Source organism: Zophobas morio, unplaced genomic scaffold (assembly GCF_036711695.1).
Source record: "Zophobas morio isolate AGI-343-1 ecotype UQ-CSIRO unplaced genomic scaffold, CSIRO_AGI_Zmor_V1 ptg000024l, whole genome shotgun sequence".
NCBI classification, from domain to species: domain Eukaryota; kingdom Metazoa; phylum Arthropoda; class Insecta; order Coleoptera; family Tenebrionidae; genus Zophobas; species Zophobas morio.
Window position 1 is genome coordinate 9,491,070 of NW_026972129.1, and position 72,089 is coordinate 9,563,158.

Below are 72,089 nucleotides of genomic sequence, written 5' to 3' on the forward strand. Positions count from 1 at the left end.
ATCGTTTTTTGACAATTCCAAAATAAAACAACTAAGTACATAATGTCGCTGAATAACAATTGTATACGAATTTTAAATTACAGTTAAAATGAAAAAATTAAAAAACCTTTTAATAGTTCTCCCCATCGATCTACAGAGCGGAATTATATTATTATGATTATGTGGTAACATACCCCTACGCCCTTTGTGTTTAACAGATAAGTTATTAATGTTTCGACTCTGCAAAAAGTTGGTCTAAGTCCATAACAGTCTTGTTTTTCGTTTGTACGCCCCCGTAATGACGTCACTGTGCGAAAAACATTTTGGCAATCGATTAAGTTCTAGCTGAAACTATTTCAGGTAGAGCTTTACAAAACGCAGATTGAAGACTCTTGGAATCGTTTAAGCTGTCCAGAGTGACGTAATTCTAAACGACGAATTAAGATTTAAGGAATGTTCATTTTATAAAGCGGACACTGAAAAATTGCTACTAATTTGAGTACTTTGGGCCAATTTAATTTTTTTTTTATAAAAATGTTTAACAATGTTATATGAAATAATTATTCTTATTATCAATCAATTATATACAGAAACTATAAAATTTTCTAACTATTGCGCGAATACCGCGAATCGCTGTTTGCACAGGTTTGTTTGTGATTTTGTTCGTAGCAGGAGGCCACAATTTTTTAAATTCTCCAAGTCATGATGCTGTTCGGCCATCTTTTCTTAACACTGCTTTCATATTTGCCCATTATCCCTCAACTGAACGAAGCTCAGGACAGTTGGGTGGTTTATCTTTCTTTTTTAAAAACTGTGCATTATTGACATTAAGAAGCTCCTGAGTGGCACCAGCGTAGTGATTCGAAGCCAAATTTGGCCAAAACGATGGAGGGATATGATGTTTGCGATAAACAGGCGATAATCGCGTTTTTATACATTCTTTCCTGTAATCATCGCCCCCAATTATTCCAATCGTAAAAAAAACTAAAAGCTTTTTAGCTCACAAGAACAAATGGCTTGCCACACTAAGACTTTTTTCCCAAAGTTTTCATTTTTTTTTTTGTTTTCTTGTCATCGAGGACATCTTCCCCTACGATTGCATTATAAAACTAGGGGCCGGGTAGTGTATTGCAGTCCATTTTAACCTTTGTTTCGTTGTCCATCAAAACCCAACGATTTTTGTTCCTGACCAAAATTGTTTATAACTTCCCGCTTTTTTTTTGAAACTGTATGCGCTGCTTTTCGCTTCTTTTTGGGGTTTTTTGCTTTAATACGTTCTAATGTTATTCCGAGTCTTTATATTTTGTACAGTACCTACGGTAACACCTTGCTTCTTCGGTATTTCCCCCACAGACATACATTTCGTTAATTTTAGCAGCTTAATGATGTTTTCCTCAATATTTTCGTGAAGCAGGCCTTTTCTCGGTCTGGATTTGAGCACATCTTCTAAAGTATTAAACGCCCCAAACTTTTTGATCATTTGGAACACTGCTGATTTTGAACATTCAGTTATTTTAGCCAGTCCCCTCAAAGGAAATTTTTCGTAGCATCACTTTTGCAAAAATAATTTTCTTGCCCCAATTGTGATTCGCTTCATTTTAAAAAGAAAAAACGTTATTTTGAAAACAAAAATGGCATTTAATAGACATAACTTCAAGCTTTCATATATATCAATTAGAATAATTTAGATTAAAAATTAGAAAATTGGCGTTACTTTAAAGGTGTCCGTTTAATAAAATGAACACTCCTTACCTACTGTAAACAGAAAAATCATGGTCGACAACTTAGTGTGAGAGAAAACTTGCTCACCTCTTTTCTAAGTTTTCTCTTGTTATGTCAGTTGAGTATAATCTTAGTTTGCGTGTTACACAAAATCCACAAAATCCGCAAATAAAAATCAACAATTGCGATTTCCGGTGAGTTGTTAACCTATACCTACTGTATCGTATATGAGTATTATGCACATATACATTACAAGTATTTTCTGCGTAACAGAAATATGAAACGATTTTTCCACCACTGCGATGACGTCCAATTCATTGAAATCCTTTGGTTGCATTTTGTATTTATTTTAAATGGAAATTATCGTAAAAGAATGGTCGACGTGGTGTGGAACATTCGTCAAAATTCGTGGTCGTTGATGAAACCGGGTCTATTAGTTCTTAGTTATCTTGACACACCTAACTGAAATTATCCTGTTATTCTATTCCTCACAAATACTAATTAATATATAAACAATAGTCTTATACCGTAATAATTATAGTAAAGTTTTATGTATAGCATTTTTTAATCTAAAAATTATTGCAACTAATAAATAGTCTCTTACTGATTTTTTTGTTGATTGTTAAATGTTTAAATATTCTGCGTGTTAATTTCACGTGGGACTAGTAGACTAAATTTTTTTGCAAAAAACGTAATAAAGATTGACTTCAGGTGATTAGACCGAAGTTGTGAAAAAATCAATTGACTGCTGTGTTAGGTTCAGAAAAAAATGCGTAAAGAAAAGTTTTATGTTCAATTGTTAACGAGCATATTGACATTGACACTCGTAACTCTTCTACATACAATTTAATCACCTAGGTCATCCTCGGTTAACATGAGTTTCGCTGTGTGTAGTTGTGTCAAAATCATTACATACTCAAAAATATATATACAATACAGTTATACCTGCAAATAGAAATACAGTTTTATTTTTCATAAAGGACCTCTCGTGCAATAAACTGCGTCCTTGCCGAAACGTTTAAATAATTATAACAGAAATAAGGGGAACGAAAATGAATGTACATATACATATTATATTTTATTTTACGCAAACTAATTAAATATATCACCTTTTTTCTCTTAAATTAACACTGTTACTAAGAGTAAATAAAACGTGCAATCAACAAAAAGTCCATTCTCCTGTTTGCTTCTGGGTTCTTAGCTTTCTATCCAAAAAATAGCTTGCTAGTCTAGTCTATCACTAACTCAAGAAGCCAGAAAGACGATTGTTTATTTATGGTACGTTATAGTAAAAAACTGTTGTTTTATTAGAAAAAAAAAACACATTTTGAGGAAATTTAGGTTAATATACCTAGAAATTAATAAAACTGACTGTCTTACTTTGTCAAAAATATTTTTTTTACTTCATAGATTGTTTCATTTGTTTGAAAAATACTTAAAAGTTTAAGTGATTCAAAAGAATTTCATTCAAGTTGGTGAGAATTTCTTTGAAAGTTCGTAAGACACCAGTAATAAATTTACGCCTGCATTCACGTGATCAGTTGTTAAGTGAAGCTGTTATTATACATATCGTTATATTTTGTTGTAATTTAACGAAAAAATATTATGTTGCTAAATGATGTTTTCAGTTTTTCATAAATATTTTTCACGTGTGTTGAATAACACATTAAAGTATTAAAAACACAAGTGGAGCAATTAAGCGGAATTAAAAAAGTGTTTGAATAAGTGTCTCAGATAACTGAACCGAAGTAAAATTAATTACTTTTTAGAAAAATAACGTTTACTTTAAAATTTAACACAGTAACAAAAAATTTACATGTAGGGTATACGTTGTAATAGTGTATTCGAAATTCCCTGCTTGAATATCCAATATACAAGGTGGTGTAGAGGAGTCGAGTGTTAGGATGGATAATTTACTGTTTAGGAATATTATGATCATATTATCGTAATCATATTATCGTAACCCTTGAAGTGTCGCCGGAAATAAAACCAACTTTTGTCTTTTACGATAAATGGAATTCCATACCAAGTTCTTCGAGTAAATTTGAACTACAGTTGTTTATTCAGCATTTGGTGCAACAGTTATTATGAATGTACGGCTTGACATCTATGGATTTCGTCTAACAGTAATGATTGACATGATTACGAAACATTGTTGCAAAGGAATTTTTGTCGATAATATACTTAATTCAAAAAAATTGCGCCGGTGAATTGTTTGCTGATTAATCACAGACATTCTACAAATTCACGATCTGACAAAACAACTGCGTCAGATTTTATATCTAAGCGTCTATGACAGTAACGATTTTAAATTATCGTCTGTTTATTGACGATTTTATTAGGCAGATTATCTCCACAGCTACTCGACAAATTATTCTGAAATTTTAGACGTACTTTAGGAATATCGTATAAATAGTAAAACCCTAAGTAAAATGTCTTCATTCCCACTAAAATAATCATATAAAAATTTTACGTCATTTCAAAATTTTGCTAACTAAATCATTGGTAAAATTTATATTGTGGTTTCTGTTTTTAAATTTACGTGGGTTGGAAAAAATAGAACTTTGTAGAATGATATTTTACAATTTATCCTAAGATTTTTTTTTCAGACAGTGACTAAATGTTTTTTGGCAGTGATTTAATGATTTCGGAATATAGGTTAATAACGAGTGTACAGCTGAAAAAGTCATCAAGTTGGCGTGTAGTATTTACATTTGACAAAGTTATTATCGAAAAAGTGAGGTTAAGCTGTCATCTGTCATCGTGTCACCGATTAAATGTTATAGGTTTATTGTAAATATACTTTACAATTTTTACAAGATCAATACCAACTTGATGTCTGAACACCCAATATGATATATATATGTATATATATATATATATATAATCAAATTGTAAAATTTCAATTTAAAAACCGACACAACTTTTTTTTTTTTAATTTTCGTAGTAAATTATTGAATAGTGTCATTTGTAAACTAAATATAGGGGAAAAAATTTAAAAAATCATATAATACATCTGTTTTAAAGCTGTTGCTTTAATGTGTTTAGTAGTTTTAACATTCTTAAGTTTCACTGCCTTTACAACAAGGAAATCTGCAGCATTTTAAATCCTCATTTTCATTAAATGTTAAGTTTTATTTATATTTCAAGTATAATTCTAATACCCAATTCAGATCATAATATTTTAACAATTTTTAGCAAAGCGATGGAAATGACAAGGTCTAATGTTATTTAAAGAGAAAAAAATGGAAAATTATTTTTTACGATGAACTATATGTTAAAATAAAAATATGTGTGGACTGTTAAAGTACATGTAAAGTACCATGCTAGGCGTTGTGTCAAGTGCATTTTTCCATAACAAAATTTTGTATATTTTAGATAGGATTTATTCGGTAAAATTTTAAGATGATGTCATCTATTTTTTGGAAGAAGATAAACAGATAAATTTTGGTTAAATAACAATTTACCTGCAATATTTACGATAACCTTAAAATATTAGCAAGATTCAAGTTAAATTGCAAAACGTTATACTGATTGCAGTCTTCTTTCATCACACTCACAATCTTATTTACTACTATTGTTATATTTTATTGTCACCATTTTTATGTTTAATTTTACTTTGTACCTTCTAAGGGGACTTGTCTCTTGGGTATGAATAAAGATTATTATTATACAATAATTGAGATTTTTTTTTCCAAAAATTTGGATGTGTAGGTTAAAAAATCGAGACGGATTCATAAACTGTACTTGCAGGAGTATGTTATTTTATAAAATTTAAGTAACATTTACTATTAAACATTACAGAAACAGAAAACGTAAAAGTAATCATTCGTCGGATGGACTCTATTACAATACTTTCTTAAGTTATGCTTGCGAAATAAAAATGAGGTGTCCAAAATGCTGAATTTTTCAGAATGTTTGCAATAATTTTTGAAGTTTGTAAGCAGGTTATGTTATCAACAACATTGTTTAATTTCGAGGTAATACATTTTAATTTTTTTAAACTGTTTATACAGGATACTTAAAAAATGAATGAATACTTTGTTGATTAATTAATAATAATTAAAGACAACATATCTATTTTTCCCTGATTCTGGAAACAGAGTACTGTTGTAACACTTGTTGCACTGATGTATGCACCTATACTTCAAAATTGATTTGTCCCCATGAAAAAATTGAAGATATACGAAATTTTCTTAACAAAATCTCTGCATATGATGATTTTCAAAAATTTTGGATTATTTACTGGTCTGCTTCGTCTGACGAATACCGTATAGCAGTGGTCCCGAAATTTGGATCGTCAACTTATGTAGCGTTACGATTAGTTATGCCGTTTTAGAGGTAAAAAATTGTGTGAATGTGGAACCAATTTCAACATTATTTTCACTGTTTTTATCTTTATCATTACTTGAGAGTTTAGGGTTACGTAAAAAAAGATAGGCATCTCTGCAATTTATAGCATTTTACAGTGAAATTGTTTCAAATAAAAGTTCAAAATTTTGGCCACCTATAAATATTTTAATAAGAGGTCTACATAGTTATGTAAAAATATGTATGTATACATCAGTTATTTGAAAAACATGCAAATTTAGTACTGTTCTATTTATCAATTAATAATAACCTGCAAAAAAATTAACACTGAGGCTCCTGTACACATCGTTTAACATCTATTAAGTGATAGTAGAAAATGTTTAAACACTATTTTTCCATACTCCACTGAAAACAATTCTTTATCCTGCATGTAGAAATGAATATAGTTCAGTTGCTCCATGTGCAAAAAAAAATACAAGGAATAATATTTCGCTGTAAATAACTCTTTAGCAAAAGTTCATATATTCTGTTATTTTATATATCTGCATAATTATTCCGTCTAGGGTAAAATTTCAAGGACAATAATACGCTGCGTAGAAATTTGAACTATCCAAGCAAACACGTGCGACAAAGAATGCTGGATTATCAACTGGCCAATAATCGTATTGCTTATCAGCATGACGAGTAATCATTATATAATAAGCAACAATGAGGGTCAGTGCCATAAAAATCTGTAGAAATATTTAATAACATCTAATTACTTCACTTTATATTTAGAATGAATCAAGTTATTCGAATTATAATCTCGTTTTACGAAGTGCAGTTTATTTTACACGATGTACAAGTGTTCAGTAAAATCGTAAGTAATTTTTTATGGGCAGTTGTAAATGTGTATATGTTGTTTTCTTTATAGAGAGAAAAGCTTACAAGAAAAAGATGCAAAAAAATATATATTCTTAATAAATTGTGCTGTTCACCGAATTCGTCATCGGAATTTTGAAGATCTAGTAAGTCACTTAATTAAATTAGTGTTAAAAGCTTATATACCGGGTAGACTGAGTTACACAAACAGAAAACCCATTGTGGTGTGGCAGTTAGGTATATTTGGTGCGATAGGAAAATGACTGAATGTTAACGAGCAAATCCTTTTGTAAAATTTTAACATAATTAGATAATTTGATCTAAAACCAAATAGGTACGACCACTTGGTACTAATAGAAATAGTAAACAAACATTTCGCTCGTCGCCACAAGTTAACAAATCACCTCAAAATACACCAAAAGACGTGGGAGTTTGAAATGGTGACGTAACGTTCGACACGTTTAGTGAAGATGGGCGTCTTTGGCGTCGATTTTTTGGAAGGCAGCCAGTTGAATGTTTACATATCATATTCGTTTGTAACACTCTACTTTGGTTCATCTAAAGATGGGACGTACAAAGGTCGGTCAGAATAAACGCCATTCATTATTGGCAAGTATGGTAATAAGTGATCTATTTAAATGCTTAAAATAGAACTTGACAATTGGTTTGCACTCTTGACATCGACGAAAACTCAACGTGGTGTTGTGTGTCAACTGCTTTCGTTGGTAATTGATGATGTACCAATCTTAGAATGTTCACTCTAGCCGAAGCTGTTCACACATTGTCGATAGCAAATACATATATGACGCAACTTCTTAACCAAACTAAAAAGGCATCCTACTAGAATTAAATAAATATTAAATTACGATAGTTGAACAGTGAAACCCAACTGGTTCTAGCAAAGATTGAATATAATTGAAATTAGGCTAGATTGTTACCAAAAATTAAATAATATGTTCTTATGAAGAGTTTTTCTGAAATAAGTATTTATGCATTACACATTATCAGCGACAGGAAAATATCGAAAAAAAAAAATGTTTGAGCACCTACTTTTATTAGAAATCACTACAGTATGAATGTAAATAACAATAGATTTTTAATGCTGCAGGAGTATGTTAGGATTACAACTAGAAATATTTTTAATATACTTTGGTTATGATTGTTTTTTTTTTGCATTTGAAAACTATCTCTGTTATTATTTCAGAACTTCAGAAAAGTTAAACTGTACAGAGATGGGAAGGTAGGGAAGTATTGTAAAAGGGTCCATTTGACGAGTGGCCGATCTCTTCTATCTCTTCCGCCTGACTATTTTTCTGCTTTTATTAGAGCCATAGTTTCCGAAATCACTATATTATATACATTACTGCTAAATGCTAGATGATGAAACGCTAGTGACAATTATTGTTTGCTCATCTCTACCAAAAATCTGACGACGTCATCCCACAATTTTGGGACCCAAAAACGTGTTTCAGTTCTGCAAAATAATATGTTTCTAAACTTCTGATAGTAGAATTTTACAATAAAGTTTTACAATCTATCTTATCCCATTTCTCTGAAATTTTGCATCTGCTTTAGGATTTTTGTGAATGTTGTAAATCACTAATCAGGATGTGTCTATTGATACAAAACTTCATGACGTTATCACAAAACTTTGATAAGTAATTCTCACCTGAAATGTACGTAATATCAATACTTGTGATTATTTAACAATGCTTATAGTGAATGTGTTAAAAACATGACTGTATCAATAAATTTATTTTATCTATTATCTCAGAAACAGCTGTTTTAATTTTTTTTTAGATATTCGAAATACAGTCACGTTATGATTAGTCTTAAATGTATATACTTGTATATTTATCGTACCTATATACAGGTTAGAATAAAATTCCGGAACCATCGAATAACGTTGTTATTTGAAAAGTTTTTTTTCTGAAATTTGCTTTAAATATACACATAGTTAAACATGGCGACGTGATTACAAAATTTTTCCTTTTTTTATCGCTCTCGGTGTAACAGACAGGGTCGCCCACTTTTTTTTGACATTTCCTAATAAAAAACTACTTTCAGAAATTATCAATATGTTTGTTTATTTCTACTGATAGAAAAAAACAGAAAAAAATTCACAAAAAAAAAACATCTAATATCGTAAAATCATACATAATTCATTGAGACATTTTGTTGATCAATTACATCACTGTTAAATTATTGTAGTCCCACTTAGTATCTTATTTATTAGTATTATCAAAGATGACGTGATTTTACAATATTAGGTATTTTTTGTGAATTTTTTTCTATTTTTTGTATCAGAAAAAATAAACATGTTGATAATTTTTTAAATTAGTTTTTTATTCTGCATCAGAAAATGTCAAAAAAAATCTGTGCGTTGCATTAAAAAAAAGTAGGTGTGCCTAACGAAAGCGACAAAAAAAGGAAAAATCAAGTCACCATGTTCAATTATATATCCACACCAAATTTCCAAAAAAAAGCTTTTCAAATAACAAAGTTATTCAATCGTTCCGGACTTTATACTAACCTGTATATTATGTTTAATAAACTAAAACTATTTTTTATAGATAAACTTTTGAAAAGGTGAGGGAAATTCTGTTTAAATAATTTTACAGAATTTTTTAAGAAATTCATTTTTTAACTGAGATATTTTCAGAGAAAGACATTTAGCATCAAATGTTAATATTTCCCATCAGTTCTTTACACGCTGCGATTTAGTTCACTGTTTACGTTTCAGATATTGTATTGAGTGAAATATAATGTAAATACATAAAACACATGATGATATCAATGAGTGAAAAATATTTTTCAATTCGTTAAAAGTTTTCGACCTCTAGGGTTAATTGCAGGCGTTAGTTTGTGTGTGGAATAAAATTTTATTATTTCAATAATAATAACTTAGTTCAAAAATAATTTTCACTAAACCATTTTTCTAAACTATTAAATTTTCCGCAACTGAAAAAACAAGTAAGAAAATTTGTCATCGTGTTTATTTTTTTTTTACAAAACCTCCATACGAATACATACAGCTGTGAAATAGGTGCGGGGAGTAGATGATGGTAATTTATTTAACCATTTACAGTAGCGTTTGATGTACACATAAGGTATGGAAAATTTTTACTGTGTACATTCAAGATATGAGGCATGGAATAATCTGGTGTTCAATTCAAATTTATGTGGCAACTAGTACAAAGCAATAATGTTTTGTTGTTCTGATTCATAAGGTCCAAAATGTGCAGAAAATCGTCTTACATAACTGATCGAATTGGTTACTGTTATTTCACATGAGACACAACTGACCAAGTGGTTACAGTAACAAGTGACTTAAAATTTTGTAAAGTGGGTTACTTTTTAATCTATTAATTCTTTTCGAAAGTATAATTTAATTTAATTAATTATTATCACAAAAATCTTGTAAATAATGAAATTCACTTCTTGAACAAACCACTAACTTACTAATTAAACGTCAAGCTACATACATCTTATTAGTTAGACTTCAATTAGTTAGTCGTTTGTATTAACTTTTACCTTTATTGTTTATTTTACGTTATTTTTGTTGACACTACAATAAAGATAAACAAAATTATTTCATTTAACTGTGTTACGCCTTTAAAACAATCCATCAATTCTTTTATTTCTCGGGGTATAGCTAAAATAAGAATTGTACCTAACAGTTTTTTAAGAGTGTACAATTTTATAATGTTTTTGTGTTTTATGGGTCGCTTTAATTTTTTCGTTTACGCTCAGGAAGTATTGTAATCGAGTCCGTTGACCGACTCCGTTTGTCTGCCGTCCCGGAATTTTTAGCAATGCAAGGGTTCACAAAAAATCGCAATAATGTTATTTTTAAGATTTTTATTTGCAAAAAAAATCTAAAAGGTTACAATTTTCATATAATGATATTTCAGTTTTTCCAGATAGATCACTGTGTATTTTATTACTGTATCTTACGGGCCAATTTCAAGTTGGATTTACAATTTCGCAAGTCCTCGTTGCCATGGAAGATGCGATGACAGCAGTCGCGAGGACGAATCATATCGCGAATTGCAACAACTGTCATCGAAATTACCATAGCAACGGCACTTGCGATTTCGCAAATCCAACTTGAAATTGCCCCCTTAGTCTGTTTTTCGTTCTCTTGTTTGCGTTATGTCAGCGTGTCTCTTAAAAAAAATTAAAATCGCAGTAACTATCAACGTTAAATACAGAAAATACTTAAGAAAAAAAGAAAGAGAACAAAAAATATCGATATTTGAAAATTGCAATAATATTGTCTTTGCAAACACTCTGTATATTAAGACTTAATTTTATTTAGATATACAACAACAAAAGTGCATACCTTTATTTATTTTTCTACAAAATATTGTAACACAGATTTTAAAAATAAATTGGGGTTAGAAGAGGTAAATTAGAATATGTAAAAATATGTAGGTTTTCTATTTGAAAAAAGTAAGATGTGTGTTATGCCTTAAAAACAGAACACCCTGTATGCACAGTTGAAAGTATTTTGAGTGTACGGTTCGCAAAGAACCGCATAACTTTCATTTTTAATATTTTTACACACAGTGTTTACCCAAAATCATTGACTGATAAAATTAATTAACTGATATAAAATCTAAGCTATTGGAAAATTAACAGACTTGGGACTTGGCTCAGTTCAAGTTACGGACACAAGGCACAAGTTGAAACTTGTTTCAGCACAATGCGATTCACGGTGCGAGACGATTGCCATCTTCTCATTGGTTGATATCCTCTAGTCAGAGATTAGCGTCACTGGAAAAAATAGCATGGTTATCGAAGGTACAAGTTTTCACCAACTTTTTGGGGAACAAAAAAGGAGATAATTACAAAGTTTTGTCTCTGAAAGTGCACATCTTACATTCTCATTTGGATTTCTACCCTCAGACTGACTACCTACGGGCGATGTTAGTGCCGAACATGACGAGTTAAAATAAAAATAGGGATATATTTCAAGTGATATAATTAATAACAACAATTTTTAATTCAATTCAATCAATAAAATAGATTGTTGCATACATTTTTTGAGACATCCTGTATATGCAGTACTGAAAAATGTGGACGCACTGTGTTATTAAATCACAAGTTTAGTGTATAATATTTTGAAAACTGAGATGAGATGTGCCTTTGAGTTTCTGGAAGTCATGAACAGTTAAATTTTTGATTAACGATTTATCAGGTCTATGATAATGGCAGTGGCGTATCTAAAAATACGCGCGTCCCTCTAATATAATACTAATAAATGGTGCTTGATTTGATTTTTACAGATTTTGACTTTATAACATTTCATTTTACGCTGTTATTTTATATTTTGAATCTGGTGACTAAGTACGTTTGAAAAAGGGCATGAAAGAATAACTTGCGAAGGCTATGAACACTGATGTTAGAACTATTGTGAAAAAATATATAGGATGTTACTCACTTAGATTTCATACAAAAATTGTTTCGCTTCAAACACTGTTTTTGGTAGAAAGTAAAGATCTCAAGAAAAAATGGTGGGACAATACACAACCTATGGAAACTGGAAATAAATTACTTTCCATGTATCCTTTTTTGTAAAGTTCATTAGAATTTGCAGTTTTATGATTCATAAATGAAGATTATTTTTCGAGAATTAATTAAAATCACTGATTACTTTTGTTCGCCTTTGAAAATCTCTGTTTTATTTTACGTGGAAGCTTAAATACTCCGTCTTGCCGACCTTTCCTTATATTGTATAAAACAATAACGAATTAGCTATTTTTAAATAATTTCTTTCATTATTTTCATGAATAAGTTGATAAAACAGGTATGCATGTTGCGTCATCTAGAGCCTCAGTTATTTCTTAGCTCAGTCATTTTACCGTATTTTAGAAGTGTACTATTCTGATTTTAATTTTTCTTTTAAGGATGAATTTTGAATTAAACTTTTTTAATGAATTTTTGAAATACTAAGTATTACTATTTTTTATAAGTATAAATCGGCAAGTCTGGGGATAGATTTTTGTTGTAAAAACTCATGGTCATGTCGAGCATAATGTAAACACAATGACGATAATAACAGAAAAAACAAGTCAGGTGAAAATTCGTCGTTTTTGAATTTTTTAGAATAACAAGCCCCCAGACGTGAATACCGTCACAATATTTAAACGCGCACATTTTAGGAGGAGCATGCTTGTTATATATTCAAGCACGACGCATGTGCGGGGCCTCCCTCTTATACTTATAGTTACGGTAAAGCTCTTTATATAATCAAATTGCAACAAGCTGTGGGGGTACCTACACGTGTGTCTGTTAGTGTTATTTGTAAGAAGAAAAAAATGTCGCACAAATCTGGAACTGTACCTCTACATGAGGCCTGCAAGGTATGTAATTCAATATATTTCAGTTTTTTTTTAAATTGAGCGGGCTATAATTAGGCGCCAAAATAACGCAATAAAATAATTTTTGAATCATTGCCAAATGCTTCCGTTAATGTTAGTTTATAATTCATATGATGCAAATATTTTTTTTCATTTAAAGCCGGTTTACTTTTCATATTGAATCAACTTTTTCTAGGTACGTTTTAACGACGGGAAACATTACCAAAGGAAATCATATCAAATTTTACGATAACTTGCGCAAATAACTTCCGCTGTTATAAGTTGCAAATGTTTGCTTTTGCGGGTATTTTGGTGACGTCGACGTTCCTGATATACAGAGTATGATTTTACGTTTAGAATTACAATCCGAAAAATGTAAAAGCCGCATTTAAAACTAGTTGTTTTCAAAATTTTGTTTTCATCGATCTGTCAGAAAAAAAGCAACAGTCTTACCAAATACGTAAACCGACATTCAGAGCGGCATCTGTTCGTTATAAAGCAGTGGAAAATTCCCAGCCGCGAAGCGGTTTCGAACCGCAGTGAAACTCTTTTTTTTTACATTTTTACTCTAATTGGTGAAATAAACAACAATTTATGAAGGACTTTGCACAAATCGTTCAATAATCGACTTTATACCACACAATTTTTGTAAAAAAAGTTGATTGATTACTTCGTATTGGCTGTACGACTATGATAAAGCTGCACCGTTGGCAGTTGTCGCCTTGTACGTAGGTACTTCACTCAAAACTCGACAACTTTCACAACTAGACGTCGACGGCGACAACTTATTAGTTCTTTCAACTTTTTTCGTTATTCAAATGCAAAATTATATGGCACGGTGTTCAAGGTCTTTGGTACCTAATACTTCTAACACTTGATAAAATAATAGACGTTTAATGTTATTCAGAATTTTAATGAACAGAATCATAAAAATTCACAGCTTTCTCGTAACGTTATACTAAGGTGTGTGTAGGAATTTTAGCAATTTTAGGTTAACTTGGTTTTGATACTGACACTGTTTAAACGCAAGTTTTCAGTTAGGGCTCAATTGTTTATTTATTTCGTCATTTTTGTCGGTCATAAATATTTATCATTGTTAAAAGTTGCATGGTCTAGAACAACCTTGGGACTATGTCAGTGGCGGAGCTGTTGTTAGTCCGTCATTCTACAATAGGTTAAAATTAGTTTTCGGCAAAACAGTGGCACCTCAGACAATAGATTTTAACACTTAACGTAAATAATTTTGCTGAAGTTCGACAGTTCTATTATTTTTGGCAAATTATATTAATTTTGACGGAAAGTCATCCCTAGTGTATTTATCAAGCGTTTGCCAACAAAAGATGCTGCGCCATCTGTCATTAGACAGTTTAGAATGCACGTGATAAAATGAGCACGTTTTCTGGAATTGATCCAATGTATTTTGAAATTCAAAAAATTTGGTCTTAAAAGGTTACAATTTCTACTTTATCGACCGGTTTCGTATTTCGCCGCTTACAGATTGATTTATTATTTACCTTATCAAGTGTGTTGCTCATTTTTCATGGTTACATTATGTACCTACATAAAATTCTCGCTATATTTATTGTACATTATTTTACAGTAAAAATTAAGAAACACTTAACATTTTGATCGACTTATGTAGGGGAAATGTTTGTTTAACCCCTTGTAGGTCTTGTTTTGCACCCTACTGCTCTAAGAAACTTCTAGAAATAGCTGCAAACGTTTTCAGTGGAAAAGAACTGTACTAAAGTCAAATGATTGTTATTGGATTGTCGATAAATTTAATGCCTTTTATCTATGTGCGTAGGTAATAATATTAACAGCATGCCATATGTCGCTAAAACAGTCTGCAAACTGTGCAGCATTCGGTGTAGTAATCCTTCACAGTGTTTAACATAACGTGGCTGTTCTGGTAGAACAGACCGTTGCCTTCGTGCTCAATTAGCACTTTATGTTTCACTTCTTAATTAGTAGATTAAATAAAGGGAAAGATGTACTGAGTGTAAAAAAATATTGTTTCCCTTTTCCAAACTGATTTATTGATATGGCTTGCAGCTATGTTGTACACTAAATGCTCTCTCTTTCAGAAAAAATAACCTTGCCTCAATAAACTGCATCATAAATCGGAAGTTCTGTTATATCAATGCCAAAACTCAGTTCCTCTTTGTAGTCCCACATTAAGTTCTATTGTGTTCACTCTCCAATGCACAATTCAATCATATAGATACGTGGGTGTGACACTAAAAGTTTAACGTTGTTTTATATGAATGAAGTTTAAATTTCTTTTTAGCAAGTACAAACATATTTATTTGTTGGCACTTGCTTTTATAGATCAAGGAAAATTCGCAAGGACGCATGTTTTCTTGAAAATTAGCAATTTTTGATTATAAGAGAAACAGAGGATTCATAACGAGGTGGTATTTAGGTCAACTATCTTCCTCGTGGCCGTGTTTAGTGTTTATGAATTTCAAACTGAGCTAATTTTCAATTTTCGTATTAAAATAAGACCCCCTGCCATTGTTTTGTAAATAGAGCATGAAATAAAAAGGCAGACGAAACGACTTACTAGCGTTATTGGAAAGGTAACCTGAGGATTACGGAGAAGGTCATTTACCTGTAACTAAAACTGCGCAATTTATAAATTCAGAGCTAGTGCAGCAGAATAGAAAACTTCGGAATGTTAACAAGTTAAGAGTACTCATAAAACGATTTCTATTCCACTCTGCACTTTATAATAGGTGTGAGTTCATCCATAACGATGCATTGTGTACAAGAGAAATTAAATTTTATTCGGTTTTTGGAAGGGTGGATTTTTTAAATCTATTTTCAATTGTTTGTTCTTGAAAAAAAAACTGAGACTTTTTATCTTCAGTCTTTTAATTACGAAAGTTTTGGAAGTAAAGGAATACAGTTAGAAGTAAATAACAAATTTTTGTTCAGTGAGGATTTTTCAATTTTTTAGCAGCTAATGGTAGTGTTGAGTGTTTTTCTAAAATAAAGCATTTTATATACTGCTGCTTCTGCATCATCTCATCCGACTTTTACCATAATGTACACGTCATACCCTTGTATGGTACCTATCTTATTTCCACGGTGTAAGCAAAATATAGCATCGTTAGCAAATTTATTGTGAATATTGACTCTATAGTCACCTTTAACACTTACTACATATTTTTATTATTATTATTAATTTATTTCATTTACATCAGTCATTTTAACCAATGAGAGAATTTCAAGCACTCCTTGTTTCATGAAGTCTTTAATTTTAGGGTTGTGATTAGTTGATATATAAGGTTAATCTTAAATACTTAGTACAATATTTGTCAATCTGTAAATGAGCACCGACCCACCAAAAATTTAATTCGTTGATAAAATTTAGTGCAATTGTCTTGGGGGTAGTTCACGAAACTTGATAAGGTCAGGTAAGCATTTGCTATTTGCAGTGTCAAGGGTTTTTGTAAATTGTAAGTACTTTTCTCCCAATTATAACTGCGGTTCGTCAAAGTTTAGGTAATTCGCAACAAATAACAAAACTGTCGGCAGTTGTAACGATTCAGTACTCGTAATTTTGACTTAGTTATCAGGTTAACACATTTTAAACACTCCGTTATCTTAATGTAGTTCGTAACACTAGCCTCTGCTGCTTGAATTTTTAATTTAACAAGCTATAATAAAATTCTACATATTTACGTATATAGAGTGAAAAGTAAGAAAGTAACACAGTTGATTAGCTTTTGTTTTCTTTCTGCTCTCCAGAAAACCTCATTATACTGTTAGGATATTTTATCAACGGCTGTTGGTTTAAATACATGAAAAAGTTTAGTTATTTCTAATTTACAATAAAACATTAATTTTTAAAATATCCACCTTGAGTTTGATGCAAATTCAAAGCTAGGTACTCCGTGGGCACATCTGAATCATCTCGACCAATTACGTCTTAAGGTTATACAAGATCACTTCAGTGAGACAAGTAAGGTCTAAACTGAGGCAAGCAATAAATCATTTATGGATTTCGAATGAGTTTAATTAGCAGTCGTAACTTTCGTTGTCATTTTCAACTCTAAACTTTGATAAATTGTTCAACTGACTTCATATTCAAGGAAGCAGGAAAAAACTATGTGTCCAAAATTTGAATGTTCTTCATATTAGTAGGGTGCAAAAAATGTGTAATTTGTCCGGAGTTTACGAAATAAAAATGTTTAGGAATAGTCATTCAGCTTGTGTTTTCATAAATTTTATAGTATGAGGTGTAAGTAATATTTTGCTAGTGTTGCAATTTGCTACGATTCACTAGTTTTAGGTTTAGTTACACTTTTTAGTATCAGTTTTTTTATTGTTTTGATGAAATTTGACACTAAACACTGTATTGTTGGAAGTACTTATTTGCGACTAATTTTTGTCTTATTGTTCCAGCCTAAACTTATAGCTCAAGTTGACCAGAAAAAGGGTGGTGTTAACACAGTAGTAATGACTAAGTAAGTACAAAAGCTCCATGTCTTAACTATACATTCATTCACCGACATCACAAAGCTTCTTTTTGAAGGTATCAAATTTTTTACTTATTTCAACAAAAATCAAATTATTTAATTACAGACTAGTACTGGTGATTGGACTTGAATGATTTAGAAACCATGTATATTTGCAGCCATACGTTAGGTTGCTTTTTACTGTGACTACTACGCACAAATCTGACGTATGCAGGATATTTGCAACGTGATATTTGGGTATATTTGTTTTAGTCTGATACAGAGACACCTACAATATTGCTTTACCCCATATTCGTGTGTTATCACGATAACTAAATATTGGTTCTCTTATCTGTTATGTAATTTTCTTCATGCATATATATATAATTTCATGGCATAATTTACTGCTACATAGAATTACAGCCGATATTTGAAAATTGTTAGAACTGGTCATATTTCAGGAATTGGGCGTAGTAGTATTTATTTGCAATAGCTCGGTTTTTTACTAATAACTGCTAAAAAAAATCAGAGCGAATCATTCGTGAAATGATACATTAGGTTCTCTTGCGTATATACATGGTTTAATCATAGTGTTGTTTTGATTACATTTTGTAAGTTTTGTAAGATTATTGGCATATACCGGAGCTGCTAGAAGTGCTGCTACCGCACCTGTTGCGATGTGGTTGTGCTGGGGAGCTACGGAATTAGAAGGACGATCAACGGTACAATTACCTATATTTCTTAAGTTTAAAAGTACAATTTGTACAGAAAAGTATTGTAGACTTACAAATTCAAGTTTTATTCCTTCCTTCAGTTGTTGAACGTAAATATTTTTTTTACATTTTTACATTCTTTCAAACTCATCCGTCAGTGTTCTTGTCCAAATTCCAAGGTTTTAGCCAATTTTTGTATTGATTTCTTATCTATATCAAATTCCACTCGTGTGGTTTATATGCATAGAGATAATTGAAAATGTTGGCTAAAACATTATGGATATCCTGTTATCCACCTTCCATTTCACTTTTCTTTATGTATGACACTAATATATCTAACATCTTTGTTAACTTGAATGCAAACAAGTCGGGTGTACATATCTAATTCAAGACATTTTCAGTTATAAATGTGACAAAAATGAGGTAACTGTGCCCTCTGCTAATGGCTCTACAGTACCTTTGGTTGATTCTGCACGAAGAGATGAAGAATTGGGGGATTATGACCCGTTTGCAAATCGTAAACTGGATCATCCCACATCGTAAGTGTTATAATTTCAATAAGAGCCATATAAATTGTAACAAATTCTGTTTTATAGGGATTTGGATACCTTGATTCATTTACTAAAGGGAAGCTTAGGCAGTGGAATATTAGCTATGCCAATGGCTTTTGCCAACGCTGGATTATTCTTTGGATTGTTTTGTACATTCGCGATTGGTTTAATTTGTACATACTGCGTACATGTACTGGTAAAAAGTGCACATGCTTTATGCCGAAGGAATCGAGTACCAGCTTTAGGTTACGCAGAAGTAGCTGAAGCTGCTTTCTTAGCAGGTCCACGAGCTGTCCGACAATGGGCCAAATTTGCCAAAGCCATGATTAACCTTTTTCTTGTAATAGATCTTTTGGGCTGTTGCTGCGTATATGTACTGTTTGTCGCAGAAAACATCAAACAGGTCGTCGATAATTATACTGAGAAAGATACACATCAAGATATAAAAATATATATGGCTGCTCTGCTTCCGCTTTTGATACTTGTCAATCTCATAAGAAATTTGAAATATTTATCACCGTTATCAATGATTGCCAATATTCTAGTTGCGACAGGCATGGGCATCACCTTTTACTATCTCATATCGGAAATGCCTGCCCTTGATGAAAGGCCATTTATAGTTGATATCACAAAACTTCCTAAATTTTTTGGTACCGCTATATTCGCTTTAGAAGGTATTGGTGTAGTAATGCCATTGGAAAACAACATGAAAACTCCTACCCACTTTATCGGGTGTCCCGGTGTCTTAAACACTGGAATGAGTGTTGTAGTTATGCTTTATGCCACCACTGGGTTCCTTGGATATCTTAGATATGGACAAGATACGATGGGTAGCATTACGTTGAATCTTCCCCAGGATGAAATGTAAGAAATTTGGAAACTGATTTTTGATATAGTTTTTTCATAAATATTAATTTTAGATTGGGCCAGTCTGTGAAACTGATGATCGCTGTAGCTGTGTTTTTCACGTATGCCTTACAATTTTACGTGCCAATGGAAATTATTTGGAAGAGTTTGAAGAGTTTGTTTGTCAAGAGACCAAACTTGTCAGAATATTCAATTAGAATTTCGTTAGTTATCTTAACTGTAATCATTGCCATTCTTGTGCCAGATTTAGAAGGTTTTATATCTCTAGTAGGAGCTTTATGCCTTTCCATGTTAGGACTGATTTTCCCTGCCATTATTGATTTGATCACGTTTTATGAAAAACCTGGCCTTAAGTGGCGGTTACCGAAAAATATTTTCCTAATCTTGTTTGGGTTTGTAGGATTCGTAACAGGAACATACGTTAGTATTCAAGGAATCATTGAAAAATCGTCCTCGAGTTCATAATTTGGCGGTTTTCTATCGTCTCTAGTGCAAAGGGTCATTGCATAAGTTATTACTCTTCAAGGGCCTGTTAACAATCTTCAACCTTTATCGTGTAGGTATATTTTTTAACAATCTAACAAGCCTTGTTTCTATAATACCACTCCAGGAGTTTAATAATCGGCTGGAAACCGATTATTTTCAAAATTAATTATACAAGTAAAAAGACCTTTACTTTTTGGATTGTCTACGTTATAGGTTTAGATTTGAATTAAGCAAAGCACTGAAGGGGACGGTTAGAAAACGCTTTATTATATAGTGTTAAAAATGTAGACTGCAAGTACAATCTGTGATTGCCAAGTAACATAATGTTTATTTCATGACCCTCGATTTTTTCGCATTGATTCCTTTTTAAAGTTTGTTTTTGTTTTTTCTTTTTTGTTTATATAGTGAGACATTCATAATCATTCAGTTATTTATATGTATCATTGTGATTTTCTTAGAAAATAAGTTGACTAACCGCTTAAGCTGTAATATTTTTTGTGAGTTTTTGTTATACAAATGAAATAGACTCCAGTGAAGGCTCACAATGAAATAATTGCAGTTTATTATAATAAAAGCAGTATTTAGTTCCAAAGGAACTGTGACTTGATGGTGCCTTATATAAACTTCCTCATCTGGTTTTTTCCAGAAGAGGAGCACAGTAAACAAAGAATGTTGTTAAAAGGTGTATTTTAGGTATAATATTTTATGTTCCTTAAAGTTGAAGTGTTAAATCGTATATATCGTTCACGAATGTAAAATTTTAATTTTAGATTTTTTACAGGTACAGTTTCCATATTACCAAGTTTATGTATTAAGCATTTTGATCACCCGTTCTATTATTTTTCCCAGTTTTTTAATCTTTAATTTAAGCACTTCAACTAAGATCTGATTCTTGTGACGTTATTTTGTTTTAAATAAATATATGTTTAATACATAATTGATGTTTAATACATAAATTTAAGTAATAAATCGAATTAAGTCAGGAGTTCCCATTTACTTTTATTATCTTGATATTGAGTAACAGTAAAGTCGTGGTTTTTGATTATGTTGTGTTTTAATGGATTTTCCCCTGCTGTAGTGTCTAGTCTGTATAAGTCTTTATTGCACCTCGTATGAAGAATCTTGTTTTACTGGCGAGATGTTTGTGTATAAATTATAAATGCATTACTGTGCACAGTGTTACTCACCAGGTTTGATAATTTTCCATAGTGGTGCTTTCCTTTTAAACTTTTATGTTACAAATAGTTTTCGTTTGAAATTTTGCAACAATAAGTACCCACAAACGGAAGACGTATTTTATTGTGAATCGTTTTCTGTGAATTAATCTCTTAATTATTAGTTTATCTGTTATAGATAAGATACATAATGATCTCATTGCAAATTATTTCGAATCAGTCGACTAGGCGGGACTTTGTAATTTCCTGTACTTACTAATTAAAATAATCAGTTCACTAGTGTTGAAATTAAAGTTTAAGTACTTAGATTTTTTATTGAAGTTTCAATATTTGGAATTGTAATAATTGCAGCTACATAAACGTTGCAGTTTCGATTTTTTGTTTTATTATTTTTGTATTCAGTATTACAAAATTGTGAACGTCGTTTTAGGAAAGTAATAAATAATCTGTACCATTTAAGGACGTTGTGTACTATAATATAACGGCCTTGGTGTCATCGTCATCATAATTTAAGGTGTACGTGTAGATAATTTAATATGTGAATTAGGTACTTACTTAAAGAAAATCTTTGTTCTACATCGAATTAATTACAAATGTCCTCGATCTGCATGTTACCCATATTTTGTCCTTTTGTTGTGATGATTGTTAATGATGTAATGATTCTAGGGGAAGAAGAATAAAATCACAATTCAAATAGTTACAGAAAAATTATTTATTATGTATATACTTAAACAATGATTACAGTTGCTATATTTTTCCTTTAGCGTCTATCGGACTAAAGCGATATGATGTTGGATATAATACAGGATGCAGAGTTTTATTGGGTGTAACTTTATTTTATTTAGATTAGCCTCTGAATGCTCATATTACCTACACTGACTTTACGTGCGATGTTTATAACCTGTTTCATTGACTTAAACTTAAATGTATTTACCAGTTGCGAGGGGACGTTTTTCAAAAATATGACGAGGATCCATACATCGCTCAAGCTGGCTGAAGGTTTGTTAGACATTTACCCGTGTGATAAATGTAAGTAACTGTAGTTTTTATACTAGGTTGTCTAGTACGTATGTACCACAGTTATGTACCATGAACCAAGGTATTCCATGAACTATTACCACCCGACGAATAGGCAACTCTGAATACATTTCTTGAATTCTTCGCCATTCTTGATGATAGCTTTTTTTTAATCGTTTCGCACCGCATTAAAGCACAAGTATGTTAAATTTGTCATATAAATCGAACGTTTTATTAAGTTTTTCGTGAAAATCGGTGAAACAGTTTTTATAAGTAGTTGCGACAAATTTTAAATAATGGGTGGGCGATTTTGGAGCTGATATCTTATTTAAAGAGTTTTAAATTTTAAAATTTACTTGCCTTCGATCTTGTACGAAATTGGCTTCAAGCTGCTCTAGAACAAACATATGCTAATATTAGACAAGAATTTGCACACCTGACCTAGGTCACACAAAATTCAGGAAAAGGAGTAGGGAAACATGTTTCTACGTTTAGCTTTTACATAAAAGTTAACGATTTTATAATGGCCCCTTACATACCATCGGCAGTTCGACCGGCCGGTGGAAAAACCGATGAACTTTGTTACATATAGCATATAGTTTAATGTTGAATGTAACTTTACCATATATTTTGGTCGACAAACAGAGGTCTCCAGCCAACAACCGTCAATGTTATTTTATTATATTAAATGGCTATTTGCACACTGATGGCGAGTTTGCTGGTACATCAATCGGTACATCTACATTTTTCTTTTAGATGATTTTGAATTTTTTAAACCACATTTTTCTGTTATTTCAGATTTTATTTGAAATTTTGATTTAGTTTTCAACAGAAATACACTTAGTGGCAGTTCTTGGAATCTAATTTTCATTGCATTAACATTTTAAATTTTCTCAAAAAACGTGTTTTAATTTTCGAAAAACAAGGTTTGTTTTAAGTCAGCTAGTATTAGAGACGTAGATTAGTTGTATTTTAAAACTGTATTTAAAAGGAAGCTACATTATTTTGCCACCAACCTTTGTCTTTGAGGTAAACATTTAAAACTCGGGCTATCTCTAGTGCACGTAATCACGGTGTCTCCTAAGCGATGAGTTATTCTCATTAGTCGAGTTTAAAGATTCTTGCTTCTTACAAGGAAGAAGTCTCTATTGATGATGGTCAGTTTGAAAATTTTCATTACTTAATAAAAAATAAACTCGTTGCTGAAAATTTCAAAACATGGAAAATTAAATTGCATAGGGTCCGTGTACCGACTTCTTCAGAAAATCGGTAGGTTTTTAATAACTGACAACACATCTTTCTTGTATGTAACAATGTGTATTGCATTTTGTATGTCACCAAGTTAACATGAAGCACTAATGGAATAGAACTATCAGCATCGCAACGTAATCGTCAAATTTAAAGCGAGACGATTACATCAAAGTTAAAATATCGATAACCACTTTTTTTGACAAACATGGTAATACTTGGTGTTTCGAGTCGCCAAATATGTAGTAAACTTTAGTAGTCGACAAACTGAGCGGTTGTTGGAGTATTCACCGAGTACCAGGAAGTGCTTCATTTAGGTTAGACGATTTTCGGTATGAAATATGGTATTTCGTTATATGAAATAGAAATAGGTACCTTCAAGTTCGACCCAAGCATGCGTTTATGTGCCACAGTTGGCGAATCATTACTTCGCATACAGCACCTACTATTAATAAATCTGGTTATCTGCAGTGCCAGACTAGAGAAATCACATCGATTATTATCAGCGTCAGTAAACGTTTTTACTTGTAGGCAAAACGTGTGTTTGGTCTTGGGATGGATGAGGCCAAAACAATCATGGAGAGAGAGGGCAGGATCAACTGTATGCTGTCCTACTCCTCCATACTGAAAGTTATGGAGAACGAGGCGTCGACTCAGGAAGGGTAGACCCCTATAGAAGAGGCAGAAATCCCAGGGGATGAGGCATAAGTCTCGTGACTCCTAAGATAGGAATGAGATTTTTGGTTGCAGAGATGGCGCTTCAGTAGATAAATTTCATCCATATTAACCTGCAGCATTGTTGTACGGCGACGACTGTTTTGTGTCCTCGCCTAGACAAGATGCAGAACATTATAACAATAATCCAAGTTATCCAAGAACCATGGATCGTAAAATCTAGGATCGCGGGGTTGAGCAATTTAAACGGCACTGTTGTTTTAGGTACCACAATAGAATGTCCAAGGACATGTATTTACATTTCCAGGAATATTAAAACCATCCTCCTACCTCAGGTCAGCTCTAGGGACGTGACTGCGGTAAATGTTAAATTAAATTAAATTAATGGTAATAGATATAACACTGGTTACATGGGATATCTCACAATATATAAGGGAAATATGGTCTGACACTGACGCCTCTAAAGAGTGTCAGATTATAGATGGATGATGCATACGTTAAAATGTATAGACGTAGAGACAAAGAACCCTAGGCTGACAAACTGGGCTTTATACACACAATGAAGAACTGGAAGGCCGACTGGGGCTCTCCGTATAGTCGATACCAATAGAATATAAATCGACAGAAGACATAGAGAAAACTTTGACCATTAACTCTCTAATGTCAACTTATGAGAAAAGTTGCTCCCTAAAGAAAGAAGGCCTGGGCAAAGGTACACCATGGTGGACCCGAAAGCTCAGCCTACTTCAATCGGGGCTAAGAAAACTCAAGACTGGTAAGCTTCTGCAGCGACATAACGCCGACTGCTTCGGCCGCAAGGCTGAAGAGAGTTCTTTCGAAGGATTATGCACATCAATCAGGTTTCTTAAAGAAAGAAGATGCTACTTTTACAGCCACCTCCGAAGAGTCCGCAGAACTTTTGCTGCAGACTATGTTTCTAGGCAGCACAAGAACTACCTCCCATCTAAAAGGGATGTAGCCAGTACTCAACCCCCGAAGGACTGGGAGCTGGGGGCAAAGGTAGTCATGGCGGCAAGACTAGAGTGGGTAGTTGACAGCTTTTCCCCATATAAATCGCCGGGAGTGGACGGTATCTATTCTGCCCTCCTGCAGAGCGGAATGAGTATCAGACTACGCCCTATCTTTGTGCCAATGCTTCGGACGTGTGTGGCTTTCAGATACATACCGATTTCATGGCGAAAAGTAAAGGTTATTTTTATACCTAAGCTAGGACGACAAGATTACACCTTGGCTAAATCCTATAGACCAATTAGTTTAACATCATTCTTGCTGAAAACGCTAGAAAGAATAAGCGAAAAAAAGATTCTGGATACCGCCTTAAACAAGCAACCTCTACATCTAAACTAACATGCCTACATCCCAGGAAGGTCCATAGATAAGGTCTTACACACAGTTGTAAACCGTATAGAGTGGGCGATGGAGAACAAACTCTTTACCTTAGGAATGTTCTTGGATATTGATGGAGGATAAAACGACCTTCAAAAGCATAGAACTAACCCTACAGGGGCACGACGTGAACCCCACCCTGAGTAGGTGGGTGACTGGTATGCTGAGGAATAGGGAAGTACTGATTAATGTAGGTGGCACTGAGATCGAGGCTGTTTTTCTTCTGTACTGTGGAACACTGTCGTTGACTGCCTGATACGACGCTTCAATGACCTTGGCTACCGCACAATTGGATACGCAGACGATCTAGTCGTTTTGCTAACAGGAAAAAATGCAGACACATTATGTGAAATAATGCAAGCTGCAATAACAATAGTCGAGGAATGATGTAGCAACCACACTCTCTCCGTAAATGGAGAGAAGACGAAACTAATCCTATTCACTAGAAGAAGGAAAATTGGCACACTACAGATGCCAAAAATATTTAACACAACGCTTCATTCAACTTCGGAGGAAGTGACATACCTGAGAGTTGTATTGGACTGGCTAATGAACTGGAAGAAGCATGGAGATGATAAAGTGGAAAAAGCACGCTCGGCTCTTCGGCAATGTCGTAGGGTGGTGGGAAAGTCTTGGGGTTTAAACCCCAAAATCGCCTTCTGGATCTACACGGTAATAGTCAGACCGATGCTGTGTTGAGGAGCTTTAGTATGGTGACCAAACAGAAAACAACAGCCCTGCAACTTAAACACGTTCAGAGGATGGGGTGTTTTAGTGTTACAGGAGGAAAGAGAACCATTCCCGCAGCAGCTCTGGAGACATTCTTTGCTTAGCACTCCTTAACCTTTACATAGAGGAAGCGGCAATGAGGCTGTCTGTAAGATTTCACTCTCTGGAAGTATGAACAAGTAAGGCCGTGTAACGAAGCACACTCGGCTCTTGACGGAGGCGTTCAACAGAATACCTCTGTTAACGATGGGTGATGACTGAATGGGCACAAAATTAACATAGGACAAGACATATAGAATATCAAGGAAAGATAATTCAGAAGAAGAAGGCTACATCGATATCTATGTCCGAACAACTGAACAAACAAATCAGTATACCTCTCGTCACCCATACGTTTGTTTTACAAACAGAACTGATGGGAATAATGCTGGGAGTTAGAATAGTTGCTGCATACTTACTGTCAGCAGGTCGGCACTACTAGCCCTGGACAGCTGCGTGATTCGACCTGGGCTGGTTTAGGAGTGCAGATAAACGCTAAGGTATATAATGCAGAGGAATAGTGTAGAACTTTGTTCGATCAAACTCGCGGGCATGTCCTTTTGGGGACCCGAACCGGCAATCACGCCTTCGGTCGTCTTCTCGAACGAACTCGTAAAGCAATATACCCATAGACGCCATGAGCAAATCTGGACGACGTTGAGCAGCTGTTGGCAGAGTAGAGCTTGTATAGCAACACCAGACCGTAAGTTGACGAAATTTTATCTCTCACTTTCAAGGGACAAACTACGTAACCTGGTAGGATTCCTTACGGGACATTACCAGTTTAACAAACATCTGCATACGACAGGAGTAGCAACAGACCCAGTCTGTCGTGCATGCAGTGAAGAAGAAGAAAAAGCTGAGCACATTCTTCGTGAGTGTCCAGCGCTAGCCTCCTACAGGAAAAATTAGAGAGTCCCCACCCTCTGTACCTATTACTCAAGTACATTCAAACAGTTGGGTGGCTTGACGAGTAGAGAAGTAGGAAGACACCCTAATATGGATTTGGGGAAGGCACAGTGGGCCCAAAGGCGAGGCCTAAGTGCCCGTTGGCTACGGTCAGCCCTCATATAATCAGAATTCAGAATCCACCGTCTTTATTGTTGTCGTTGGCATTATATGTAGCATTAGTTTTAGTACTTCTATTACTACTACTTGGTATACGATGAGAGTGTGCTGCTGCCCTTATAACCAGAAATCAACACAAATCAAACAGTAACCACTCTCTCTTTAAAGATTTGGTTTCACTAGTAAGATCCATACTTCCAACGATCCAACTGTGAAACTCAGCTCAAGCGCAATCTAAAATTGAGATAATTATAATAACATGTAATTCATGTTTACGAATTTGAAAGAAGCATGGATTCCATAACACGATTACGATACCAAACATAACATTAGATTTATTTTTATTAACAATGAAAGCTTACAAAAATACTGCAGATACTTTTATTATATTAAAAAAAAAAAAACAGCAAATACAAAAACTCAGTTCGGGCAGACTGAACAAAAATATCATATTTCTTTAAGGTTGATCTGAAAATTGTTTACGAAAGAAGTAAACACCAAATGCTATTGTCAAAATTAAACTTCCTGCCAAAAGTACCCACTGGACTATGTTCACTATCTTCACAGTGTCAAAAAACGACTCTTGTAGTTTCGTGACATATTCATCGGTTAAATTTACACCCTGAGGACAAAAATTATGTGAGATACAGATGTTCTTAAAATAATAGAGAGTGCGTACGTAATCTTCATTACGAATTCGAAGAAATAATGCATATTGACCATATGGTTTTAAAATTGCAGTTGTCAGGGGTCTCTCTCAATGTTTAGCAACTTTGTTCCCATTTAAAAAAAAAAAAACTTACTAAGGACGTTGACAGCATACTAATGATTTGTCTAAATGTTTTTGTGAATTTTGATTAAATATTTTTGTATCATATTTATCATATGTATATTTTCTGACATAAAAAACTATCTTTATATTTTTCCACTTACCTCTTCTACCCATAAAACCGGTAGTACAACTCGGGGAAGCGATTGCATGAATTTGATGTGCTCAATTGGGCGCAAAATAAAATTTATTTGCATTCTAGTACGTCCTTCAAGCGGTGTTCCCGTTTCCTGAAATGTATATCATCGACAATCAATAATCTAGAATAGTAGACGTAAAATAAATGGTTAGACGGTACTTTGTAATTTATGTATGAACTGTTGTGGTAAGCACATGCAAAAACTGAGGTAACACTTTCTTCACGTTATGACACATTTTTTTGTTAGTATACAAAATGTTTTAAACAATTGGTCGCAACTTGTTTCGACACAACTTCCCTCGCACCTAAAGTACAATGAAACATCCAGCATTTTCGAGTTGAGTTTTTTCTTTACACAATTTGGTGATGAGGTCATCAACATTTTTGCAAGGACACGTATATCAACTTGGATTGGTGGATTGTAATACTGAAAATCACAATATTGTATCCCCAAAATTTTCTGGGAAAATGGAGTGAGCCGTTCCTAATTTAATCAATAAAATAAATTGACTCATTCATAAATTTTTTGAGCCACCTGTATAAGCAAATCCCAAAAATATGAATGCAGTGATAAATTACATGTATAGACTGATCATATTTTTCACATTTCAGATAGGATTTATTCAACAAAATTTTGAGGTGACATTATTTTTTTAGGGGATGGGCAAATGCATTTCGATCAAAAATTTACCACTCTTATAATAACTTTCAAATACCTCCACGATTTTGAAGCATTCGGTTTCGTGGTTTCTGATGAAATCAATAAAATAAATTCAGGCATTCATTAATTTTTTTGAGTCAGCAAATCCAAAAAATACGAATGGAATTGTAAATCACAACTACAAACTCATTTACACTTTGTACATTTTAGGTAGGATTTATTCAGCAAAATGTTGAGCTGACGTCAACAATTTTTTGGAGGGGATAAGTTAATAGATTTTGAATAAAAGTTTATCATGCTTAACACAACTTTAAAACGTGTGCAAGATTTCAAAGCAATCAGTTTTGTAGATTGATTCAAAATTAAATTGCAAAATGTTGTTTTATAATTTTTATTTTTTTTTTTTTTCAAAAATCTGGACGTTTTGGGTAAAAACTCAACACGGAGTCATAAACTACATGTGGAGGACTATGCTATTTCATACAATTTAAAACCCATTAATTATGTACAATTTGGAAGTGACGTCATCACATTATTGGTGGAGATGGTTGGAGAAATTTTGGTTGGCGTTTTACCATCTACATGATATAAATATCTACAAAATTTGACAACAATACTTTTAAAATATTCAAGACTCTTGGATTTCGTCATTTTTATGTGAAATCATTGTGCACCAACGCAACGCATCTATTTGCTGGCTTTTATTTTTGTACTCCAAACTCCTGATAATGCTTCTGCGTATTTTGCTCTTGTAATTAAATTAACTTATTGGAATAATTTGAGTGAGTCACTGAGTGTGCGCAAGTCAGCGGTCGTGTGTAAACTAACCATAAACTCTGTACCATAAAGTAATGTGCTTGTCACGTTACCGGGCTTTCAATTGTTTAGTGTTGCAACAAGCAAAAACCGTTTTGAGAGTGTTTACAACAGTTGCACCGATTACACCGATTGTGTCCCGAAAAATGTCTAACCCCGAAAATTTTAAAGAAGCCAAATCAATTTACGATTTTAGTGCGAAGGGTATTAAAGGGGAAGTGATATCACTGGAAAAATACAAGGATCATGTGTGCATCATCGTAAACGTTGCATCGCAGTGTGGTTACACGAAAAATAATTATGCAGAACTCGTGGATCTTTACAACGAGTATGGAGAGACCAAAGGGTTAAGGATTTTGGCGTTTCCGTGCAACCAGTTTGCCGGTGAAGAGCCAGGAAGTAATGAAGAAATTTGTCAATTCATTTCAAGTAAAAATGTCACTTTTGATGTTTTTGAAAAGGTAAATGTTAATGGAAACGATGCACATCCTCTTTGGAACTACTTGAAACATAAGCAAGGGGGAACTTTGGGAGATTTTATTAAGTGGAATTTCACCAAGTTTATCATTGACAAGAATGGGCAACCCGTGGAGAGACATGGACCAAGCACTAATCCTAAAGATTTGGTCAAGTCGCTAGAAAAGTACTGGTGATTTTTATGCGTTGGGATGTACTCATAAAATATTCAGATAATTGTTAAAAATGCTATCTTTTATTATTTATGTAGGTTAGCAATATTAATAAATCGTTTACAATAGAAAGTTATTTGTTATTGATTTCGGTGTAGTGAATATAGTCAGTTTGTTGATTTTTTTTAGTGAGTTCCACAATATGTTACCTTAAAATAATTTCCAGTTGTAAATTTAATTTTCGTTATAGATATAGGCATAATTACACTCAATAAATTAAAAAAAAAGTAAAAGTGCCTAAATATTATTTCTACGTCATATGCAGTGATGGAGACGCAACCCAGAATACATTTTTAAAGGATTCGTAGAACATTAAACGTATAGTAATGCTTTCACGACCTTTTCAGTCCACAGCAAATTATGTAGTAGCTTGGTCGGTAATCAATATTAGGTAAATTTTTTGGAGAAAGGTTGACATTCTTTATGTCGATATGATTTGTCATCAAGTCACCTATTTAAAGTTATGAATTATGTCAGAAACTTAACCATTATTGCCAGCTTAAATAGTCGGCCCAGTACTTTCGGACATTATCGTTCTGATAAAAATCCAGGACGGCAGATAGGCAGACAGGCAGACGGAAACGGGAGACTTATCTCTTCGTAGTCTTGGGGTCATGAAAGGTCGAGGAAACGTAAAAGTAGAGAGTCGGCCGACGGACTTCGCTTACGCTTGCGAAATAAAAATATTAGATATTCATACAATGTCAACCTCTTGCATCGGAAGCATCAGCGTCTCTTTTAAAAATGCACGCTTAACACTGATTGTTTTTACTTGCGGTCACATTGAATGATGACTCAAGGAAAAATCATAAGTGGTAGACGATGAATTTACGATTTCAGTTGGCAAGAATTAAATTGTATTAGACTGTTATGGTTTATGGTATCAAGATTTTACATGATAAACTTTGTTTTGTGCTAATACTAATTTAACAAAAATAAATAAAATTTCAAAAACATTTTTAACTGCTCTATGGAAAATCATCGCGTAATAAATTTTGTATATCTTGCAGAACCTAGATTGACATAAAAAAAGTGTAAATTACCGGCTCCACCAATAAATAGGTTTTGTGTATTGCTTCATTTGGTGATAATCCGTTGACGCCATCTAGGTAAATCTTATCAGCCCACAAGAAGTGTGGAAACGACAGTAAAGCTGGAGCTCCTATATAATATACGTTTATAGTTAGATATTTTGTATTTTGTCCAAATATAACTTACCAGAACATGGTTGCATGTCAAGTACACCATCTAAGAAGCAAGTATTTTCTCCATGTGTACCCAGCGTTTGTTCCGCACAAAAACAGTCTTCCACTTTGTTGGCGAATTTGGATCTTAATGATGAATTATTAGGCGCAAACATATATCCCTTAATGCCTTTGTAGTATTTTTCTTTCAAAAAATTAATTTCAACTGATCTGAAATTCGAATTTGAGAATATCACTTAAGCTGTAGATATGCAATCAGTGAAGGCTATAAAGTAAATATTTCGATTTGAAAAATTAATAGTCTTGTAGAAAATTTTATTGTGCATTGAGGAAAAATTTTTCACAATGTCTCGTCCAAGCTTACACGATAACATCAAAACTAAACGTAGAAAGAAACTTCGGCTGGATGTTTAAAAATTTGCATCAGTTTTGAGATATTAATTAATAAGAATTAATATCAAAGATTTTAAAAAATAAAATACTTTCGAAATTTTAATTTTAAATAATCATGTAGAGAATTCAGAAAATATGTAATTTTAGAAGAAATCTAAAGGTAACTCATTTTCAATTGCAACTATCCATTAATTGTACTGGTTTTCTTTAAAGATATGGCTGTATATTTTAACATATCTGAGAGATGGTAAAAAAATTAACTCTTTAATGTAACCCATAGCGTATTGAAGCTATGGTAATTTTACAAGTAAGGTAAATTTTTCCAAAGATTTTCTAGAACACAAAATTGTCAATGTTTTATTTTTTTGGTTCATATTTTACATTTTTCGTTTTGGCTTATACCTAAGAATTGGTATACTCAAATTTGTTCGGTTTTTCCAATTACATTTTTCTGAATGTATATATATGTATATATATAATATTTCAATTAGTAAGCAAAGTTACAATTAGTTATATCTTTCTAGTTTTGTATGATGTTTTTATAAGCTTGTGGCAGCACAATAAACAGGTGGAAGGAAGAAAGATAATTACGATCCAATTGCTGAAGAACAGTTGCTCTGCAAGCGATATGGATAATTTTTTCAGAATTCCATAAGTTCTATGGCTCGAATTGATACATGAATCGAATGTTTACATTTAGGCGAATGTACTTTGTCAACAAAAGAGATTAAATAACATCATTCTAGAAGTTTTACTTGGGTGTAAGGATTTAAAATGTATGAAAAAAAAGACGTTGTCTGTGGCCTACTGTATGCATGTTCACAGCAGGTTTGACTTCACTATGCTAAAACAATTCAGTAAACATAAAAAAATTATGTACCAATGAGAATGAGTACAGTTTCACAGTATTTTATCCATATTATATTATATCAATATGTATAGTAAGAAAAAACACGATCAAAGACAGTCACGATCAATTCAGTTTTCAAAAATCCATTTATTGCTTTCTTGGTATAACTTTTTTCTGAATTGACCTGTTTTATATTTTACATTTTCCGAAATCATAATACCGAGAATATGTAAAGAGTGTCAGCCTGTGTAAGTGGTTTGTAATAGAGTTAGCGTCTCAAACAATGTATTACTGACAAAATGTGTAACTTGTACTATTACTTTTTTAAAATAAAACACATGTAAATGGAAACTTGTAATATTAATAAAAATGTGTGAGTCATACTTGTTTCAAGTGACGCATTACGAATACATAAACAATTTTTAAAATTTAAATATATTGCTCACCTGCAAACATCGGTAGAATAAATCTTAAAGGTCGATTCTTCGCTAATTTGAGGTGGATACAAACTAATATAGGATCCTTTAACTAAGTCGCATGTACTGTTTTTATGTAATTTATTCCAAAACTGTGTATATGGAGAGTTGTCTATTGTAACTGTTTGCCCTAATGTTAACACATCTTTAATTCCTCTCGTGATCGTATATAATGTTTCATGAGACTTATTTTTCTATAATTCTTTAAATTATATTTCCGCTCACTAAAAATTAGAAATCTTACGTAATTAAAAAATGAAAATTGCAGTGAATCATCTTCTAGTTTATCCATATTTTTCTTCTGTGCTGCCATTTTGCAAACTATATTTTTGGGAAGTTCACATAGAGATAAATGCCGAGGACAAAATTTCAACCCATCGAATAGGAGATCTTTAACTTTTACATTGATAAAAAGGGTGTTTATGTTATCCAGAATGTCAGTTAAACAATTAGATACAGTGTGTGCCTGCCCAAATTTTTCAGAAAGTTGTAAAATACCCTGAAAATTGTAGTGAATATTAAAATACTATTATTGACAGTAGTCTTTATAAAACCTAGTTTTAGTATAACAGTAAAATGTACTTACCAGCATGACAGGATTAGCTACCGTTACGTAATTCGTGTCCGATAGGTTTCCGGAAGCTTCGGAATCAAACTCATATATTTGTTGGTCAATGTAAGATATGGTATCGTCATCTTCATTCGTACCATGTACAAGTTTTGTCCAGTGTAGTCTGATAAAAATATGAGTTACTTACATGAAATACATACATGAACATATTCCTACTTGTAAACAAATGGCCCAATTTCTTTAACTACCGGCTTTTGTCCACTAATAATTTCATTTGGATTTTCTACGTTAAATACAAATACTTTAAAACTAACTGGAAACGGTATTTCTAAAAAGCGGTCATACTGTTCGGTTCCTCTAATTAGTCTAACGTTCTGAAAATTCAAGAAACCATAACGTCACATGATAAAAAAGTTCATACCTTAAAAATTTCGTTCTTAATAAGGTCAGGAAATACACGAATTATTAAAATAACCGACAATACTGTTAAAACTATCGAAATTGTTAAAGATATTAAAACGGTTTTTGATCTGATGCGTGGAAAAAACATTGTACTATGTTCCTACACTGCCGTTCATTGATGCCAAAGACTGAATTGTTTTCTGAAACAAGCAAGAAAAAATGATAAGGTACTTATTATAAAGAATTAGTGTTTGTATTCTAAATTGATTTACCTTGAAAACCTATTGTTATTGGAACAATACTTGCGTACCATTGTAGTCTTCGGTTTATTTATTTTAATTACAATATTAAACTTTCGTGTGACACCGAAAAAGATCCATTAAAAGTTTCACTTTTTAATAAGTTGGATGGGAATAAACAAATATATAAAAACTATAAATGACATAATATATCTGTTAAAGAAATTTAACGAACTGAAGTGGGTATGTACACCAAATGACTCAATTTTGATAAGAGTTCCGTAAAATTCTGACTATATGTAAAAATAACCTTCACGGCAACACATTTGTTTATGGGGTCAGTACTTACCTAGAAAATCTATGCATTCGGTGCTGTGTATAAACTTGTAATGTTATCAGTATGCTTTAACAATTGACATTTTTCCACATAGATCTATCATGTCTTTAGAGTGTAAATTAATTTTAGTGAATAGTTAGATAAAATGTGTATTTTGTTTTTTTTTTTTTATAAATTTATATAGTGATTCTAAATTTTTTAAATAGAATTTTTGATATAAACCAACAGGAATTCAGTAAGTGAGAATGAAAATACACCGACTAACAGCGACACTTGTGCGCAGAAAACTAGTTTTGCAGCAATTAAAAGTATAGTTTTTCGTTATCAATATTTTTCTGTTGTTTCTAAATGTAGGTATATTGCTCTTAATTTACCGATTGAACAATCGGTACACAAATGCAAATAAATCGTGTTTTATCTTGAACAGCCTCGTAAAGGCGTGCTCTTAATCGTTAACAATTTTTATCACGTTTGCTGAGGAAAACTATGTACTTGTTGTAAGTTGTGCCTTTCACACTATATTTTTTTCAGGGGCGGCACGTGCCCTTGTCCCCCCACCCCCAAATTCCCATCTCTACAAACACACTGGACATAGCAAAATAGTAATTTTCAATATTTAAAAAATTGTCCTGAAGTTTATGTCATAATTAGATATTCAAACTAATTTTTTTATCTCTCTCCATTTGTATGAAATGTATCAAAACTTACATCTAAAGATGTTATGTCTTGGTTATATCGTAGGTAAGGTCTCTATAAAAGCGGAGGCCAAATCATAACTCATATAGATGTTTTGTTTATTTCGTTACCATGGAAACCGCGTCTCTAGTCGCTGTATTTGGTTGGAATCGGGTCACATTAGAAATGTTTGTATTGATGAGGCTGATACGTGTTTAAACTCCATATTAATTTTAATAATAATGAAAAAACTTTCAGAGTTTAAATAATATATTTGTAGTCACTGCTACACGTGTTTCGGTACACTTGTCTTTACTATTGTTTATTATTATTATTCTTTACATAAATTAATAAACAATAGTAAAGACAAGTCACCTAAGAAATCGAATTCTGGAGTTTACATGCTAAGTTGTATTGACTGCCCCTTAGTATACATCGGACAAACAGGGAGAAAATTTGAGGAAAGGATAAAAGAACATAAATCAGCATTTGTCAATAAAAAATCAAATTCTACGTACGCGAACCACCTTATCCAAGAACAGCATAATTTCAACGACGAATTCAAAATTTTACACATAGAAAATAAAGGCGCAAAATTAAACGCGTTAGAATGTCTGGAAATAAATAGGTACAATAGATTAAATACACTAATGAACGACCAAACCGAAATAAACAAATCTCCCTTACTTAACATAAATTTGTAAACACTATTGTTAAATCAGGTATAAATTCAGGAATAGCTCTGTAAAAACCCCAGTTTCTCTTCTGCCTGAAGACGGTACTGTGTACCGAAACACGTGTAGCAGTGACTACAAATATATTATTTAAACTCTGAAAGTTTTTTCGTTATTATTAAAAAAAAAAAACATTAGAAATAGTGATCGCTAGCAGTAATTCAACTACGGCAGTTCATTTTCATTCTGCGCGAGTGAAATTGTCTGATTTTAAATAAAAATAATTAATTCAGTTGAATAGTTAATAAAAAATCGTACCCTGTCTTACGACTCACTTACATCGCATCGCATTATAGTAAGTATTTTCCCTGCTGTCTTAAGACAGCCATTGTAGTGCCTACCCTACACACAAGAAAGGTAGCGCAGAACCTATACAGGCAATTACAGGATAATATCGTTACTGCCAACATTATCCAAATTCTTTGAAGAATTGTGTGGAATTTCTTGGACATTAGTAAGGCGTTCGATTGAGTAACACATGATTTTATTGCTAAGAAAATTGTACTTTTAGCAGTTTCATTTGTAAATCTCCTCATGAGCTACTTAAGAATATAGCTTAGTGTGTAAGCTTTAAAATAATATTAATAATATTACACCAGGTATTTCTTATATCAATTATGGAGTTCTTCAAGGATTTATAAGTACTTGATCAATAGTAACCTAAAGCAAATGTGATCCTTAATGCAGACGACACTTCTATTGGTACTACAGGAAGTACTATTGATTTTGTTTATAATAAAAATAAAACAAGTACAATTTCTTTTTTTTTTAGATGAAATAAATTTAATTACTCTCTAATTTGTTATTGATCAAATTAAAAACGAGTCACCTCATTTTATAGAAAATGTAAGAATACCGACTTTATTTTTCTTCATTTAATTTATTTAATAATAATAATAATAATCAAAACATTTTGTTCCATCGTGGATTAATTAATAAGGTAATTTTAATCCTCTGTTTAGAGGAGACAACTCATTCAAATCACACAAATTTCGACGTAATATTCTTTCCGTGTATAAACATAAACAATCGAAATTAAGCATGTAGATTGATAATAATACACTCTTTTCCGTTGGTTATTTACTTTGAATATATCTCATATTCCTCTTCCTTTCTTTATAGAGACGATGTTTCTCGGAATTTCGTCACACATCGTTGCAATGTGTTGCCAAAATGAGCATACCCGACGATGTTGGAAATTCTTCCTGTATTTCATTCCAAACGGCTTGAATCGAGTACTCCCACACGCCTTCTATCTATTTCGAAAATACCACTCAATCATAAATGCTTTCTGCTCCAATGAAAAGTTCTGAAAGAAACTGTGTTTAAGGCAAATATTATTTTTCCAGGAAGCGACAACAAGCAGGAAAATAAGAAAATTAAGGATAGAAGGGACGTTTCATGTGAAGTTGTTAAAATCACTTTTTAAGGATCCTATTTCAACTATTAGATTTACAAAATTATCTCGACAATCAAAATTAATTCTGTTGAAAACGTATGTTTAGCTTTTTAAACAGTTTGGTTATACGTTATCATCAGGAGCGGCTTGTCCTATGAGGCAGGTGAGACAGTGCCTCACCAATGAATTTTACGCCTTATTAGGATTTTTATTATTTTATACGGACACATTTCGGCCAATAATTTGTGTCTTTTTTCTAAAATTTTAAAAATAAATATAGAAAATTATATTGTTATTTTTATCTCGGTAGGTACTCGTTGCTCCCTTAATTAAACAGCGCGCTTAAACACTCGGCACAACCTTAGATCATATAATAAATAGATACCAATACTCAAACTGAAAGCTGTGACTAGACATGAAGCTATCTGTTGCCGTTTTCTACGTCAAGAAGAGTAGTATAATGCTATCCTTGTGTGATCACAACATCTTCATCTTTGTTATATGCATTTCATCTGTATATGTCTATTTCACTTCCATCCTTGTACCGCACCAGCGCAACAAATCGCTTTTGACAGATGTTTCTTCTAACCTCTCTTTCGAGTTGTTGTACAAAAAACAATTTTAGAATTTAGAACAAAGATCCTATTTTAAGTCATGTAATCATAAAGGATCACAATTGGTGCCCAATAATTTACTATTCCTTTCATTATCTACTGTGAATTATTTATAAAATCAAGCTGTCAACATCTTTCGTACGAAGTTAGTTCAGACATACTTCCTAAAATTTAGGCGCGCAAAATTCAAATAGTGATCAGGCAAGGATAGCTTCATTGTCATCCCTCCATGCACGAGAGAGATGTGTGACAGGAGGATGTCGTCACAGGCTCTGCTAGCGAAAGAACACGGCATGGTGGTATCTATTTATTATATGATCTAAGGGCACAACATGTATTTTGTGACGCGAATGAGGCAGACTCGAAGCTTGCCTCTACAGCATATATAGAAATCATGTCGTTAATAGGCAAGCAACCTGCAATACACTCATAAGCGGTATGAGTTGAAAAAAGACAAAATTGAGGCTAGCCTCATTTCCGTGCTTGCAAAAGAGATGGACAACTATAATATTTGCACGCGGAGAACGTGCGATTACAATGCAGTCTGCATTCGCAGGAGTATTCAAAATTAGGCCGTTGATTGTTTTGCCACAAATCTGTGTGTGTATAAATTGATTCAAAATTTCGGTAACAGAATTTTGTCTTAAAAGTGCCTACGTTTGCGTGGGTCGCGTTAGTGCTTTGTGCTTGTCATAATTTGATTTCGGTAATCGTTATTTAAGATTACGAGTAAATCGGAATTTTTCTCTACTAACGTTAAATGACAATGGCAGTTCTGTTTTTTCTACTCTCACGTATGATGATAAATTGTATGTAGTTAAGGAATTAAAACCGCCGGTTCCTGATTTGAGTAAATCGTTAATTGATCCATAAAAAAAATTTAAAATAAATCCGTATTTATATTTTATATTTTTTTCATTTTGTTTTTTGTTATAAATCAAATTAGCTTTATTTTATGTTGTATTTGATCTTTTTCGATATGTTTTCTTTAAAGTTTATTTTAATTTTGTTTTTTGTTAGAAGTTATATTAGTTTTTTCTGACCACGCTTCCCTTTCCTTTTGTCCTGTCATTCTCATCCTTTCCTTGCAAGACCTCCTTACACCTTCACGTTGGTTCTTTGTGGACAGTTAAATGAGTTTACAAATTTGTTTATTTGACTAAATAGAAAATATTTAAGTAATCTTGATTTATTTATATTTTAGAGCGTTTTGTGCTTTGCCTCATCAATTTTTCAAGTCATGAGCCTCATAGGAATCTGTGATCACTTATTAACTTAGGACCGATTTCATAATCAAGTCAAAGGAGCTTTAAAATTAAAGTTAGATTTTTACCATGGAAACACATTGTTGAGACAATGGTTTAAAGCTCCCATTAAACTAATTTTCGTACGCTTATGCCTAGATTTTCTTCTACGACACGTAAAATTTTGGGTTCCGCATTTAGTATTTTGGTTGGTTCTTTGCGACCCTAATCCGACGCACATGGACGAAATCCCTCGGAGACGCTGAACAACGGGATTGAAAGTTCTATTCTATGGTCTGGTAAATTCCGACCGGGGAAAGCTTCACCGTAGAGACGTCGAGCTTCAAGACTATTTCCAAAGGCTCTGCCGTTCATTAAGACCACGTCGGTCATTTCGCCATTTGTATAACCTTGCATTTTTTATTAAAACTTCTTTGAAAACACTTGATGAAAAACGTCAAAAAAATTTGAACCAACGCAAATAAATCAACTAGCAAAGCAAAATTCAGCTAGAAGAAACGTTGTTTTCAAAAGGTAAAAAGAGTAAGATAACGTTAATGGTTTCTGTTGAAATTTTAATCATTTCTTCCCTGACTGTCCCCATATCGGATCCGATAATATGAACAAAATGGCTCAACTCCTTCTAGGTGTTCGGTTTTTATGGAAATGGAAATCAGTATACATATACATATAGGTATAGGTAGTTTATGAACAGGTTTTCTTTCTAACGTCTATATTTTCTCTAAAAATCTTCATACTAACACATTTTTGTCAGATTTTCGTTCTAGAGTTTTTTTTTTCCAGAAACATGCATCTGCCCAAAGACTTAGGTGGAGTAAATAAGCTGTAAAATAAGTACGGACTGAATATTCAACGATGGACTGGATACCTTACATAACTTTTTTGTTGGTCGTGTGTTATTTTTGATAATAAACTTTAAATTTTAAATAAACTATAGACAGTAACGATGGTTCAGTAATTTTCACCTTCTTTTTGCCTGACGAGTGGAATGACGAAGCCCCGAGCTTCCATTAAATTTCCTCAAGGTCTAAGTTTATCTCTCATACGATTTCACATGAAAAGTGCTAAGAGTATTTGCTTTTGTTTACATTTATTTAAAATAATCTGAGTCTAAACGCAGAGTCGAATTTTCTGAGTAAAATCAAAAGTAGGTGAATTGAGTGTTGCCTATTTCGAATTTAGGGAGCTTGAGCTTGAGCGGCGTAAATGTGCGCAGTTTAGATATTTACGAGAAAGGTCAAAGGTTTCCGCGATTTGCCCGCGCAAAGCGAGGTGGTGTACATAACCACAAATAACAAGACTATTAACCTGTAGATCTGTAGATTTGCAGAGTGTACAGCGTGCACTATACAGTTTAATATTGAATAGTGTTTTTGTCTCACACTTTTTTCAGAAAAATGCCACGGAAAAAGACCACTGCCAAAAGGAATGCATCATCAAGTCAAAGTGACGACATTCCTGAACCAGAGTCAACAAACGCTGCATCTACTATTTATGAGTTTAACGTCAAAACAATTAAAGGTGAAGACGTCTCATTAGAAAAATATAAAGGACATGTATGCATAATAGTAAACGTTGCGTCTAAATGTGGGCATACAAAATCCAACTATGAACAGTTCGTTGAATTACATGACAAGTATGCGGACGAAAAAGGATTAAAAATTTTGGCATTTCCTTGTAATCAATTTGGTGGACAAGAGCCTGGTGATTCAGAAAAAATCTGCCAATTTGCTGAAACAAGAAATGTGAAATTTGATATGTTTGAAAAAATCAAAGTTAATGGTAAAGATGCGCATCCTTTGTGGAAGTTTTTAAAAGAAAAAGTACCTGGACCAAAAGGAAAGGACATCAAGTGGAACTTTACTAAATTTATTATTGATGATGAAGGTGTTCCAGTCGAAAGACACTTATCCAGTGTTAAACCCCTGACTCTCGTTGATTCTCTGGAAAAATTGTGGTAGTTATATAATACACATCTTATCAACATTTGTATGAATCAAATAAAAGCTTCCAGTGTATCACTTTTTTTTTTATCATATTGCCTCAAAAGTTGCAATCTTGCATGCATGTTTATGTGGCAATGAAAAGTGCACATACAAGTTTTTACCTGACTTTTCTTTTGCGTTTCTAAAAGCAGTTCTAATAACGTTTTAATTATGTTGTGGAACAACTATGTCTTGATTGGTGTAGGTATCTAAAATTAAACATAACTAGGCGAGACGTGGTTTACCTTCAAAGATAATAAATTATTACATAGTGTTTAAGTACATTATGCAAGGTGATTCGCGAGACATAATAAACCTAACCAAGGCGACGATGCAATTCCAGACACTGTCGGAAATCTGGTAAATTTATTTTTAAGTTTTATATAAATATTCAGTAAAGTTCTGAATGTTTAATTAATTACTTAGTTTAATATGTAATATATTTCTTGATCGTATATTTAAGCTGGGAATAATGTTTAGGTTTCTGACACAACTTGAAATAGGTGACATGCTGACCATCCATATATATTAATTACCTACCAAGTTATTAAACATAACTTGCTGCGGTTTAAAAAGGTGAATGCATTGAGATGTATTCTGGGTTGCGTTTCCAATCCTGTTGGGCTCATTATTACACCACAGATTATACGTGAATCACACTATATACAACGTAAAAATATTGTGGTTTAAATTATTTAGTGTAAATAAATAGCGTTTTAGATACTTTCACATTTTTTCACTTTATTGAGTGTATTTACTATCTCTGTTACTAAAATTAAATTTACGACTAGAGATTTTTTATGATAACATATTGTGTAACTCAATGATTCCACAAAAATCAAGTAATTGCTTACATGTATTCAGTACATCGAAATGAATAACAATCAACTTTCTATTGTAAACGATTTATTAATATTGCTGCCATACATAAATAATAAAACATAGCATTTTTAACAATTATCTGAATATTTTATGAGTACATCCCAAAGTATAAAAATCACCAGTACTTTTCTAGGGACTTGACCAAATCTTTGGGATTAGTGCTTGGTCCATGTCTCTCCACTGGTTGCCCATTCTTGTCAATGATAAACTTGGTGAAATTCCATTTAATAAAATCTCCCAAAGTTCCCCCTTGTTTATGTTTCAAGTACTTCCAAAGAGGATGTGCATCATTCCCATTGACATTTACTTTTTCAAAAACGTCAAAAGTAACATTTTTACTTGAAACGAATTGACAAATTTCTTCATTACTTCCAGGCTCTTGACCGGCAAACTGGTTGCACGGAAATGCCAAAATCCTTAACCCTTTGGTCTCTCCATACTCGTTGTAAAGATCCACAAGTTCTGCATAATTATTTTTCGTGTAACCACACTGCGATGCAACGTTTACGATGATGCACACATGATCTTTGTATTTTTCCAGCGAAATCACTTCCCCTTTAATATCCTTCGCACTAAAATCGTAGATTGATTTGGCCTCTTTAAAATTTTCGGGGTTAGACATTTTTCGGGAAGCAATCGGTGTAATTGGTGTAATCGGTGCAACTGTTGTAAACACTCTCAAAATGGTTGTTGCGACACTAAACAAATGAAAGCCGGGTATCAACATGACAAGCACATTACTTTATGGTTAGTTTACACACCAACGCTGCTATGCGCACACTCACTCAAATTATTCCAGTAACTTAATTTAATTGCACGAGCAAAGTACGCAGGAGCAATATCAAGAGTTTGAAGTACAAAAATAAAAGTCAGCAAATAGTAGGGTTGCGTTGGTGTACAATGATATGACATAAAAATTGATACAGACGATAACAACGTATTGGTAAAATGGGTTGCCTAACTAGTGCCAGTATAAGGCACGTTCAGGATTCGTAATAGTTTCGTTACTTTTGGTCACTTTCACTGTTTCACACTGTATAAATTTAGGTATTTAGTTAATTATGAACAATTTTTTTCATCCAAAGAAACCCCTTGATTGTGCATTAAAAAAAAGTCAAACATCAATATGCAATAACTGAGTGTACAGTGAAAAGAAGAATAAAGTAATTTATAAAAATATAGATACACGTAAAAAAAATATCGTAAGAATTTAGTCTTAGGTTCAACGAAATGTGAATAGTCTTCAATATTTTAAAAGTATTGTTAGTTATTTATTTTTATTCAGATCTACACACAAATAACATAAGTGGAGGATACAAATAATGAAATTGTCTATTCTAAAATCTTACAACACCTTCTAAAAACCTTCAAAGGTTGAAAATAGTTTAGCTAATTGTTTATATGATGAGATGAGTGTGAAGAGCAACGTCCACGTCCGCAGTGTATGGACGTTGCTCTGCATAAACAATATTGTGAAATTTTTTTTACGAATTTTGATATTACACTCATAAATTTTGGTAGAATTTTTAAATTTTTGAAGTACATATAAAGTCTATTTGAAATACCCATTCATGTGCATATGTAGCGTGACACAAACGTGGAAATTGCAACGTAGGTAGGTAATGCTTTTAACATAAATATGACCCAAAAAACGATTTTTATTTATCAAACCGTAATTGTGGAAAATGATAAATTTCGCGTTTTCCTCAGATTTTCACATCTGAATTAAGTGCTGCAATTATATTTTTAAATATGTAAATATGTACCCTTACATTATAGGAATTTTCCCTGGGCATATAACCACAGATAATCGTAGCCACGGTAAACATTTCGTTTTTGGGTGGGGAATTAATAAATGACATCATGGGTTTGGTGCGGTATGTTTTTTCAACATACCGCACTTTACCCAAGTCAGGCGATAAGTAAACAATTCGTTTATTGTATTGGTCTCTCTTTCTATTTGTCAACATTGTAAACATTTAGATTAAAATTTTTCCAGCTATTAAAAACAGTCGGAGTGTGGGAGTGTTAACATTATTAACATTATTAAAAAAGAATAGATGTGCATACTAATTAATAATAACAGTAGGACTGCATTTCCAATTTTTTGAAATGAGGTGAAATGAACGTTAGATACCACATTTCAATAAATAAAATTATATCAATCAAAGTGCTAATTAATTTCAATATTTTGCGATGTCCAGTGTATTTGTAGACGTTGTAATTGGGGGGGGGGGGGGGGGGTGCCTTCACCAGCCGCCCCTGAGAATTTTACCAAAATATGATTTCTAGTAATTAGTCTTGTAAAGAAATAAATTGTTGAGTTTCATCCACGCCGAACGCAAAACGTAACAATACGGAATAAACGATTTTTGTCCTCCATATTTTGTTTTAAGGGTGTTTTTCCAAATTTGAGGTCCACCACTATGCATTCTGCTATAAAAATTCTTGCTCTGCAGTTATTATATACTCCTATATATTTTTCTTTTTTTTTTAACAAAATAAAAACCAAATAAATTAAAACAATTTAACAATTTATTTTATTATATACAAAATAACTGCATTATTTACATATTTACAATGTACGAGTACACATTTGATTACTCTTGGAAAACATAGGGTTATTATAATCAGTTGTTTGGGGTAAGGTTGGCGTCAGTATTCGATATTTTTGCTCAACTTAAGACGTAACTTGTAGTACTTGTATGTACCTTATATCAACAATCATTTTCCCAAAATGAATTTATTTCATTTATGTGCATTAGTTTTGTTAAATATTTTGTCACCTGTGTGCCAATTTTCATTAAGACAACTAACATCCGTAGATGCGATGCTTGTAGCATCTTTAGCATTTGCTCACAATTAATTTCCCAGTTTTCCTTTGAACCAAACTTTGCCAGTTTGTCAAAAGAGTGCATTTTGGGGAAGTCATTACGAAATGCTCAAAACACTGAACAAATATAAACGAACGGTCACTTTGACTCTCGTAGAGAAATACAGCTTAGTACAAAACTTACGTAAACGAAGAGAGAAAAACATTCGACGATGGACAAGATCCTTGCGTCGTTTCTTGCTAATTTTGATATATAATTAAATTACAAAGTATCATGGCACTTCACATTTCAAAATTTTTAAGTACGACACTAAAATTAACTGTGCAATGGAAAACTATCTTAATTAAAGTGTCCTTTGACTGAAATGTGTTAATGTATTAACAGACGTTACCTGTAGATGGTTTGGCCATCCAAAGATCACTTTGATCAAGATAATTTTCAATGACATCATACTGTTTTCTATAGTTATTTCAGATTCTAGGGACCGTTTGTAGCTACTGATACGATGAAGTTCCTATTGATTGCCTAGATATTCTTTGGAATTCGTTTAGCGTAGGTGTGTTTTCCTGCAATTTCAAATATTTTACGATATTGTGAAATATTAAAGTTTAAAAGTACCTTAAAATACTCCTATGTTGATGTTGTCCAGGTGAGCTGGCGGTATTCATCCATGTCTTAAAATTTGTGGTTAAAAACATGATTCCCCTCAGATATACTTTGTGGAGGTTGGAAATTACAACGCCAGGTTGCTGTTTAAATTCGTTGTTCTGATGTGCAGGAAAGAGTCTATAATCCAATATGTTACAAATAAAAATAAGTACTTTGGTCCAGAAATTTACCTAAATCTTTTTTTAGAACATCTCCACCTTTTCAAGAAATGCAGATACAAATTTATTATAAAAAAATGACTAATCGAGTTTGCATTTATCTGACCATCAACTAATTAAAATTTGGGACAATGTTAAAATAATTTTTCGAAAATTTAAATTTTGTGTCATTAGATGAAATTTTGTGTCATAGAAGAAAGTAAATTTCGTAAAAGTTATGAATCCGAAAATGTTACTTCAGAAGAAACTAGGAAGAAAATATCTATATTTCTCCATTTCATCAAAATTTCTGTATAAAATCGCGATATGAACCGGTGAATTTTTGGCAGTTAACATGTCAAAGAAGAGACGTACATTATTACGGACGGCAAAGGATGTATGTGCAAATTGCGGAATGCCGTTTTGCACTCCAGTCACGATACCAACAGTTGCGAAATCTTCATAAACAGAATCTATTTCTTGCGAACAATCTATCTTTAATTTTTCAAAACATCTTCAGGAAATATTACTTTGAGCGCCAACTTTTCATACTGTTTCAATTTTTCTTCCTTTTTCGTCTTTACTTCTTCTTCCCAATAATCACTGTTTACGGGCACTTTGCCTCCGTAGAAAAACTTAAATTTTCCTTCAATAAAGTAACTATACATGTCAGTCAGGAGAAATTTATTATTTAATAATAAAAGCATAAATATTTGAAGAGGGATTCCCAATATATCTGAATTTAGCCCCATGTTGAGGGAATTTCTGGAAATATTTTTAGATTTGCAAAATTCCGTCTTTGTTAGTTTTTTATTTACAGTCGAATTGAGATATTCAATAGCAAAATTACGATTTCTCATTTGAGTTACTTCATTGATATTTTTTGGTATATTTAGTTTTTTATCAAGACTAAAAGACTTGTAACTATTTTTAAATTGTTGGGTTTCATATGGTTGTCTTGTCTTTAATGATGTATAATACTCTGCTACAATTTTACTTTTTTTAGTATTTGTCATTTTTTTATTTATTAAAAAAAATTTATTTAATCCATATCTAATACATATATAAAAATAAGTCGGGTTTTCCTTCCTGACGCTATAACTCCAGAACGCACGAACCGATTTCCACGGTTTTGCATTCGTTGGAAAGGTCTCGGGCTCCGCTAGGTTTATAGCAAAGAAAATTCTGGAAAAATTTCAAGAGAAAAGCAGGAAAACAGGGAAAATAATTTCTTTTGCACGGGAATCGCCACTTCGAAAAAATTTGAATAGTTGGCCATGCCTGACGGACCTGTCGCCTGACTGACGTGTCACACAAAACTATTTCTTCCGTGCGATTGTGAAAAGTATTATTGCATTTCAAGTCGTTGTTTGTTTTTTCGTAACAAAAAACGTCGTTTATTTCAAGAAAAGTGTTCGTTAAAGTGAATTCAGTTACGCATTGCGAAAGTTTCTTATTAATTTTGATCTGCCATTCTATTTACCTATGTTCACTTTGTTGGTTTCGACAAAACCTCAAACTTTACCGTTATTCGAGGATTTGATTTGAAGTTTTCAGTATTTTAAAATTCTCAAGACAAAATTTACAGATTTGATTGACTGCGAAAATAATTCTGTGTCGTTTTATGAAGTTCATTACAACGCCGAGAAGACGACAAGCTGACATAGGTCCACGAAGTCAATGAAATGTGCGACGAACTACCTCAGGTACAAATCGCAATGATTTATTTCATGGGTAATTCGGATACGGAAATTGATCAGCGTCGTGCTCATAATCAACATAATAGTCAAACATTGAAGCGAGACATTGGGTGGTATGAATACAACTGAGTAGATTCGATAGTATTCGAAGTACGAAGTACCTACTTTATTATTACTCTATGTACTGAGTACCTACTTGGAAACATTGTATCTCCCCGGACACATATTGAACATCTACGCGTTTTGTGAGCATTTAATCTAAAAATGAGCATCGGCGTGGCAAATAACTGAGCTGTCTGTAAAGCAGCTTAGAAAACGAGCAGGATCGTTGTAAGAGTGAGTTTTGACTAAATACGGGGACTTTCATGAACGTGGAACGTCATCAAAAGGTGCATTCAGTTTGAAAAACACATTAGCAGCGGGAATATCGAAAACTTTTCAGGTAATTAACTTTTATTTATGCATAAATTGTGCAGTACGTTTTTTCTAACACTGGCCATAGAGATTCCCATCTCAAGGTGTCTACCCCATACTGACTTATATTTTGGGGACCCGATTTTTGCCTTGATGGTTAACCACTGTCACTGTTTTCCTTTTTTGTTGTATCGAGATGCTACTTGAGCATCAAGTTTTACTTACTGAAGTATTAGCATCATCTAGAAAAACTAGAAATATTTTGATTTGATATTTGAGCATCTACTGAGTTTTATTTATATCAACCATTGTCAAACAACTGATCGAACGTTTTTTCGATAGAACTTCCTTCGCACCAAAAGTATAATGAAACATATTCAGCATTTTCGAGTTGCGTCTTTTCTTCACACAATTTTGTGATGACCAAATCAACATTTACAATCAACACGTATATCACCTTGGATTGGTGCAGTGTAACTAATACTAAAAATAACTGTATTGTATCTCCAAAATTATCTGCGTAAATCAAGTGAGCCGTCCCACCAATTTTTAATGATTAACAATTTACCATGCTTACAATAACTTTAAAACGTCTGCAAGATCTCAAAGTATTCATTTCTGCAACTCTTGAGTTATTCAATAAAATAAATTGACTGATCCATATATTTTTTTAAGTCACTGTAAAAGCAAATCTAAAAAATTGGTCTAAAGAGTTTAGACAGTACTTTCCTCGCTGTCGGAAACGTGACGACTATTATGTTTTTTTTTTCGCAGTGGATTTCAAAGCATTCGGTTTTGTAGTTCATGAGTAAACCAATAAAATAAATTTACGCATTCATTATTTTTTTGAGTCACTCGGTATATGCAAATTCAAAAAATGTGAATGGAATGATAAACTACAAGTACAGACTCATAATATTTTGTATATTCTAGACAGGATTTATTCGGCAAACTTTTGAGCTGACGTCATCAGTTTTTTGGAGAAGATAACCACATATATTTTGACTAAAAATTTATTATGCTCTTTATAACCTTAAAACATTTGCAAGATTTCAAAACATTCGGTTCTGTAGTTCCTGATTAAATCAATAAAATATATTTACGCATTCATTAATTTTTTTGGGTTACCCTGTATATGCAAATCCAAAAAATATGAATGGAGTGATAAATCACAAGGAGAGACTCATCATATTTTGTACATTTTAGATAGGATTTATTCAGCGAAATTTTGTGGTGATGTTATAAATTTTTTAGGGGAGATGAGCAAATACATTTTGATCAAAAACTTACCAGGCTTATGACAACTTTAAAGAATCATCAAGATTTCAAAGCATTCGGTTTTGTGGTTCCTGAGTAAATCAATAAAATAAATTTACGCATTCATTAATTTTTTTGAGTTACCCTGTATATACAAATCACAAAAATATAAATGGAGTGATAAATAACAAGTACAGACTCATCATATTTTGTACAGTTTAGATAGGATTTATTCGGCAAACTTTCGATCTGACGTCAACAATTTTTTTGAGGGGATAAGCAAATATATTTTGACTAAACATTTATTATGCTCTTTACAACCTTAAAACATCTGCAAGATTTCAAAGCATTCGGTTTTGTTGTTCCTGATTAACTCAATAAAATAAATTTACGCATTCATTAATTTTTTTGAGTCACCCTGTATATGGAAAACGAAAAAATTTGAATGGAATAATAAATCACAAGAAGAAACTCACCATATTTTGTACATTTTAGGTAGAATTTATTCAACACAATTTTGTGGTGACGTCATAAATTATTTTAGGGGGGACGACCAAATACATTTTGATAAAACATTTACCATGCTTATGATAATTTTAAAACATCTTTAAGATTTCAAAGCATTCGGTTTTGTAATTCCTGAGTAAATCAGTAAAATACATTTACTCATTAATTATTTTTTTTAATTACCCTGTATATGCAAATCCAAAAAATATTAATGGAGTGATATATCACAAGTACATACTCATCATATTTTGCACATTCTAGATAGGATTTATTCGGCAAACTTTTGAACTGACGTCATCAAGTTTTTGGAGGGGATAACCAAATATATTTTAACTAAAGATTTATGATGCTCTTTATAGCCTTAAAATATCTGCAACATTTCAAAACATTCCGGTTAGCCGATTCAAAATTAAATTTCAAAATGTTGTTTTATAATTTTGATTTTTTTCCAATAATCTGGGCGTTTCGGGTAGAAACTCAATTCGGAGTCGTAAAACACTATGTTATTTTATACAATTTAAAACCGATTTACTATGTATAATTTTGAAGTGACGTCATCTCATTAGTGGTCGGTATGATTAGACAAATTTTGGTTAGCGTTTTACCATCTACATGTTATTCCTAATATAAGTACAAAATTTCACAACAATCGGTCGAGTACTTTCGGAGATTATCTGTCTAATAAAAATCCGGGATGGCAGACAGACGGACAGACGGACAGACAGATGGAAATAGGAGACCTATTTCTTCGTCTTCTAGGGATCATGAAAGATCAAGAAAAGGTAAAAGTAGAGAGTCGGCCGACGGACTCGATTACAATACTTCCTTTGCTTACGCTCGGGAAATAAAAATATGAATGCAATGATAAATTACGAATATATACTGAAGATTTTTTGCACATTTGAGATAGGATTTATTCGGCAAAATTTTGAGATGATGTCATCAAGTTTTTGGGTTTGATAAACAGATATATTTTGTTTAAAAAGCTACCATGCTTACAGTAACTTCAAAACGTCTGCAATATTTCAAAATTTTCAGTTTTGCAATTCTTGATTCAGTCAATAAAATAAATTGACCCAGTGATTAATTGTTTTGGGACACCCCGTTTAAGCAAAACTAAAAAAATATAAATGCAGTGATAAATCACAAGTAAAAACTCATCATATTTTGCACATTTCAGATAGGATTTATTCAGCAAAATTTTCAAGTGACGTCACCAATTTTTTAGGGGGAATGAACAAATACATTTTAGTCAAAAAATTACCATGCTTATGATAACATTAAAGCATCTCCAAGATTTCAGAACATTCGGTTTTGCAGTTCCTGATTAAATCAATAAAATTAATTCACCCATTCATTAATTTTTTTGAGTCACCCTATATAAGCAAATCTAAAAAATATGAATGGAATAATAAATCACAAGTACAGACTCATCCTATTTTGGATATTTTAGATAGGATTCATTTGACAAATTTTGGGCTGACGTCATCAATTTTTTGGAGAGCATAAGTAAATATATTTTGAATAAAAATTTATTATGCTTATCATATGTTTAAAACATCTGCAAGTTTTCAAAGCATTCGGTTTTGCAGATTCAAAATTAAATTGTAGGTGAAACGAAGTTCACCGGGTTAGCTAGTTAGTTAATATAAAGTTTGCAGAAATCGCTAATACATATCATACGATTCCCGAAATACTTGGAAATATTTCGACCTTTCGTTTGTTTCTACGTAAATAGCAGCTTAATTAAGCTCAGTATAATTAATAAGAACTGCACTGTACTATTTTAGGCGATACTGTTCTAACTGGAAGAACTGTGTGATTGGATACTCATTTCTTATTGGTCGTTTTAAAACATTTCTACCGACATATGCCAATGGTGTAATGGACTCACAATTGGAAAATAGGCATAATGTTTTGTAGTGTCATCTATCAATGTGATCAAAATAGCAAATTCAATGATTGCAATAAATTTGTTCAATTTGGATTGCATCTCGGAAAAACTTGTATGTTATAAGTACATAGGTATATCATCATCAACATGACATGCTATTTCGTGTTTTTAATTTTTTGCACTCGGATTTTTTTTATCACATTCCCGAACTCACCAGGATGTGGGAATTTGACTTTCCAGCACTCGTGCTTTTCCCCGACGTGTTTTAGGGAACCAATTTTGACGAATTAGGTCATCCCAAAAGGGTCATAGGGTATATTATGTTTTCAAAACTTCTATAAGGCGGCTCTTTTATAATTAACCCAGATTTGACCATTATCCTTTTTAATGAACACTTATTTGTATGTAATCTTACAACAGAATCGTTTTTATCGAGCCAATTTTGACGATTGAGGTGTCAGTCGATTTGTTTTCATTGGAAGAGTATCATATGTATTATACGTTTGTAAGAATGTAAAAAAACAACTATGTCATGGTCAATAACAGGAAGTAATAAAAATAGATACATAGTTGCATTTGTTTTATTTAACATAAATTTTATAATTAGATATACCAATGTAAAACTTACGAGTATGATATATTGTCCATTTAAGTTTAAGTATTATCATCACTACAGTAATTTATATATGCACTCTAATTATAATTATATAGGAGAAAAATGGCGGACAGTAACATCAGGCTCTTGGAGATTGAAAACGAATTTCTAAGAGAAATAATTAGCAAACACCAGCTACAATTTGATTTAATGACCAGAAGAGAAGATAAAGTGAAAAACACAATTGACGCCTTGCAGCAACAGAGAAACCAATGCACAGAAGATTATAAATGTTTATCTGCGACGACAAAAGACAAAATACATCAACTTGAGGACAAAATAAAAAAATATAAAGCGCAAATTCAAGACTACGATAATAAATTCGAAGAGAATCGATTACAACATACCGTTGTGCAAAAAGAGCTCATAAATACACAAGCAAAGCTAATTAATATACACGAAATGCTAGATAATAAACACGAAGAGATGCATAGTATACATAGACAGCTAATATTTCAACACGAAGAACTCGCTAAATGTAATGCAGCACTTTTTGAAAAATCTGTCGAAGTCTGTGATCTTCGAAATAAGTTGGTAAGTATTGTAATGTTTTTCTTTTAATGCATTTTTTTTATTTAATTTCACCTTTTAGGACAAAAATGAAGAAAAATATAAGAACCTCCTCTTGCTTAACCAAATGGCACTAGTACGAGTGGATTAACAAAATTTGAAGAAACGAAAATTCCTGAGTTTCACCCATCAAAAAGAGGTGAACTATATTCCGATTTTTTAAAATCCATAAAGAACATAGATCTTCCACCTAACACCGCACCGTGTGTTAAGAATTTATTCCTCAAACTGAATACAAGCGTACAGAAGTGTCATTCCATTGAAGACAGTGTCGGGGAAGGTGAAAATGCGTTCAGTAACAATGAACTAAAATTATTAGCAGCGGTTTGGGAACTATCGCCCCTGAATAAGGGAAAATTGGTAGTGAAAAGGAAAATTGGTGGTAAAAAGGTAATTTAGAGACTTTTTTTGATTGACAATTGACAAAGAAAGATATATGTTTTGCAAACTTTTTTAAATTTATGTTGTACTGTATATGTCACATTTGTATGTATATTTGGATATAATAAAGTCAACATTTCAATAGTCGATATATTTTAATTATTGATTTTCGAGTTTTCAAATCAATAGATTTTAAATTCATCATTTTCAAATTTGCATTCAGATTTTATTTGTCATATTCTAATTGGTATATGTTATGAATTTAAATGAATGAACAAGCAATAATATGAGTTATTGCTCTACCTAACCAAGAGTTAGGAGTAAATTTAAATCCTCTCTGAAAGACGAACAGATAAGCAGAACAGGAATGGGGTACTTGCAGATTTTTTAAATTTTCTTCACCAATGAAAACGAATGAAAATAAGAAGACTTTCTATGACAGAAAAAAATGTTTTAGTAAATAATTATTAAAATTGTATAATAAATAAATAAATAACGTACTTATAAAGTGATTGAAATAAAGACATTAAATATAATATATTTCTTCTAATTCTGTAGATGATTTGATTAATGAAAACTGTAGATGCTGTAAGAATAGATCGGATTGTAGTCGGAACGAAAACGGGGAATATTTTTCACTTTTTTTATTAACTCTGTAAATATGTATTGGGATGTTGAAAACTGAGGGGTTTGAATAGGTTTTTAAAGTGTTTAATTGTCCTGGTCGAAACTAGAATATTATGAAAAAACAGATAAAGCTATCAGAATCCATGTAGACGAAGAAGACAAAGTATGGAAAAATAAACAATATTCATTAATGAATCTGGATTAAGGTATATTCTTTTATGGGGTAAATTTGGGGAAACCAGAATATGTTACAGATGTTAAGAGATTTTACCAAATCTTATTAGATGATAAACTTGGTAATATAGTCAGAGATGTATAGTTTAAATTTTTTTGTTTAACAATATTTTTTATTCTAATTTGAAACCTATTCAGACAAGAATTTTGGTAATTTTTTATTTTATTTTACCAGTTATTTATCCTGACCCATTAATGAAAAGCCATTTTGGTGTACCTATATAATATTTTAAAGTGCTCCTTATCCAGAAATAAAAATCCATTTGGAGGGTTTGAAAGCCTGATAAATTTAAATAAGATTTTTGTCTTTTCCATTTTTGAGGGAACGTGAAAGTTTTAAGAATTAGATTGAATAGAGTGGTTAACGGTTCCACAAATACACTTGCGCAATCACGTATAATAAAAGCTGGCATTCGATCGGGTCCATTAGTCATTTTTGGTTTAAGTTTTTTTATGGCATTATACACACATTCCTGGCTGACACATTTTAATATTTAACACATTTTTAATCAAACTTGAACAGCCAAGGTGACTAGAAGAGTTATGTTTTATAAATGATTGAGCAAAGTGCTCTGCGAAGCTATCAACAATATCGCCCGGATCGGATATATTTCTGTCATTATGAGTCATATTAGATGGAATACAGTTAGAATTTCTTTTTGCATTTATAAATTACCAGAAATTTTTAAGATCCGATTTTACATAATTATTCATTTGCTGTAAATAAATATTGTATGCTTCCCGTATTTTGGATTTCAACTGAGCTCTGATGGTTTTAAATATTAAATAATCATTTTGTGATTTAGATTTGTTGTATTTTTTTCCAGGCCTTGTTTTTATATTTCAAATCCTTAATGACATCACTGTTGAACCAAATGGGGTAATTACCAGTAGGATTTTTTTTCTTTGGTACGTGTTTCTGAAAAATTTGATCCATAATAAGGTAGAGATAGGAAAGTGCATCATCAACGTTGGAGTAGCCATTAAGAAAAGACCAATTTACTGATAGTAGTGCTTCATAAAGCGAAATAAAGTTGCATCTTTTGAAGTTATAATCTGAATGAAATGAGGTGCGAAATTTCTTAATGCGAGCTTTTGACAAAAACAAATCAATTTCTAAAGCAGGGTGTTGTTCATCTTCTCTTCTGAATGGATCATCTGATTTTGAGACAGTACATTGAATTTCGTTGTTAATTAAAACTAGATCTAAGAGTCTATTATTGCCGTTTAATACATTATTGTATTGATTTAAGTCAAAGAAGGATATAAAACTGTTGATGCATCTATACGAACTAGAAGATGACCTTATATTTAACGTTGATAAGACAAAATCAGCACAGTTAGTCACCAACAATAAATAACAGATCCATATAGATAAGACATAGACATTAAAAGATCGAAAAAAATTATGTAATCATTGCTATCACATGCTATCATATAATTGCGATCTTTCCGAAAAACGTTATACCTTGTTAGATCAAATAATTCTTCATCATTTAATCAAGTTCGAAGAGAGCAATTAAATTAATATGAGATTCAGATATAGAAGATAAATAAAAGTTACGTGTTTTTGTACATAGGCCTCTAACATTTTGATAATAACATAATAAGGACGATGAATCACACAAAACAGTAGATGAACATTCACTCATTCGTTCGTGAGAGGTAGAATTTATCACAATGTACTCACTTTAGAAAATCAGTTGTACATTCCTTTAAAAGATGATTACCAGAACATTTGGGACATGTGGGATTTGTCTGACTACACTGATGCGAAGTATGGTTAAACCTGAACATTTAAAACACCGACGGATATCAACAGCGTCCCACACTGCAATAATCATAACCAATTAATACTTTACCAGCTTCAATAAGTTTGTGCTACGTTAATTTATCAACTTCTATTATAACTTGCTTTAGTTTATTATGATTACGCAGAGGCTTATACTGTTTCAACAGTATATATATATATAGAGTTACCACCAAACAAATTTTTATTACCACATACAAGGTAATCTACGATTGATCCCTCTGAAATATCATTATCAATACCAGAAACTCTTACTCTAGGGTTAGGAGTTGGTAATGTTTTTACACTGTAATCCACTAGGTTTTCAGAAATTAAATTTTTTATTTTTTCAGTTTCATCATTTGTGTTACAACTTATAATGAGACTTCCATTTCTACTTGTCCTCACCGCAGCTATATCAAGTTTAGATTTCACCGGATCAACTTTATTTATTAAATCTTTTTTGTGATGGACACTGATTGTTTGTCGTTTTTTGGTTGAAGAATAGAAGAAGATTTTTTACTAACAGCATTAGAGTAAGAAGGTTTACTAGTTGGTTATTTAACACTTACAGTATTTGATGCTTCTTTGTCAATTAACTTGTGAATAAATTCATTATGAGGTTGAAGTGATTCACCCTGCTTAGCTATAGCAGATACACATTTATCCACAGATTTTTAGTCAACAGATATTTACTTATCCCTTCCAAAAAATTGATGACGTCACCTCAAAAGTTTGCCGAATAATCCTATCTAAAATGTACAAAATTTGATGAGTCTCTTCTTGTAATTTATCATTACATTCATATTTTTTGGATATGCATATACAGGGTAATCCAAAAAAAATAATGTATGCGTGAATTTATTTTATTGATTTAATCAAGAACTATAAAACCGAATTGTTTGAAATCTAATGCGAAAAAAACCATAATAGGCATGCAGTCGTCACGTTTCCGACAGCGAGGGAAGTACTGTCTAAACTCTTTAGACCAATTTTTTAAGACTACAACTAACTTGCTTTTTATTAGAGTGAGGTAAGTTATCGAACTTAAGACACTTAAAAAATTTGTTTTGACAGTATGATTTGTGTTATACAGTGCGGTATAGAAGCGTGAAAAAAAGTGTCATAGCGGTTCATTTTTTCACGCATTTGAGTGAAAAAAAGTGTCGTAGCGTGTCATTTTTTAACGGAATAAAACAAGCCTGCCGTTGCTATGATAATTCATAAACACAAAAAATTGTCGAGACAGCAAATACGGCTACATTTAATATCTATGTTCCAAAATAAAAAGTTTTTGAAGTTGGTGGGTGTTGAGTTTTGTTACGAACGCGAAAAAAATTTTGTATGCGACTCGTGAGTAAAGTGGCTTTTTTTTACTCGGCGGATTTATGCACTCGCCTTCGGCTCGTGCAACAAATTTTCCTTCTCGTAAAAAAAAGATACACTTTACTCAGTAGTTGCATAAATAACTATTTATGTAAAAAGTAAATTAAAATAAAACATTTTAATACCATTATTAACAGTTAAATTATTAATTACCGAACGACTTTACTTATATAATATCACTGGTAGAAAAAAATTAAATAACGGCAAAATACAAATTATTAGTTAAGAATTTATACAGAATCCGATACCGAGAGAAATGAGTGTCTTTCAATGGGTTGGATCCATAAATTATTCTTACTATAGGGGTGGTAAGCTGGACGTTTTTATGACATGCGATTAGAAGTGAGTCGGTGTTGACAGCAAGGGCAAATTGTCCGGTCTCAAGGACGAACTCTGGAAGGAATGCTCTTAAGTACATCTAATTTTGATGTACCTTCATACACAAGACAAGAATCACAGATAAAACGAAAATTTTTATTCTTACCCAAAATTTTTAGTTGAGTATCTTCAACTTTCAGACATTTGTTATGACCTTTATTGCAACAGGTAAAGCATTGTTGGCACTTATCAAAATTTTTTATATTAACATCACAAGGTTTACAGACCGGCATTCTAGCTCACAAAAACTTATCTAAAGATAACCGCTTAGGTACACCTGTACCGAACGTAGAGAAAGTACAAGAATCGCAATTGAAGTTAGTAAACGAAAACCAAAGTGGTGTAATCACACCATTCTTCATTTAAAGATACTTCGTTATACCAGCGATTAACAATAAATGTAATATAGATACAATTTTGCAGATGTAAAATGTAGAGCAATTCACGACACAGCTACACACTTCGACCACCACGAACAAACTCCAAAATGTGAAAAATCGTCTTCTGAAACTGTCTTTTGGATCGCTTTCAGGTAAAACTCTTCTCCGTTGACTTTAAATTTTGTTTCCTTTGAAGTTGTAAAAGTGTTTGTGGTGAATAAAATAAATTTTTGCACTTCGCCCTGCATCTCTTCAGCAGATTTGAAATATTTTGTTATACTGAAGTTTCCCGTTTTACTTGCCAACTGCTTTATACTTAATAGTCTTTTTTCATTACTGTGTTTTAACTGCAGTGCTTTTGTTTTTGTTCCACTATCTGTCTCAATTTCTATAACGACGTCATTAAAAGCACCAAAATTTTTGTCGTTCGAAGAAATGTGGAAATCTTTTATATTACTGTCGCTTAGCATTTGTTTTGTGACGTTAGCGGTAACCAAGTCTTCGTATTTTTTACCCTTGTCGGTGGTTCCTTCTCGTTTTTCAAAAGACTGTAAAAGAAATCAACAATGTGAATATATCGAGAACAGTTGTAAATCATACAAAAATTAGACTTTGAAATAGTTCTCCGTTTTTTTTTTTTGTTTTTTTTTAAGAAACAACAAGGCAAGTCTTGTTTGAATTGTTTTTCTGGTTCAAAATAACAACCAAAAAGTATATTTCTTCATAAATAAATTTACCTTTTCCGACAAAGTTTTTTTTCCAGTCCGGTTCTTTCGAAGTGTATTTTTTTCAGTAGGATTTCCCTCAATTTGATGACTGTCTTCAAATAGAGCAACTTGCTTGTTTCTCGCAATAAAATTGTTGAAATTATTTTCGATTACTGTAACAATTACCTAACTAAAGTTTCAAAACTTTCATGATTTTTGTTAGAGCTGAAATAATGGACCGTGAACAAGATTGATATTTTTGAGATGATGACATCATCTGGCAAGAAATTGATCTGAACACATGGTATACTGTAATAAAATATAGGAGTCTATACTATGTTGCCTATGTTGAATATTGAAGTTTAGGTATTTGTCTTTGTAAAAATGTAACAAGTAAATTAAAAGTACAAATTAATATTCAAAATGATTTTGAAGACAGTTTTGACCGATCCAGATTTATAATATGTACCTTTAATGAAGAACACATATTGTCTTCGGGTTGAGGAGTGTGTAGCAAGTTTTCTTGTTTTCTTCGTCTTACGTTTTAATTCCTTTTCTAATCTTCTGATTTCTTCGTCGCAACTTGAATCCATAGCCACAAATTTGAACGTATATGCTGAGAAAAATATCAGTCAAGTAAACTTACTAGTTACCGTCAGAAAACATGGATAGTAATATGTGTCAGTTTTCGACAATAAAACTAAAAGTTAATTATTCGACCCATCAAAAAATATAATTTTGGCTTAGATAAAAACTAACTAAAAATTACTCATGTTGCCAAAAAGGGGAATCGTAAACACAGAATTTGTACAGTAAATAACAAAAATCATTTAAATATTTAAAGTTAGACTGGTTCCGACGACAATTTTGCTTCAGAGTCGTGAAGTGGTTTATGTTTTTACTGAAAATGGGTTCGACCTCAAAAGTAAGATGTTAAAGTTATAACTACTTCCATATGATTTTTTTAATATGTTTCAAAATGGAAAAATTTTTATATTTTAGAATGTGTTCCCAAAATTTGTAAAAGTAAATCTGAGTTAAAATTTATAGAGTAGAAATGATGTGGTTCAATAATGTGTCTATATTTTTAACGATACGTACCTATGCGAATCATCGTAAAAAAAAATAAACTTTTACAAGCAAATTTAAGCTTTAGTGGTGCTTATAACATTTATATTTTTCAGAATCGTTTATATAGAATGTTTAAAAAAACTATAAATCACTTTCTTGGTCAAATTTCTTGGGACGCAATAATAGTAATTTTATTGTAATTGCACTCTAATTCTTATCTAACGTATCAACATTGACACATTTTTGCCACTTTAAACTTGCTGACATCATCTCATAATGTCATTGTATCTTATGCTTATGTAGTAGAAAGTAGAGGCACGAAAGCATGATGTCCACGTAACGATACACGGTTCATTCAAATTCTGTGTTAACGGTTGTTAACACAGAATTTGAATAGCTTGAGAAGAGCGAAAGGAAATCTTGCTAATATTTATGATATAATTGACTTAAATTGGGTGAAGCCCTAGAATGATCTGAAACTATTTGATGAGTCACAGAATCCTGTCACTATTTGCATTATCAAAATCAGCGATTATTAAAAAGTGATTATTTTCCGAAAAAATACATAGTGGAATATATAAAACAAAAGTAAAGAAAGTATGCCAATTATCAATAATCACAATATCAATAGAAAAACAATGTTGGTTATTGATGAAAGATCAATTTCAGTGCAATAGCAAGTTTTTAGCAGCAAAAATAATTGCATCCTCTCTAGATAAACTCGTATAATCTATACGGCGCATGTGGTGGGAAAGAGTTCTCTATGAAGAATATCACTAGATAATATCATTTAGAGAGCATTAAGTTACAAGAAGAGCCATTAGAACACAAATTTGGAGGTTTACCACAGCTAGAAACGTAACGCAAGTTTTAGGCCGTAAGTTTTGTACATATTGGTCGAGGCAATTGCAAGTTGTAATAAATTCGTTAATGACTGTTATATACAAGAAAAAGTACCCGCACATTGTAAATTCTGACCGTAATTTTCAACTTACCCGTCAGGAAGTTCACTTATTTTTGAAATTTATAATCACAAAAATAAAATTAACTGAAATCTTGATTAGTAAAACGGCTAAGAAAGGAGAACGGGAAAGCAGAGTGCAATGAAGCAGCGTTGTGTTATTCTAAAATTAAACCGAAGGGTAGTCCGTAACTGAACGGACATCTGCGGTCTGATTATCATAACTATAACCCTCATCAATTTCGGCCATATTATCAGTTCGATTTCTGCCCCCGTGTTTATCTGACCCACACGCTTAACTGGGGAACTGGACAGTCTTTTATCCCAAAAGCGCGCATCTTCATCGCCGATATCTCCATTCATTACGAGTGGATAGATTAATAAAATACTCCCTCTTCCATTTTAGTGGTACTCTTCGATCATGCATCGAAACGCAAAGAACCCCCAAGAACCTTCTATTATATTTTGTATGCACTAAAGTAAATCAACAAAATTTAGAAAACATGTTTCTTCATATTTACCTCTTCGAGTTCGGTATTATAAAACAAGGTGAAAATGGATATGTGTTTCCATAACTGCAACTACGTTTTTTACAAAGCTATTTTAAAAAATTACCCAAATTAAATTATTCTTATCATTTGCGTTATAAAGTTAATTTCTTGTGTATGGTACTGTTTTTTTTTTACCTTACAGCAACCCAAGACACATCCATTCGCATCATACTTACCAAAAATCAGAGAAGTTGTACCTCGAAATGAAAGATTTTAATGTTCAGCACAATATAAAGTATACTGTGCTAAGCTGCAAAAAGGCATTGTTAATACAAATACCATATTTTCAAAAGAATTCTAAAACTTGCTGCTGATTGTAAAACGCCTACTTTCACTTTTAATTAGTGCACTTTTTGTCTGAAACATTATCTAGAGTCATAGGTAAAAGCAAAAATCATCGCATAGGTATTGGAAGATTTGAGTTAATAAAAAATATTTATTTATATACACTCAACAAATAAATATATTACAACCCATCAGGTTGGCCAGTATTATTGAAAAACCTCTTTCTAACCACTAGTACTCCAAATATGACTACGAGCAATGCAGATACTGCAATCAGTGCCCACTTGAACCCATCTAGTATTTGAACTTTATCAAAGTATTTTGAATGTAGTTCATCTGTATATTCTTCAGTCAATGCAACCCCCTGTAGAAATGTAGAAATGAGTAAATTAAAATATGTTGGTTTTACTTATATGAAGAATATATTTACGTACTTCTTCTATCCATAGCAAAGGTAAAACAGCCTTTGTGGTATCAATCAAAGATTTTATCCCAGCAATGGGTCTAATAACCGCATTTAGCTGAATTCTTTTAACTCCCTTTAAGGGAGTTCCTGTGTTCTAAAAATAATTACATAAAATATTTATGAGCTCTATATGTATATAAATACTAACTGGTTCAACTAAAAGATAAGTCCTGTGTGCTTCTTCATTAGGACTTAGTCCATCTACACCATTTAAATATTTTTCATCAGCCCACAAAAAGTGTGGGAAGGAAAACAGTACTGGAACACCTAAAAAATAACGTTACATATTAAAAAATATATATGTGAGTTTATATTAATTTTACCAAAACAACTTTGCATATCTATAACACCGTCTAAAAAGCAGCTATTTTGACCATCGACATCTTTACTTTGCTTCGTACAAAAGCAGTCAGCTTCTGAATTATTAGTAGAGGGCTGCAGTGTGTTCTTATCTGTACCAAACATGTAGCCATCTACATCTCTATAAGTTTCTTCTCGTATATAATTAATTTTTACGGACCTAAAAAATAATTTAGAATAGATTTAAAAATATGGAGGGTGTTACACATCAATTGATTACAAATGATTTCAAAACTGCTACACGTGCAAGAAACAAATTCTGCGGTGGAAAATGTAGACATTATGGTTTGGAAATAGGTATGTAATTTAATTCTAATAATAAAATTAATTTAACAATAGAAACATGAAAATGAAAATCTTTGAAAACAGCTTGAAAGTTCTGTTAAAAAAACAAAAATTACCTTCAGTTACTTTCAAACTGAAAGAATTACGCCAGTTTTACAAAGTTACTAAATAGGATATATTTTGTAAATCCTATCCACACAGGTAGTAGTTTTGAAATAATTTCAACAAATTAGCTAAAATAAAATGTCGTATATATTGGAAAGTAAGTTAATTATATATTTTGTAGAAGTATATTTTACACACCTGCAAATATCTGTGGCAAAGATATAAAATTCATTGTCTTTAGTAATTCTCGGAGGATAAAGTGTTGAATCAGTTCCTCTGACTTCACTACATGTAGTACCGTCCCCCCAGTAGCTGGTATATTTCATGCCGTTCCAGGCCGATATATAACCTAAACGATCGATGTCATCGAGACCTCGTTTTACAGTATACTTGCCGTCGGGTTCTCTCACTTTCTATAAACTTAAAAAATTAAATGGATTTTTACGAGGAACTATAAACTACTAACATAATTGAGGAATGAAAATTGTAGCGAATAATCAGCCAAAATATCAGAGTTTCGTTTTGTTGATGCTATTGTACACACAATGTCGTTGACAAGAGAACACAAGTCACTACCCTTATTTCTGCAAAAATTGAAGCCTTCGAACATCAGATGTCTTACAGGCACCTTAATAAAAATTTCGTCATAACCCGCTGGAAACGTGGGCCTTATACATTTATCTACTGCTCCTGCTAACATGAAGCCTTCTGCAAGGTGGTAAACTGACTACAACATTAAAGATTACTGACTGGTTTACATAGTGTTCAAGTTAATGAATGTTAGATTATGGCAGCGCTCTTCCAAACAAGTCTGTTTTAAAAATTCGATACAGATTTGTAAGAACTGTGAAAAGTCAGTTTTGCTTATTGTTAGATGTAATTTATTAGAAAAAAAAATATAGGTATAGCTACTTTTGCTTTGATAAGAAACTGACATCAAATATTTGTAGTACTCAGCTACCTTGATAATAATTTATTTGTTCAGAGATAATCTAATTGACTGGCATGATTTTTATGCCCGTTAACAATAACGAATTTGAAATATGGGAAAATTAGAGGTTATCTGTGCTATTTTTCGCGACCGACTTCGCTTTCTGTTTACAAACAACAAACTTATGATTCGAGAAAATGTTTATTTATATCTAGGATATTAGTTGATTAATTTTTCATTTATACAGTGAATGAACGACAGTTCCCTGACTTACCAAACCGTTAAAATGTTTTCATTTCTTGAAATAAAATGGTAGGTACTTGATATATGGCAAGGCCTAAAACTCTTCATTAATTAAAAAACAGCAAAGTACCTCTGGTGCAATATTTACACTTAAAGATTTCGCACAAACATAATACAACATTCATTTCGATAAGAAATTCAAAATATTTTACCATCAGAGGAGGATTTAAAACAGTTATCATATCATCCTCTGTCAAAGGTGCCGACGATTCAGCATCGAATTCAAATGTTTCCATTTGGGTATATGAAATTGTATCTTCGTCCTCATCTATTTCTAATATTTTTTTGTGTCTGTATTGCCTGTAATGAAAATGACCTACATGCAGGAGAAATCATTACAGTAAAAAATAAAACTTGCAAGCGATTACATATAATTTTTTTTTAAATTACTAACAATAATTAATAACAATTAATAAACAATAGTTTCTTCTGGGATGGTATGTGACAGTAAGTTGGTTATTAGTTTTGATGCGTTATTTTAAAACTTATAATTTATAATTATAAATCACGAAAATATTAAAATGACTAATTTATAATTGCTTTAAAAAAATCTCCTTAAGTGTACAATTTTTTAATTTATACAAATAAAAAGCAGCAACATAATACATAAAAACTGCCATGAGTTAGAAGCATGTTTAAATTTAAAAGGAATCCAAATAATAAAGTTAACTGAATTTACTCAGGGAAGCTGAGATTTGTAAAATTTAATTCGAAGCGTATAGTTTTCTTTAATTTTGTAAACAATTAATGTTAAATATACCTCATTACTTTCAGTGTTAAAATCTTGGTTGCTTGTACCTAATATAATTGTAGGCCATAATACATTTTATAAAAATAAGCAGGACACAGCTTTGCTACATACTTACTTGTAAATATAAGGTCCTTTTTCACTTAATTTCGGTTTGGCAGTACCCTTTAAAATTTCATCTGGATTTTCAACATTAAAAAGATAAACTTTGAATGTGAGTGGAAATGGTAGATCAAGAAACCGGTCATACTGCTCCGTACCTTCGTCAAGCCTCGTAGCCTAGAAATTAAAATAGAGGTAGGTAAAAATAAAGACTTTCATTGTGAATATTTTTTACACATGTTTTTGCATTTTACTCATCACTTTGTTATTTACAAGAAAAAGGAAAAACAATTCATCACAGTACAGACAATATAACTAAACAACAGAAGGTAACAAGTTAAAATGTAATTGACAAAAAATGGCAAGATTCATGTCTATAAATTCGAATATACTAAAAAAGGCATGATCTACTAAACACTTCGTGAGCATCTTTTTCCATTTAATTAAAGGGAAGGTTTCGGCGAGAGCGTGAAGTTTTTTGGAGATATTCCTTTATTACCATACCTACTCAATTTAAGCCTTGTTATTAAAAACTAGCTGACCCCGTGAACTTCGTTTCACCTACAATTTAATTTTGAATCTGCAAAATCGAATGCTTTGAAATCTTGCAGATGTTTTAAACATATGATAAGCATAATAAATTTTTATTCAAAATATATTTACTTATCCCCTCCAAAAAACTGATGACGTCAGCCCAAAATTTTGCCAAATGAATCCTATCTAAAATGTCCAAAATAGGATGAGACTATACTTGTGATTTATCATTCCATTCATATTTTTTAATTTTGCTTATCTCAAAAAAATTAATCACTGAGTCAATTTATTTTATTGATTGAATCAAGAATTGCAAAACTGAATTTTGAAATATTGCAGACGTTTTGAAGTTACTGTTTGACATGGTAGGTTTTCAATCAAAATATATCTGTTTATCAAGCCCAAAAACTTGAAGACGTCATTTCAAGATTTTGCCGAATAAATCCTATCTAAAATGTGGAAAACATCATCAGTATATTTTCATAATTTATCATTGCATTCATATTTTTTAGATTTGCTTTTACAGTGACTCAAAAAAATATATGGATCAGTCAATTTATTTTAGTGAATAACTCAAGAGTTGCAAAAATGAATACATTGAGATCTTGCAGACATTTTAAAGTTATTGTAAGCATGGTAAATTGTTAAGAATATTTATTTATTCCCCCCAAAAAATTGATGGAATGGCTCACTCGATTTTCGCATATAATTTTGGGAATACAATACAGTTATTTTTAGTATTACACTGCACCAATCCAAGGTGGTATACGTGTTGATAGTAAATGTTGATGAGGTCATCACAAAATTGTGTGAAGAACAGACTCAACTCGAAAATGCTGAATAGGTTTCATTATACTTTTGGTGGTACAATGGTTGATATAAATAAAACTCAGTAGATGCTCATACTCGAAATACGAAGTATCTACTCGAACATCAAATCAAAATATTTCTAGTTTTTCTAGATGATACTAATACGTAAGTAACAGTTGATGCCCAAGTAGCATCTCGATACAACAAAAAAGGACAACAGTGGCAGTGTTCAACCATCAAGGCAAAAATCGAGTCACCAAAATATAAGTTAGCATGGGGTAGACACCTTGAGATGGGAATCTCTATGGCCAGTGTTAAAAGTGTATAAAAACGCACTGCACAATTTGTGCATAAATAAAATGAAAAGTTTTCGATATTCCTGCTCCTAATGTGTTTTTCAAACTGAATGCACCTTTTGACGACGTTCCACGTTCATGAAAGTCACCATGTTTAGTTAAAATTCACTCTTACAAAGTTCTTACTGGTTTTCTAAGCTGCTTTACAGACAGCTCAGTTATTTGCCACGCCGATGCTCATTTCTAGATTAAATGCTCACAAAACGCGTAGATGTTCAGTTTGTGTCCGGGGAGATACAATGTTTCCAAGTAGGTACTCAGTACATAGAGTAGATGCTCAGGTATATAAGAGTAATAATGAAGTAGGTACTTCGTACTTCGAATATGAGTATCTACTCAGTTTTATTCATACCACCCAATGTCTCGCTTCAATCAGTTCAATGTTTGATTATGTTGATTATGAGCACAACGCTGATCAACTTCCGTATCCGAATTACCTATGAAATAAATCATTGCGGTTTGCACCTGAGGTAGTTCGTCGCACATTTGATTGACTTCGTGGACCTATGTCAGCTTGTCGTCTTCTCTAATGAACTTCATAAAACGACACAGAATTATTTTCACAGTCAATCAAATCTGTAAATTTTGTCTTGAGAATTTTAAAATATTGAAAACTTCAAATTAAATCCTCGAATAACGGTAAAATTTGAGGTTTTGTCGAAACCAACAAAGTGAATATAGGTAAAAAGAATGGCAGATCAAAATGAATAAGAAACTTTCGCAATGTGTAATTAAATTCACTTTAACCAAGACTTTTCTTAAAATAAACGACGTTTTTTTTTACGAAAAAACAAAGAACGATTTGAAATGCAATATACTTTTCACAATCGCACGGAAGAATTAGTTTTGTATGACACGTCAGTTAGACGACAGGTCCGTCAGAAACGCCAACTATTGAAATTAATTCGAAGTGGCGATTCCCATACAAAATGTTTAGAATTTTTTTATTTTTTAACTGTTCTTTTAAGTATATCCTTATTTTTTTTATTTATAAACCATCCCCGTAATATAAAAAAAAATTTCAAATCGGTCAAGCCGTTTTTGAGTTTTAGCGAGACTAACAGGAACAACAATTGATTTTTACTTTATAGACGATTAAAAAATGGGGGTTGGTGGTAGAAAGGTGAAAATTTAGGGTTATCTGTATTTTTTGATGCCAAATCTTAAAAAAATAAAAATAAAAAATTTTGTCCAAAAAATAGACAAGCATTTTTTAGGGTGGGCCACCCTTATCACTTAGGGGTTTAAAAATAGTTTACAACTTATTATCAGACCTACTGAATATACATAAAAAATTTCATACAAATCGGTCAACCCATTTCGGAGAAGTTCGGTTACAAACACTGTGACGCGAGAATTTTATACATAATGCATTATTATTTTAGAACAAATTTCATTACCATAAAAAAGGTTATACTGACTCGACCTTAAAAGATAGACATATGCTGTCGCGGACTTTTCTTTAGAACTTTTAGAGGGGAACAATTTCGTCATACATGATTTTTACGTAACTTTAACCGTTTAAGCAGCGTAAGCAACGGAAGCTGTCAAAGGAGGAATAATTTTCCCGTTTTTCCGAATTTTTCATTGCTACTTCGCTCCTAATGATCGTAGCGTGATGTTATATAGCCTATATGTAGATATGATACATGGACTATCCAACACAAAAAGATTTTTTGAATTTGAACCAGTAGTTTCTGAGATATGCGTGTTCAAATAAACAAAAGCTTCAGCTTTATTATATAAGTATAGAAGTATAGATGTGTACGTAAGCGAAGAAAAATGTTGTTACCTCGGTGGGAATCGAACTCGAGCCTCTCGCTTTCCAGGCAAGCATCCAGACCACTAGATCACGAGCCGACTTATCTTTCTTCGCTTACCGACGTGTTATTGTGCCGCCACAGAGTATTTGCAAACTTTGTGTTTTAGTTGTAAAATTGAAAATTTGTGGTGACTGCATTGACCATTGTATGTATTCACACAAATGTTAAATACAGAGCATTTCAATGAAAAGTTGTCACCTTAAATAAGTAATTTATCCATTGGTTGGATTATTTTGAAAAAAATTCAAAAGCAATTTCCGAGACAGTAGATTGCCAGAAGAGAAGTTCTCCAGGTCGGCCAGATCACCAGATCTCACTTTATTTTTTTGCTATCTTAAGTCAGTCATGACTAGAATCTTTGAATGAATTAAGGGAAAGGATCATTTGGGAGCATCAAAGTAGGTAATAATTTTGGCAGTTTTGCGCAATATACATAGGTCTAGATATATTTTTTTAATTTGAATTCAAGCTCAAACACTAGATGAAGTCAGTAGAGCTCATTTTGAACATCTTATAAGATTACAGTTAATTAATAACCCATATAATAAACTTAAAATGTTAGTTGACTACTGACAAATTCATTAATAGTTAAAGAGAGGTATCCACTTTCTATGGTTAATTATTATTATCAAAACCGTAAAACACATGTTGGTAATATTATTTTACCAGAACAGTAATACAGTATGACCATGACCTAATATAGAGAATTAATGTGTTGGACTAGCTTACGTGTATTAGTTACAGAGTCCCTTTATCTAAAAACTTTTGCGTGCCTCGTTCATGTAGCAGCAAAGCAAATAAACTTTTTTAATTTTAAACATGAAAGAATTTCCTTGAGTTTTCGAATAAATGAAAAAACAAACTCTTAAATTCTCCTCCTAAATTAAAGTTGAGTTGTTTTTAGATTTTTTTCAAAATAAAAAGTTAATAGTTCATTAGGGTGATTCCTTCTCTTGAAATGCCCCGTATATGTATAAACGTGACAACACCATGACAATGTTACTCTATAATTTAAATGAGAATGGAGACTGAGGTATGTATAATTGTATACATTCGTAATCAGAGTACTACGATTTATAATTTTTATTCCTTTAGCATAATTCCCGACACATTAGCGTTATCATCACTTATGAATTGTTTATTGTAAGAAAATTTAATGATCTGTATTTGATCTCGATTAAGATCTAGTAGATTTTCTATGAACCATTTCTAGGGTTTACATCCATATATCAGGTGTATAAAAATTGTAGGTCGACCCAAACAGGACAATTTGCAATGTTTTCTAGACGCATCACTTACTACGAGTATAAACGCAAAAATAAAAAAAAAAATCAGTGAATGTATCAGAACAATCCATGTAAAATGAATGTTATCCTATTCTAAATTGTAGAGAGCGTTTATTAGCAGAAAAGGGTTATACAAAATAGTTTTACCAAAATTGAAAATTCCTAAATACAGGGTGCCTCAGAAATAAGTGCATTAATTTTAACCTCTAACAGAACATGGGAAACGAAATAACTTTTTTATATAGCATTTTTTCGGAAACTCAAGTCGAATTTAGAATTTTCCCACCCATATATTCACGAGCGGTCTATCTTCACCTTAAATAATAACTTAAATAATAACAACATTACAACAATAAAAAAAAAAAAAAAAAAAAAAAAAAAAAGTGACCTTTGGTTGTTCGTAAATTTCTTAACAAGGCGGAATCTTTGGATAAAACTCGATTCAATACCTTTATTTGACTCAAAAGGACTCATAATAGTGCAAGGTACTGTATTTACTATTAAAACCACCTATTTAACTCGATATTTGCACTTAATTTCCTTTTTTCATAATCAACTGTCAACGCTGACATTTCCAACTAAAAAATGAGTCTAAACCAAATTGTTTCGCCTACAACGGAGAATTTTCAACTCGAAATCCGACGAACACCTATTACTGCAGTCTCCGAAGAGGTCGATGGAGCAAGTGGCATCACCTCGGGAAACACTACCACAAGGACAATTAACAACGTATTAGTCTCTAATGTTTCTCAGACAAATCAGCCTCAGACCATTAGAAGACGAGAAGAACCGAAAAAGCGTAAAAAATGGTCTCTAGACATGAATTTACATATTATGCGCTTATATTATAAAATTACAAACAATGAAACTGATGTAAGTAATTATCGTACAGCTCTACACGAAGCCTTCAGCCGTGAGTACCCAAATTTTCCAGTTACCATTCAAAATTTAGCAGATCAACGTAGAGCTATAGTTAAAAATAACTACATACCTCAACTTACTCTAGAACAATTAAAAAATGAACTTTCTAAAACCATTAATCCACTTCCTGAAGATATCAACAACACAGTACCAAATACATTACTGACTGACACATCTGTCACCAATTTATCAAAAACAACATCTCAAAATAAGATCCCAATTATACCACAAAATAGTAATAGTAGTATATTAAATACACCAGAGACACGAACTGACAGATTTACTAAAGATTTATTAAACAAAACACCTCAAAATAAGATCACAACCGTAACACAAATTACCAACACATTAACTGACAAATCACTTAACAATTCATCAAGAACAATCCAAAACCAAATTAACATCACAGATAATCTACAAAACACGTACTACAACACAGAAGACACATTAATCAAAACTGTCAACAAAAATTTTAAATTTCACATTAATTTCCAAAATGAAATTGAAGACCAATTTAAATTAACTTTCGAAACATGTTCTAAATTAAAACCAAATGATAGACAATCACTTCCCCGCCAGTGTTATTCTAAAAAGTTTCTGGCAATTGTAGAAATAATGAACTCCTTCATTTTACCAAAATATCTCACAAACTCGATCTCTTTTGAAAAACTTCATACAATTATCTACTGTGCAGCTTTAACTTGTATTCAAATTAACACATGTAAAGATAACATAATAAATACAAACAACAATCGCATACCCTCCACCCCTCATTGGGAAACACGGTTAAATTATAAAATTAATAACATTAGAAAACAACTAGGTCAAATAA

At 32.2% G+C, this 72,089-nt stretch overlaps 7 protein-coding genes and 1 long non-coding RNA gene across 12 annotated transcripts in view; 4 read left to right on the top strand and 4 right to left on the bottom strand.

Moving 5' to 3' along the window:
- Window positions 1–10,714: 10,714 nt before the first annotated feature.
- On the bottom strand, window positions 10,715–22,608 carry LOC135135688 (uncharacterized). Of its 2 annotated transcripts, XR_010281622.1 has the most exons (3): window positions 22,431–22,608; window positions 22,052–22,158; window positions 10,715–11,652 (listed from the first exon to the last, which is right to left on the bottom strand). It is a non-coding gene; the product is annotated as an uncharacterized LOC135135688 (long non-coding RNA). The 2 variants fall into 2 exon arrangements; XR_010281621.1 differs by lacking the exons at window positions 22,052–22,158; window positions 22,431–22,608 and adding an exon at window positions 21,509–21,629.
- LOC135135687 (uncharacterized protein) lies at window positions 13,121–21,366 on the top strand. Its single transcript, XM_064064829.1, has 5 exons — window positions 13,121–13,241; window positions 17,652–17,713; window positions 18,819–18,956; window positions 19,014–19,832; window positions 19,889–21,366. The coding sequence occupies exons 1-5, from the start codon at window positions 13,197–13,199 to the stop codon at window positions 20,298–20,300; spliced, it is 1,476 nt and encodes a 491-aa protein (XP_063920899.1). The 5' UTR covers window positions 13,121–13,196; the 3' UTR covers window positions 20,301–21,366.
- A 5,482-nt stretch (window positions 22,609–28,090) lies between the features above and the next one.
- On the bottom strand, window positions 28,091–35,366 carry LOC135135195 (sensory neuron membrane protein 2-like). Of its 2 annotated transcripts, none has more exons than XM_064064202.1 (10): window positions 35,299–35,366; window positions 34,730–34,910; window positions 34,525–34,682; window positions 34,324–34,471; window positions 33,982–34,236; window positions 33,708–33,931; window positions 32,032–32,228; window positions 31,857–31,975; window positions 28,613–28,738; window positions 28,091–28,301 (listed from the first exon to the last, which is right to left on the bottom strand). In XM_064064202.1, the coding sequence occupies exons 2-10, from the start codon at window positions 34,856–34,858 to the stop codon at window positions 28,137–28,139; spliced, it is 1,521 nt and encodes a 506-aa protein (XP_063920272.1). In that variant the 5' UTR covers window positions 34,859–34,910; window positions 35,299–35,366; the 3' UTR covers window positions 28,091–28,136. The 2 variants fall into 2 exon arrangements, with proteins under 2 accessions (XP_063920272.1, XP_063920271.1); XM_064064201.1 differs by lacking the exon at window positions 35,299–35,366 and adding an exon at window positions 34,983–35,152.
- On the top strand, window positions 30,101–30,885 carry LOC135135314 (uncharacterized). Its single transcript, XM_064064340.1, has one exon. The coding sequence runs from the start codon at window positions 30,160–30,162 to the stop codon at window positions 30,775–30,777; it is 618 nt and encodes a 205-aa protein (XP_063920410.1). The 5' UTR covers window positions 30,101–30,159; the 3' UTR covers window positions 30,778–30,885.
- Window positions 35,367–41,190: 5,824 nt separating the features above from the next.
- Window positions 41,191–41,991, top strand: LOC135135366 (uncharacterized). Its single transcript, XM_064064392.1, has one exon. The coding sequence runs from the start codon at window positions 41,371–41,373 to the stop codon at window positions 41,932–41,934; it is 564 nt and encodes a 187-aa protein (XP_063920462.1). The 5' UTR covers window positions 41,191–41,370; the 3' UTR covers window positions 41,935–41,991.
- Window positions 41,992–42,239: 248 nt separating this feature from the next.
- LOC135135158 (uncharacterized) lies at window positions 42,240–56,937 on the top strand. Of its 3 annotated transcripts, XR_010281451.1 has the most exons (4): window positions 42,240–42,318; window positions 52,964–53,441; window positions 53,500–53,867; window positions 56,862–56,937. XR_010281451.1 is itself a non-coding variant. In XM_064064155.1 (3 exons), the coding sequence occupies exons 1-3, from the start codon at window positions 42,245–42,247 to the stop codon at window positions 53,566–53,568; spliced, it is 621 nt and encodes a 206-aa protein (XP_063920225.1). In that variant the 5' UTR covers window positions 42,240–42,244; the 3' UTR covers window positions 53,569–54,004. The 3 variants fall into 3 exon arrangements, 2 of the variants coding, with proteins under 2 accessions (XP_063920225.1, XP_063920226.1); XM_064064155.1 differs by lacking the exon at window positions 56,862–56,937 and having other exon boundaries at window positions 53,500–54,004; XM_064064156.1 differs by lacking the exons at window positions 42,240–42,318; window positions 56,862–56,937 and adding an exon at window positions 44,269–44,455 and having other exon boundaries at window positions 53,500–54,004.
- On the bottom strand, window positions 42,848–43,665 carry LOC135135302 (uncharacterized). The gene has a single exon (XM_064064328.1). The coding sequence runs from the start codon at window positions 43,565–43,567 to the stop codon at window positions 42,956–42,958; it is 612 nt and encodes a 203-aa protein (XP_063920398.1). The 5' UTR covers window positions 43,568–43,665; the 3' UTR covers window positions 42,848–42,955.
- A 5,421-nt stretch (window positions 56,938–62,358) lies between the features above and the next one.
- LOC135135155 (sensory neuron membrane protein 2-like) overlaps window positions 62,359–72,089 on the bottom strand; it is a 20,371-nt gene continuing 10,640 nt past the window's right edge. The window contains exons 2-9 of the mRNA XM_064064152.1: window positions 65,544–65,704; window positions 64,830–64,977; window positions 63,910–64,170; window positions 63,642–63,856; window positions 63,017–63,213; window positions 62,842–62,960; window positions 62,662–62,787; window positions 62,359–62,591 (exon numbers count right to left, since the gene is read on the bottom strand). Coding sequence (XP_063920222.1) covers window positions 62,409–62,591; window positions 62,662–62,787; window positions 62,842–62,960; window positions 63,017–63,213; window positions 63,642–63,856; window positions 63,910–64,170; window positions 64,830–64,977; window positions 65,544–65,704 — 1,410 coding nt within the window. The 3' untranslated portion in view covers window positions 62,359–62,408. The remainder of the gene's footprint in view (window positions 62,592–62,661; window positions 62,788–62,841; window positions 62,961–63,016; window positions 63,214–63,641; window positions 63,857–63,909; window positions 64,171–64,829; window positions 64,978–65,543; window positions 65,705–72,089) is intronic.

Coding starts and splice junctions, on each gene's coding strand:
- LOC135135687 (XM_064064829.1), top strand. CDS start 13,197: ATGTCGCACAAATCTGGAACTGTACCTCTACATGAGGCCTGCAAG. Junction 13,242..17,651: donor CTCTACATGAGGCCTGCAAG/GTATGTAATTCA, acceptor TTATTGTTCCAG/CCTAAACTTATAGCTCAAGT. Junction 18,957..19,013: donor AAACTGGATCATCCCACATC/GTAAGTGTTATA, acceptor TCTGTTTTATAG/GGATTTGGATACCTTGATTC.
- LOC135135314 (XM_064064340.1), top strand. CDS start 30,160: ATGTGCTTGTCACGTTACCGGGCTTTCAATTGTTTAGTGTTGCAACAA.
- LOC135135195 (XM_064064202.1), bottom strand. CDS start 34,858: ATGTTTTTTCCACGCATCAGATCAAAAACCGTTTTAATATCTTTAACA. Junction 33,932..33,981: donor AATTTTCATTTTTTAATTAC/GTAAGATTTCTA, acceptor AAAGAATTATAG/AAAAATAAGTCTCATGAAAC. Junction 28,739..31,856: donor CCTATTTATTGGTGGAGCCG/GTAATTTACACT, acceptor TATACATTTCAG/GAAACGGGAACACCGCTTGA.
- LOC135135366 (XM_064064392.1), top strand. CDS start 41,371: ATGCCACGGAAAAAGACCACTGCCAAAAGGAATGCATCATCAAGTCAA.
- LOC135135158 (XM_064064155.1), top strand. CDS start 42,245: ATGCAAGGTGATTCGCGAGACATAATAAACCTAACCAAGGCGACGATG. Junction 42,319..52,963: donor CAGACACTGTCGGAAATCTG/GTAAATTTATTT, acceptor ATAATTATATAG/GAGAAAAATGGCGGACAGTA. Junction 53,442..53,499: donor GTGATCTTCGAAATAAGTTG/GTAAGTATTGTA, acceptor TTCACCTTTTAG/GACAAAAATGAAGAAAAATA.
- LOC135135302 (XM_064064328.1), bottom strand. CDS start 43,567: ATGTTGATACCCGGCTTTCATTTGTTTAGTGTCGCAACAACCATTTTG.